General features: G+C 38.2%; 5 protein-coding genes and 1 pseudogene across 5 annotated transcripts; all 6 read left to right on the forward strand.

Moving 5' to 3' along the window:
• Positions 1-15,302: 15,302 nt before the first annotated feature.
• LOC143581625 (putative F-box protein At2g36090) lies at positions 15,303-15,848 on the forward strand. Its single transcript, XM_077064376.1, has one exon. It carries the CDS (start codon positions 15,303-15,305, stop codon positions 15,846-15,848), a length of 546 nt encoding a protein of 181 aa, XP_076920491.1.
• A 7,173-nt stretch (positions 15,849-23,021) lies between these two features.
• Positions 23,022-36,170, forward strand: LOC143582771 (histone H2B.5-like). Its single transcript, XM_077065265.1, has 2 exons — positions 23,022-23,454; positions 36,099-36,170. Exon 1 carries the CDS (start codon positions 23,026-23,028, stop codon positions 23,437-23,439), a length of 414 nt encoding a protein of 137 aa, XP_076921380.1. The 5' UTR covers positions 23,022-23,025; the 3' UTR covers positions 23,440-23,454; positions 36,099-36,170.
• LOC143581636 (F-box/kelch-repeat protein At3g23880-like) lies at positions 25,392-26,000 on the forward strand. The gene has a single exon (XM_077064383.1). It carries the CDS (start codon positions 25,392-25,394, stop codon positions 25,998-26,000), a length of 609 nt encoding a protein of 202 aa, XP_076920498.1.
• Positions 36,171-37,874: 1,704 nt separating the features above from the next.
• LOC143582781 (histone H2B.5-like) lies at positions 37,875-38,473 on the forward strand. Its single transcript, XM_077065274.1, has one exon. It carries the CDS (start codon positions 37,951-37,953, stop codon positions 38,362-38,364), a length of 414 nt encoding a protein of 137 aa, XP_076921389.1. The 5' UTR covers positions 37,875-37,950; the 3' UTR covers positions 38,365-38,473.
• An 11,868-nt stretch (positions 38,474-50,341) lies between these two features.
• On the forward strand, positions 50,342-50,481 carry LOC143583611 (U4 spliceosomal RNA; annotated as a pseudogene).
• A 17,236-nt stretch (positions 50,482-67,717) lies between these two features.
• LOC143580806 (phosphoglucan phosphatase DSP4, amyloplastic-like) lies at positions 67,718-70,762 on the forward strand. The gene is made up of 11 exons (XM_077063738.1): positions 67,718-67,870; positions 67,953-68,029; positions 68,105-68,181; positions 68,296-68,376; positions 68,478-68,610; positions 69,153-69,212; positions 69,309-69,365; positions 69,447-69,542; positions 69,682-69,741; positions 70,278-70,385; positions 70,460-70,762. The coding sequence occupies exons 1-11, from the start codon at positions 67,849-67,851 to the stop codon at positions 70,589-70,591; spliced, it is 903 nt and encodes a 300-aa protein (XP_076919853.1). The 5' UTR covers positions 67,718-67,848; the 3' UTR covers positions 70,592-70,762.
• Positions 70,763-72,089: the final 1,327 nt, after the last annotated feature.

The raw sequence follows: 72,089 nt of genomic DNA on the forward strand, positions 1-72,089 counted from the left end.
CTAAGTGAAAGTGACGGTCTTATCCGCACAATCACGAAAGAGTAAGCAAAACTTTAACTTATTATCTGCCACGTTGAAAAGTTAACTTATCTAAGTACTAAAGAAATTGCTAAGTTAAAACAAAATATGAGCGAAATAAACAAGGCAAGGCATTAACAAATAATTTTTATTCCATCAACATTCAAACATTACAAGAATTGCTGGGTACATACCCGCATACAAGATTAGAAGTCTACAAACATAAAAATCTACTCTAATGGTGGAAAGGGATCTAAAGTATCAAGCTTCAGGACCACTCCCACTTGGACCCGCACCATCAGTAGAGTGTGGCGGTTCAAGGAAAGCTTTGAGGATAGCTAGCCCATCATCAGCAGCAGCAATCTCGTTTACCTTCTCCACCACCGGATGCGGGAAGGCGGCATACTGATTCACTGGTTGGTCATACGCAGCTTCAGTATCCACATTGTAAAGAGGGAAGTTGGAAGGCGGAATGCCTTGTTCAACAAACCCTATACCAAGCAGGAAGCCAGCCTTTTCTCCATCCTCATGAGAAGCGTTGAGGGCTGCGCTCATCGCATCGTCATATGATGTGTTCGTAAACACCCGATGCACAACCTAAAAAACAGAAGTATATCAAAAACTCTTCAAAGTGTAAGGAAAAGCGTAAAGAAATTGTGAAACTGCGCATACCTGCGACAACGCTTCTCGAAGAAGCCATTCATTGGTAACCAGAGCCTTCTGGAGGGCAGCTTGAGCTTCATTACGGGCGCGTTCGGCTTCGTTCTTTGTAAGGTTGGCAAGCAACACATCTTTGGCTGCAGCCTCTTCGACGCCCTTTAGCTTACGCTCAGTGTGGTCAAGCACCCCCCTCTGGTCTAAGATCTCTTGGAGCTTCTTGGCATCTTCCATGGCCAAGGCATCATGAGCCTGCTGGAGCCTCTCTAATTTGGCTTTAAGTTCCTCATTCTCGATGCGTAGAGGCTCAGCAGCAGCTTCAGCCTTGGTGGCCCTCTCGGTTGCGTTCCGTGCAGTTTCCTTAGCCAACCGAAGCTGTTCATTAACAGCTTGGGCGGCCTTGGAACGGGCCTCAAGACGAGCCTGAACGTCAACCTCAAGGGCCTTGAAGGCCTTCTCCTTTTCCGCAGCAACGGCGGCAAGCTTCGCATTCTCCTCCCGGATAGCCCGCGCCTGAGCCACTTCAAGGCTACGCGCCGTCTTTAACTTGTCGTTTTCACGACAAAGTAGCTCGACGCGCGGCTGCATCTGGGCGAGGAGGATTCGGAGCTCGTTGGACAGCCTACCTTCCTGGTAGCTGGCCATGGCTTCCCCCAGCGCACCGCTTGGGGCGGCGTGACGCGCCCATTCGACGCAGTCCTCAGCAGTCCGGAGGGTCGTTCCCCGGCGGATCTTCCACCGAGGAGCGTACACCTCGTTGGAATCACGAACTGCAATAAAACAAAAAACAGTTAAGAGAGAAATGATGAAAGAGATATAGGCCAAAATAACCCTACGCACCTGTAGGGTCGACAACAGGCCGATAGCCACCAAACCCATCACCTGAACCTAAGGGATATCCATCCAAAAGGTCAAGGAGACGGGAAGGAGGCAGAGATTGGCTAGACGCCCCAACCCCAAACGTACCTGAAGGACTGGCCGTAGTCGCAGGCGCCGGAGGGGGCATGGTGGAGGCTGCCGCGGTGGAAACCAAAGGAGGTGAACTCACAACCGTGGCCGCGGCTGCGGAAGAACCCGCAAGATAAATCACCGCCGGCTCAGTGATGGATTCTGTGAAAATGGCACTGACAGCCGGCGGGGATAATGTTACAGCTGCAACAGTTGGCTCAACGGGATGAGCAACTGAACCAGTACTGCAAGCAGGCGTAGCCGCCTGGGTCATCGCCTCGGGTAGGTTGACCAAACCTACCTTCATGGGTCCAGAGCTGCTCCCTCCCGCTCCACTCTGGAATGCCGTAGCATCCACGCCTGCACGAAGACAATATATATAAGTATAATAGCGGAAAGATATGAAGTTAAAGTTATGTACACTTACGGGTCTTTTTGAGCTTGAAGGTGCGAACAGGCTGGGACGAACCCGATGGAGCCGGCCTCTTCGTACCGGTCACCGTCGTCGTCCTGGGCTGCTCGGAGGTGACAGCCGTTTCAACCTCCGGAGCAGTGGTCTCAACACCACCTGGGTTCCCTACCGCCTCTTCACTCTCGGTCTCCGACTCAGACCGGTTCACCTGGTCGGCGGTGGAGGCTACCTTCGCCTTGCCCTTCCCGCCAGCAGCCTTCTTCTTCCGCGCAAGAAAATGACCATCTGTGGATTCCTCATCAGAAGTAGAGGTGCACAAACCGGTTTTTTTAAAAAACAATAACCGAACCGGTTTTTTTTTGCCCGGAAAAAAACCGGTTCGGTTAATAACCGGTTTTTTTCTATCAAAACCCTAACCGGTCTAACCGGTTAGGACCGGTTTAGAAACCGGTTAGAACCGGCTAATAAACCGGTTTTTTTATTAACCGGTTTTTTTTATTAACCGGTTTTTTTTTTTTTTTTAAATTTCGCAGTTTCAAATACGAATATTTGTTTTTTATATTTTGTACTTAATGAAGACCATTATTTTTTCACAGTATAAACAAATCGGTAACTACAAGGCAAAACGGTAACTACACGGCAAAACGGACTGACCGAAGCCATTCTTTGCTTTCGTTGTTATGGTTCTTTGCTTGGAAGATGAGTATGAGTGTGTGTTGGTGAATGTGTTTTCAACAAACCAAAGATTAAAAACACATAACTTTCATTTATAGTTTTTACATTAAAAATACAAACATTAAATCGTTATCGCATATTCGTAACTCAAAAATACAAACATTAAATCATTAACACTGAAGAAATCTCTGCCAAGAACTGTTGTTCATGATTTAACTCAAAAATACAAACATTAAATCGTGAACTAGCAGATGCTCCTGTTGTTCCCAATCGCAGTTTGTTCATGATTTGCCTCCATGTTTGCTGTTTCTTTAACTAAATTAGAAAAATCCAAATCAACAAGTAAATAAGAGCACATATTAGGAAAAAGAATGCTTAGACACGATTACATGAACAACTTGCTGTTTCTTACTCATGATTTGCCTCCATGTTTGCTGTTTCTTTAACTAATTTTCTTCGCTACCCGATCCCGAGCTATTTCTTAGGTAATCGTCGTACGCGGCTTCTTCATCGGTCATTGGTTGAGTGTGTCCTTCATTGACCTCGTCTTCATACAAGCCCGCTTCATACTCCATTTCCCCCTCGAGTGAGCGTTGATGTTGTGCCCTATCTAAAGAGTCCAAGTAATCCTTGTAGCAAATCGACATCTCTATAGCTGGTGCAGTGAGTCGAGTCCTCCTAATCGATATAACCCTGCCAGAAACAGAAAAAGCAGACTCCGAAGCTACCGTGGAAGCTTGGACCGTTAGTAAATCTTTGGCCATGGCGGCGAGGATCAGAAACTCATCCTCCTTACCTCTCCACCAAGCCAGCAAATCAAGACTTCTAAATTCATCCGGAGTCATGTGTTTCACAAAGTTGGTACCACCATACCTTCCAAGTTCATTGCTTGGGGTGTTTACCCTTTGACGTTTACCGGCGTCTTCCCAAATCATGTAGTACATCCCCATTTCAAGGTCGGTTTGGGATTGGGATTGGGCAACAGCTCTTAACGAGTCCTGAATTTGGGAAGACGACCCGTATTTTGTAAGGTAGACATCATACATGTTTGACAAGGTGGTGTTGAAAGCATTCTTTAAAGTTTGGCTATAATAGGGGTTTTGATCGTCGTTTAACCCAAGCTCATCACAAATTTTTTCTATTAAAGCTTCAACACCACCAACATTGATGCAAGGGTTTAACGCAGCAGCACATGTCAAAACAGCGGGTAGTTGTTGAAAATATTTTCTAAATTTTTCTTTCATTTTTACACCCATATCAAAATAAGGTGCACCCCTACAATCAAGTTCACTCAACATTGTGCACATGACAGCAATTTTTGGTAAAGCAATGGGGCTTGTTGGATAGTAAACCCCGGATAAACTAGTTGTGCAAGATTTAAAAATTTGAAGGACCTCCGTAACGATCTCAATCAATAACCAGTTTATAGGATCATATGGTGCACATTTACCCCTACTTGACAAAATTTGATGAAACGCAATTAATGATTCTTTTTGTTGGATGGCTTTCTCAAATATATTACAAGTCGAGTTCCATCTTGTTGGACAATCCCAATTTGGCCCCAACCATTGACAATTAGCTTCTACACAAAATTTTTTGTATCTTGAAAATGTTTTATTGTTGCTAAAAACATCTCGTAACATTCTTTTAAAACTGTTTCTTTGCGTTTCGATCACGTTTAACCCATCTTGCACGGCCAAGTTGATAATATGTGCAATGCATCGGCTATGAAAAAACGCTCCATCACAAATAGGTTTATACTTTAATGTTAAATGGCCAACCGCGGCCGTATTCTTGGACGCGTTATCAAACGAAATTGAAAAGATTTTATCTTCAATTTTGTATTGTAGAATGACTTTATCCAAGATTTGAAAAATATTTCTACCCGTGTGCGGGTAATCAAACAATTGAAACGCAACGGTTCGTTTCATCATTTGCCACGACTCGGGGTCAACCCAATGAGCCGTCACACAAATGTATGAGTCGGGCGAACCATGAGGTACCGACCAAACATCCGTTGTTAAGTTTACACCAGTTTGTAAGTTTGAAAAGTATGAAATTAGTTCGTATTTAGCGTTTTTCCATGCTTTAAGACAATCTCTTCTAAGGGCGTGTTGGTAGCGTGGTTGAACATAGTTTTGCATCATCTCCGTGAATTGAGGGTTGTCGAAGTGGTTGAAAGGAAGTGTTTGTTGAATCACAAAGTTTGAATACTGTTGACGTACCGCTTCAACGTCGTACGTAAACACCCCTCCTTGATTCGTCATCTCCGGCTGCGAACTACTTCCCGCTTCGTCCTTCAAGGCCTTGCAAAAGCGCTGTTGTATATGCGCTTTTAAAGTGGAGTTTGCATCTTTGGCATAGAACTTCAAACAGTGCTTGCATCGAGCTTTTTGGCGACCGTTAGACAGTTCGCATAGGTCGAAATGTTGCCACACATCTTGGTTTCGTTTCGTGGGGATGATCCGAACGACCGTTATGTCTGTGTTCGAGGCACCCATGTTGACGGATGAAGCAGCACTTTGGGAGGCCATGATAATAAGAGCGTATAATCGAGTATGAAATAAACGTGTACGAGTATGAAATAAACGACTATGAAATAAGAGCGTATGGAGTGGTAATGTGGTATAATTGAGTGTGAGATAACAAAATAATCGCGTATGAAATAAACGTTTAGAGCTAGTAGAGTTGTATAATCGAGTGTGAGCTAACCTACCCAACCTAAACTATATATAGTTGTTTGTGGGGGTAAAATGTTAAAAAAAACGGCTAGAAATCAAGAAAAAACGGGCAAAAAGGACCCAAACGGTCATATGGCCGTTTTATAACGGTCAAAAACCGGTTAACCTAAAAACCGGTTAACCGGTTTTTGACCGTTAACCAGTTAACCGGTTTTTAGGTTTACCGGTTTTTTAATAACCGGTTTTTAAATTTAACCGGTTTTTTTACTAACCGGTTCAATAACCGGTTTTTGTCCACGAATGAGTAACCGAAGTACTAACCGGCGGTTCAATAACCGGTCTAACCGGTTTTTTTAATAACCGGTTTTTCTATTAACCGGTTTTCGGTCAAACCGACCAAACCGGTTCTATAACCGGTTTTTTTGAACACCTCTAATCAGAAGATGACAAGATTAGAGGAATTCCGGCAGAGGTTTCAGCATTCAGAAGGCGAGGGTTAAATAGTCTTTTACCTGGCCGCGTGGCGCTCAGTATTTCGTGGCCTGTCGGGTAGGCCTCCACAAACCGATCCGCAGTCTGCGCAAGGATGGGCAACTCGTTCTCGTCAAGAGCGCGAGTACCCAACCGAGCGGGACCGTCAGCTTCCCGCGGATGCAGGAGGGACTGCAAGTCATTTCCCTCTAAAATAAAAAGAAAAACAGTTAGAAAAAACCTTATATCAACAAAGAAAACGGAGCATACCGTAAGGGATAAAGTTCAAACCGTATTCAAGTACGATGAGAATCTGTGGCGCATCCGCCCCAACATCCTTCCACACCCCGCTCATACCGAGCATCACCATCCCGGATTCCGGAAAGCGGTAAACCGGAGTCTGGATCCGGGAAATCTTGGAGAACCATTCCGCCTCCTGGTAGTTGGAGGCGTGAAGGCTGGGGAGAGCTCTCCCGTTCTTAAATGTCATCGCTATAAGGACGACACGGGCAGAGATGTAAAAGAACTCCCGCTTCCAAGACCGAAGACTGCGCTCGGTAGCGCAGATCTTCAAACCCTTGATCCGGGTGACCAGGGTATACCAGCCTTGGATGCACCTCCAGGAGTAGAAGGTCATCAGGCGATCGACGTGGGGATCCACGCCAAGAATGAGGCACACCCACTCAAAATGGCGGATCTTGGGGATCGCCATTGGGTGTACCTCCGTCAGGTGCACACCGTGTCTATCCAGAACACGGTATACAAACTTCGTCAATGGGAACCTAAGATTCCCATAGACGAAGAAGGCGGCATATACCCCTATTTTGCCGTTGGGGGCATCGTACACCGTCTGGTGTGGCTCCGGAAACTCAGGCTCGAACGGCTCGAGCATGAACTTCCGGACGATGTATCGGTAAAGCTCGATGGTGGGAGCACACTGGCATTCGCCAGCAGTGCTCTTATCGTCCTTATCGGACGTAGACGTCGGGTTCTCGACATACAAGTCAGACTCCTCGACGATAGCTTCTGGATCATGAGTAGACGACATGTTTTGGAGGTAAAGAACGATTTCAGGAGAATGCTCGACAGAAAGAGTATTCGCCGGAAATCGCTTAGAAGGAGAAGAGAGAAGTGAAAGTGTGGATTACCAAGGACCCTCTCCCCCTTTATATACTCATCGCAATGAATGCGATGAATTTAATGCGGAGGAGAGAGAAAAGAGCTGGTGCAATGAAACTATGACACGTGGAAAAAACAAGCTGGCAACAGCTGTTGACGGGACGCGCGCCGTAAAATCCTTACCCACGCGCCCAAAAAATTGCTCCCACGCGCCTGAAAAAGCGTCTGGAATGACCATGTACTGTCACGTCGCCATAACTTCCTGCACGTCCTGAAACTGTCAGAAGAAACCGTCGGACGACGTTTCAACAGTTTGGACTGTTCTTATCCTTTCACCAACTCTTCGAATTTCAAAAAGATTCAAAAAGATTCAAAAGTAAGCGGGACTATACCCCTTACCTTGGCAACCAAGTAACTATAAGACATGTGCGAGTACAGTGTTAAGGCAAAACCCTTCGCATACTTAGCACCTGCAGGAAATGAAGCCAAGAATACCTCGGCAACCAAGTAACTATAAGACGGGTGCGGGTACAGTGTCAAGGCAAAACCCTTCACATACTTAGCACCCGCAGGGAATTGAAGCCAGGAATACCTTGGAAGTAAAGTAACTATAAGATGAGTGCGGGCACAGTGTAAAGGCGAAACCCTTCACATACCTAGCACTCCGCAGGGAATTGAAACCAAGAAGGATCTTCTGGGCCATGCTTGCGGAAACGGGAATAACATCCCCGCATAGCGGGAACGTCGAGAACTAGATTGTTTGAAGCTCCAAGATGGAATTGGTTGTTTTAACATAATGATAACTATGTTCAAAACTACCAAAACCTCATGGAGAATCTACACAAGTGGAACTCAACGCTCCTGACTTGCGAGGAGGTTACACACCTACCCGCATCATACCCAAAGATCAAGCAGAAAAGTCGGGAATTTCTGCGTGACATTAGGGAAACCGCGGGAAGAATCCCCACGGACAACCTTAAAACTAAATCCTTTTCAAAACCCCTTGATTAAGTCCAAGTTCACCTCACTTATTAACAATTCATGAGAAGAACATTGGACTGGGGGGACTTGAAGAGGTAGGTCCCAGCAGAGCCCAGTTGGACCCGCAAGACTCACCTTGAATAGGGACGTTTGCGCAAGGACCAACTGGTTCCGCAGGACCCACCATGCTCAGAGATGAAGACCATACGCGCAGTACGCCAGCTGTTCACGCAGGGAAAGCCTCCCAATGGTGAAGTACCCCGCCTGTCCCCGCAGCTGCGGATACAAGCCATCAGGGAAGGCTACCCGCACTAATAGCAAGGCTACACGCACAAGGCACTAAATAATTCAGTGTCACCTGAAGGAATGAGCAAGGCGGGAATACTCCCGCCCAAATGAGCCAGTCCGTATGCTTCTGGAAGATCTTTTGTACTATACCTGCCAAGGTATGGACAAAATAGACAAGATCTGACCAAAGCAGCCCATGAACCAATCATAAGGTGACAGCTCACCGACAAACAGTACGAGAAGCATGCTCTAGTACTGTTTGTCACTATTAGCCGCTGCCTACTCACCAACCATTGTCGTGGCACGCACATAGCCTGCAGTTGGTGGAAAAGGAATAGTACACAGCCGGCCTGGTCACTATCAGCCGCTGCCTACCCACCAACCAGCATGGCACGTGCGTAGCCCGTAGTTGGTAGAACAGGAATATTATACAGCTGGCTGTACCTGCTTGGAAACCTACCTTCGGCTATAAATACTCCAACTCCTTGGAACGGTAGGATCATCTGGTATTTTACCTTCACTAGCTATTTCTCTCAATATACACTTATATTCAGAGCAATTTTAGTCTGATTCTCACGCCGGAGGGTGGTCACAAGGAGGAACCCCCCCCCCCCTTTCTCAGTGACGAGCTCACGGTGTCTGTTTTGCAGGTCATCTGAAGAACATCCTTCTTTGCCGGACCTAACCCTCGTGGGAAACATTACTTAACCCCCAGATTATCCATAATCTACTCGGGGTCGATTAGTGTTTCTTCAACCGGGTTCGGGTTTGGTGTAGACCGGGTATTCTAAAATCGGGTATTTTAATGCCATATTTTTTGTATTGAAAAACCCAATTTTCGGTATTTTTTCCAGGTATAAATTGAGTTTTTTAAGGGGTTGCACTTTTCTGTGGTACTTTTCAGGTATAAATTGGGTATTTGAAAACTCGATTTCGGGTATAGTAGAACCTTGTTCCGGATATGAAATCGTTTACGGTTTTCGAGTATTACCGGGTACAAATCGGATCCGGTTCGGGGCATGAGTTTTGACACTGAAATGGGTTTAAGGTATTAAAAACTTGTGTATAAAAAAACCTGATTTCTAGGTTTTTTTGGGCCTGACTCTGAGTTTTTTGTACACCTTTGAACCTAAGGACCCATGATGTTTTTGAGAAATGCCCAAACACTATGAGCATTCACGTTATTTTTCACATTTTCAAACCAAAATTACATTAAAAATCATTATATTTTGGGATATTGGTTTTTAATACTTCCAATTTTCCCTCATTGGTAGATAACACTCTCAACTTTTGATTTGTCACCCGCCACTCCCAACTTTCACCCTATGTTCCTGTACCACTCCGCGACTAAATGTAACCTCGTTAATGTTTTGGACTAAAAATGTCATTCAAATTAGTTGAGGGGGGGTAAAACAGAAATTTTATTTTTAAGACACAACCTCCATTTCTGATGACCTCGTTTTTCCGGCGACCTCATTTTTTTCGGAGAATTTGAGTTATCCGGCTATCTCGTCTTTCAGAACACCATATCCATCATTTCACCGAGCTTCACACATAAATTTAAGTTTTCCGGCGAGTTGCAAGTTTCCGGCGAACACCATATCTATCATTTCACCGCCCACCGCCCCAAAACCGCGACCCACCCCCCCCACCACCACGAGTGTCCCACCCAGCCACCTTTTGGGATCGCCTGCGTGCCGGAAAATCGAGTTGCAGGTTTCCGGCGAGCACCATCTTCATCATATCTCCACCGGTGCACAATCTTCATGATCTCCATCACCTTTTTACACCTCTTAACCATCTCCATTTTCTGAAAGACGAGATAGTCGGAAAGCTCAAATTCGCCGGAAAAAAAGAGTTCGCCGGAAAAAACGAGGTCACCTGAAATGGAGGTTGTGTGTTAAAAATAAATTTTCTGTTTTACCCCCCCCCCCCCTCAACTAATTCGAATGACATTTTTAGTCCAAAACATTAACGATGTTAGTGTTCATTTAGATGGGGAGTGGTACAGGAAAATAGGGTGAAAGTTAGAAGTGGTGGGTGACAAATCAAAAGTTGGAAGTGTTATCTACCAATGAGGGAAAATTGAAAGTATTAAAAACCAATATCTCTCATATTTTCTCTATTTTTTCAATTAGTTAATATTTTTATATCTTTATCATTACCTTTTATTTTTCCTCTATTCACAACCATTTTTAAAAACATATTAAAAGGCTTACTTTTATGTGGTGCCCTTTACATGATATATTTTCTCGTTTTTAGTTCTTTTAACTAACGACAATCCAAAAAGTCAGTTAAATTCTAACACATGTCAGGCACATGAGGGTATAAATGTAATATCCATCCTTTATTCCTAAATTTAGGTGTCAAAATCGTCCTTAAAGTTTGAACAATAATGTGACTTTCGTCCAAAAAATGTTTCTTTTTTGCTTCTGGACCATCGAGGTTTTCCAGTTTTTGTCAATTGCATCCAAATTGTTAACTCCATTTTTATTAATGTTGGCTCAGGGGCATTTATGTCCTTTTATATAAAAAATATTAAAAATTTAGAAAAATAATTACTAAATGAAAAAAGAAAGAAAAAATAAAAAAATAATAACAAACTGAAATTGCCGGCTATCTTCCTACGTTTCTTCCCCACCATCGCGGGCCACCACGACCAACCCCATAATACACTTCCCTTTATCCTTTCCCTTCTTTTCCAGGCCATGCACCCCCAAATGCCTTGTTCCGCTTTTAAAAGGCATCGTTTCCCATCTGGAGCGGTGGGCAAGAATAGCCAAAGGCTTTCTCCTTCCGTGTTGAACCTCCAACACCATTTTGCCGACAATGCGTTGTTAGTTTCTTTAAGACTCGAGATTCCGAGCCCCCATCTTCTTTCGGAGTAGCCACTCTCTCTCAAGCTACCCAATTAATCTTCCTAGAATTGTTAGAGCCTCAGCCACCCCATAAAAATTTCTTATTGCTAGTTTATATAACTTTTTAGATTCATTTCTGAAAAATAATACAGTTGTTTAGCATATTTTTTTTTTATCTTTAATAAACTTCAGAAAAAAAAAATAAACAATTCGACCCAATCATTTATACAATTATACGGTTTCTAATTGAGATATATGTTGGTAACTCTGTTTATAATTATTAGTTCTGAATGTATTTAGTTAATCATAAGACCATGAGTAGTCATAAAGCCCGTGACTCGGGCATTATGTGTCACGTGGCGCCCAGTCAGAGTTATGGTGTTTTACAAAAAAACAGGGTGTAGTCATAAAGCCCACCCCCAGGCGTTATGCGTCACGTGGCGCCCAGTCACTTGTACATTTTTTTTGTTTTTTTTTTTAATTTTTTATTAAGAAAAATCAAATAACAATAATATTTTATTAAACAAATATTACATTAAAATAAATAGTCGTGACTCGTTTAAGGTACTACATGAGCTCTAACTGAGGTTAGACTTGTTTAAGATGTTTCTAAAAACAATTAAACGAGTCGGGGCTTAAAAGAACAACCCATGAGCAGAGCTTGAGAAAAAATAATATTTCCAGGGCTTTTGTTTTTAATATATCTCAAATGGGCTAATTCTATTTGAATGGGTTCAACTCCAACAGTTTACATAGGGAGCTAGGATTTTTTGTGTATTTGTTCTTCCTCTGGAGTCTGGACAATTATCAACGCCGCACATCGGAGCAATTCTTCAGGTTCATTCTGATTTTCATCTTTTTAAACAATTGATATATATATATATATATATATATATACCCGACCCTCACGCCCGTCAAATGACACGACAGCAAGGAGCCGGTAAAACCAGGTGAGATCAGGACTCGAACCCTGGCAAGCCAGGGTCATCTCTCATATCTCCCATATAAATTGGTGATAGTGAGGTTTGAACCTCCTCCATTGAGCCACATCCAATTTATATATTCTTTCCAAAAATATAATTAATAAAATCATAAAACATTTAATTAAGACATATATAAAATTCATAAACTTACGGTCCATGAGATGAAGAGCATGTGTCGGTGTCTCCGTTCAACTCTAGATGACCCTTATTATTTCAAAGTTACTGGAAGACTTACTAAGTTCAAATTGTTACCGATTCCCGCTCATCATAAATTCTATAATTACTATTTGATTTTTAAAATTAATATTTGGTTGCATAGTCAAAGTTGTTGTACTTGCTTCCTAACTTCATTCTTCCTCATGTGTAGAATTGTGTATATATTTGTGTTTAGTTAATGAAAGTATTCAACATTTTCTATCAAATATTCTTAACCGTATTACACAGGGAAAATTCTTTAAATTGTCCATTTGAAGAGAGAGAAAATTTAAATGATCCATTAATAATCAATATTTACAAAATGGACCAACAAATTTGGACTGAAGCGACGTGATTTAAAAAGCTTTGAATCTCGTCTGCTTCGTTCAAATTTAAAGTGAATTCGTCTTTCCTGTCCAAATGTTAAATAATTTCGTCTTTTCAGTCCAAGTTTTTAGAATTTTTTTTTCTTTTTCTCTAACATTTTTTTTCTCTTTGTTTTTATACTTCTTCATCATCATATTTTTATTCATCATCTCCAACGATTTCTAGCTTCCGACTTGTCCGAGGAGAAAGATTTTGATAAACACGGAGTGGCTTCATCGTCAATTTCGCCATACTCATCATTGTTACGGAAATCATTGTAATAATTATCGATCAATGACGAGAAATCTTTGAACTTGACCATTTTCCGTTAATGAGTTCTCTTTTTATTGCCAGTGATGAAGAATAAAATATGATAATGATGAAGATGAGGAAGGGAAAAAAAAGAGAGAGATTGAACGAAAGAGAAGAAAATGTTAGAGGAAAATACAAAAAAAAATCTAAAAATTTGGACTGAAATGACGAAATTATTTAAAATTTGGACGGGAAAGACGGGATTATTTAAAATCTGGACAGGAAAGACGGGATTCACTTTAAATCTGGGCTGAACAGACGAGATTCAAATCTTTATAAATCCCTTCACTCCAGTCCATATTTGTTGGTCCATTTTGGGAATATTAAGGTATCTTTGGTAAAACTAGCTGATAGTTGTTAGCTTAAAGTTGGAAGCTGAAAGCTAGAAGCTGGAAGCTGATGGCTGTAGTTTTTTAAATATTTTTAGGTGTTTGGAAGAGTAGCAAAAACATTTAATAAAACTAGCTAGGTGCCCGCGTGGTGCGGCGGAATAGGCACACGACCTAACATCAATTGCATAATCAGTGTCGGTACATGATTCACGTGATGACAGTGCATACATAACCGAATGTAGACGTGTAATTCATGGAAAGGCAGTAAGCGTGTAACTGATGTCGAAAATCAAGAAACAAAGCCGAAATATACAGTAATTTCAAATAGATAATTTTTTAAACCAACCTATTTTGATCTGAATCCCTTTCTGAACAGACATTGTTCTAATCTGAAACATATTCTGACATGACCCCTTTCGACTCGGAAGCGTACCGACACGAACCAAACTAATTTAACCATCTTTGTTTCGACTCGTTCTAACCCTAATTTGGTCTTACACATGACTCGAGCTCAGCTGACTCGACTTATTACCGATCCTAGCCGATAATCACGTAGTATGTTAATTTTTTTAAGTTCAAGAAGTATAACAATATCGTACTCAAATTAAAGAAAATAAAATGCTCGTTTTTATGATGTAATTTGTTTAAAAAATTATTAACGTTTGAAAAAGTTACGGCTCCTAAAAAAGTCGTGGTTGTAGTTAGTTTTGAATAAGGGTTAAATATGTAATTATTATATAAATTAACATAAATTTATAAAAGTTAAAGTACAAAACTCGTAAATTCAAATGTAAAAACTTGTAGCCATCTTTTTCTCAAACGCTAGCAATAGTAGCGTTTAAATATGAAGCTTTTTATACCAACCAAAAGCTTGAAGCTACCTTAACCAAACAAAATTTTTTATTGAATATGAGCTTTTTTTTTTAATAACTTGAAGCTCTTAAAAGCTCCTTGTCAAACATACCCTAATTATTAATAGATCTTTTAAATTTTATCTCTCTTTAAATGATTCATTTAACTATTTTTTTTTCCTATTACAAATACTCTTGTTTACATCAATTAATGCTTTTATTTCGTGGGCTTTGGTCTTATTTTATTTGTGATTTTCTTTACCTACTCCATTTTGGCCTGACCCAAAAATTTGGGTCATCCCAAATTATGCTCATTTTATAAAAAATTTCCGCATCCGTCTTTTCATTCATTAATAGATAGTGTTTGCAATATAAAAGTTCGCAACAACTTACTTCACTAATCTTTTTTACAAGGAAACTTCGTGTATTTTTCGTTTGGCTTGACAGTAAAATAAATTAAAATAAAGTAAACGTCACGATCTTCTGGAAGAAACTATCATTTACAATTTTACATATTAAAACAGTCATACCAAAAGACTGAGTATTAGTATAATAATTTCTTATCTATAAATATTGCATCTCCCAACTCTTAAACCCAGGTTCATCATCTCCTAATCCTTCATTCCTTCTGTTTGATAATCAATCACCATGCCAACCACTTTCTCCGACAGCCACTCAGACATCATTCAAACCCACATCTTACCTCGTCTAGACGCCAGATCTCTTTCCACACTCTCCACCGTATCATCGTACCTTAACACCCTATGTTCCGACCATACTCTCTGGTCTCATATCTCCAAGTCCACGTGGCCCTCTATAACCCACCCTCTAGTTGATGACGTCATCTCCACCTTCCCTCAAGCCCACAAATCTTTCTTCCAAGACTCTTTTCCTTCGTTAAATATTGAAGTCAACCACCGTGGCTGCCATCACTCCAGGTATCATAATATTAATATAACTCATCCTTTACCATCACAACTCATATCAGCAGTTGATATACGATACCAAAACAATATCATATACTCCACAGTCCAATTCACTGACGTCACGAATGATTTTTTATCCTCTTAGTTATTAATAAAGTTAAACGAAGATGTGACTAGTAATAATAATAATAATAATAATAATAATAATAATAATAAGCGATATATTGAGATGGAAGTGGACGAGTTTGCGGGTTTGGAAGAAGAAAAAATAGCTCATTTGAAAGATTCGTTGACGTTAAACTGGATTATTATCGACCCAACACTAAAACGAACAGGAAACGTATCCACCATCAAACCGGTTGCGGTAAAGAAGGACTGGACGAGTAACGAGACACTAGTCCAATACGTGACCGTTTTGCCTGGATGTGGTCCAGATGAGATGGTGAAGTGTAGGATACAAGTGGTTTTGGGTGTGGGTCATGAGATTGGGTTGAAGGTCAAAGAGGTGACGTTGAAGGTGTTGAATTTGGACTCGTGTTGTTTGAAAGGTAGGGAGTTTTTGGTCATTTTACGTCGGTCAATAATGGATGAGGATAATATTGTGAGAAGGGTGGTGGTGGGGGAGAAAGAGAGACGCAAAAGGCGGCTTGAGTTTAGGGAGATTAAAAGACAAAGAAGGGAGTTGGTGAGAATGGTAGAAGATAAAAGGGAGAGTGATATTGTGAAGAATAATATTGGCATATTGGTGTATTTTGTTTTTCTGTTTACTTTTTGAGTTTGATGTACAATAAGTCATTGGTTGTATGTGGGAAGAGTAAACATATTCATTTTAGACATGGTCATATGAAGAATAAGTCATTTGTTATACACTTGTATGTGGGAAGAGACTGTAATGTGGTTGACGTTTGTTAATGTTAAAAATATAAGTTAACATTGTTCAATTTTATTATTCATATTATGTTTTGTGTTAATTATTTTTTTTCTCTCTCTATCTGTTGATTTTTTTCCGTTTGTTATCTATTAATTTGTGTGTATATAAGTTTGTCTGCACTTAGGTTTCTCTATTCTGTCTTGGACTTGCAAGCCTCCATTTAGGTTTCTCTATTCCAGAAAGAAGTTGTTGCCTTCTATTATCAGTATTCTTATATCTCGAAAGGAGCAATTGGGAACGTAATCTATCTTTGACTTTGTTAAATTGTTATTGGCTTTGCATCATCGCTCCCGGCCTATTAAGTGGTGGCAAGAATGACTCCAAAAAAAATCATCTTTCAAAATGTAGTTGCCTAAGTTATAATAGGTCCCAACCCAATTGGTGTAGATTTTATGTATTTTGTTTAGTTCAAATGGTTGTATTCATTTCAATTTAGACTACGTTACTGTCTGATCTTATTCAAGCATTTGTTTTGTATTTTCTTTGATTTTGAATAAAACCGGTACCACAGTTTTGACAATTTATAGGGATGATCTAAACAAGTTGTAATGTGTTTGAGGTTTCGTTAACAAATTTAGAAGGATGATCCAAACATGGAAGTTAGTTAGAGCATCTCCAGCACTAGTTACTACAATTTTATTGCTTTTGTTAGTCAGTAGCATTAGTCGTATACATTTAAGCGTGATTATAAGGAGAGAGAGTTCACAATGTAATGGGAATCTTTAGGAGAGTAGGGGCCTTAAAGTGTCTTTGTGCGGGCAATAGATCTTTGAGTATATCTATGTAGTTTGTTGTCTTGAGTAGCTGACTTACTAGGTGACAAGTTTGTTTATTGAAGTAATGCACTCCAAAAAAATTTTTCCTTTTTCATGTACTTCTTCGCTTCCCAAGTCACCTCAGACTGATCCTTATTTTTTTGTCTTCTTTCTTCGAGTCCGCCACTTAAATAAGTGGAATTGTCACCTCAACAAAAGTTACTTATAGTTTCCTGCGTAGGTAGCGGATTACTCATATGTACTCACAAAATTGTACACCTAAATATATTCTAGCTATCTCTAATATGCTACGTTATCAAATTACGGAGGTTAATTTGTTAGCACCAGACTTGAATGATCGTACATCAAGAGCTAAATTGGTTAAACGTATAGGTCATAATTATTACAGGCCTCGTAAGTGACATCCAAGCACATATGGAAGCCATTGAATCTATTTTGTAACTCTTTTGAATCATATGATCACTTGCTCATGATTGGTATTAAATGTCTAAATTAACTTTTTTAGACGGCATAATATTATAAGCAAAGCTCAAAGGAAAGGCCCAAATTAGAACCGTCCTACGGATGGCGCCAATGAATAAACACTAATCGACCCCGGGCAGATTATGGACAATCTGGGGGTTAAATAGATGTTTCCCACGAGGGTTAAGTCCGGCGAAGATGGTTCTTCTGATAACCTGCAAAACAGACACCGTGAGCTCGTCACTGAGAGGGGGGGGTACCTCCTTGTGACCACCCTCCGGCGTGAGAATCAGACTAGATTGCTCTTGAATATAAGTGTATATTAAGAGAATGACTAGAGCAGATATCAGGTAATATATCAAGATATGAGATATGAGATAAGATGATACCATTCCAAGGTGTTGGAGTATTTATAGCCGAATGTAGGTTTCCAAGCAGGTACAGCCGGCTGAATAGTGTTCCTGTTCTGCCAACTGTGGGCTACGCACATGCCATGCTGGTGGTTGGTGGATAGGCAGCGGCTGATAGTGACCAGGCCGGCTGTGTACTATTCCTGTTCCACCAACTGCAGGCTATGCACGTCCTCTGACAGGTTGGTGAGTAGGCAGCGGCTAATAGTGACATACAGTACAGGAGCGTGCTGCTCGTCATACTGTTGTCAGTGAGCTGTCGTATCCTTGGTCAGATCTTTTGTCCATACCTCGTCAGGTACAGTACAAAAGATCCTCCAGTATCGTACGGACTGGCTCGTTTGTGCGGGAGTGTTCCCGGCTTTGCTCACTCCTTCAGGTGACATTACTGAATTATTTAAGAGTTAAGTGCCTTGTGCGTGTAGCTTTGCTGCGCAGATAGCCTTCCCTGATGGCTTGTATCCGCAGTTGCGGGAACAGGCGGAGTACTTCACCATTGGGAGGCTTTTCCTGCGGGAACAGCTTGCGTACTGCACGTAAGGACGTCACGTCTCTGAGCATGGTGGGTCCTGCTGGCCCAGTTGGTTTCTACGCAGACGTCCCTCTTCAAGGGGTTGCGAGTTTAGCCTTAGCGCAGACGTCCCTGTTGAAGGTGAGTCTTGCGGGTTCAACTGCGCAGACATCCCTCTTTGAGGTGAGTCTTGCGGGTCCAACTGGGCTCTGCTGGGACCTACCTCTTCAGGACCCAACCAACAATAAAAAACAAGTAAGGAAATTAGAACAGGAATGAGATCGATGATCTAGTTTTTAAACATAACTGAATCTCTTCCTTAACCAACCCTAAGACTTCAACGTACATCACAGAGACGTTTGTTGTTAAAAATGACATCATTACTACATTTCCACAAGCACCAAATCGTGATCAAAAATATCGCTTGGGACCACTTCCTTTTCTCCTTATCCTTTATCAAACACCAAGATCAAACACATTTCTAATTGAGTCCCATTGATCGGGAAAGACAACTTTAGCTAAACTCGAATATGTGACCAAATTAGTCTTGCCCAAGGGCACAGAAACAATAAATGACTAATCGATTTAGTTCTAAGCCATACATGCGGTATTGTGGGGATCTACACGGAAGCCAGCTCCTCCTTTTTTTTGAACGACCAACAAACATAAAAATGCATATGTACTCCGTACGGGGTGACCCAATGGTAAAGGCCACCGCCAGCAGGCTCAACCAGCCGTACGAAACCCATAAACGCCTCTAAGTTATCTTTAGTTCCGGGGAAAATCCACCCATCCGAAGTCCCACTGGTTGTAAAACCCATCTGCCCTCAGGATCGAACTGCATATAACAAAGATCCTAGTCTTCCTTTTATTGAGCCACTCATGTCACCTCAAAGTGTTGTAATTAGGGTTTGAACTTGTGTCTTCATTAAAAAACACATGCTCTTTCACACTATTTTACATTGTAAAGGACGAGACAACTCCTCCTTAGTAGGTATAAATCACATGCATGAAGAATCTCAATGTTTACGGATCACTAAAATACAAACACAAAAGAACAATAATAATATTACAATGGCATTTGAAAGTAAGAAAAGCAAAAAAGAGATCAAATCGTGGTCTTGAACCTTGGCTAGTTGGCTTGACTATCAAAACCACCAAAATTACATAGCGGTATTAAGTAGGGTATAAGTTTTTGCTGCAATCCAGCGTTGCAAACCACGGTTTGCATTTTCTATGCCAAACCAGGGTTGGAGACCACAATTTGTCATGATATACCATCAATATGGTATTCCGAACCACTGTTTGATTAGGGATGTGATCCTCATATGCCACCCCATATGTCTATACGGCTTGTATAGGCCTATACGGCCGTATAGGGTACGAATGACTGACAAGGGGACACATAAATGTATTTATTAGAGGTGCGCATGGTTCGGTTAATTTTGGTTAATAACCTTAAATAACTTGGGCTAAAATTTTGCTTAAAAATACATTAAATGAATGTTTAAATACATGAAATGAAAGTATAAATATATGAAACTGAGATATTAGTACATGAAATGTTCACCCCTAGTATTTAGCATCAATTTCTCATTGCCTTTCATGCATTTGAAATTGCCTTTCAATTTCTCATTGCCTTTCTAACCGGACAGTACGAGCAATATATGAAGATCGTTCGCGTACCGACAAGCAATCGTTCATGCCTATCACATATATAGCATATATGGCATACACTTACCACTTAAGGTAAGTGTATTAACTAATCACATCGAGTATGCACACAACCCCGAAAACATAACAAGGAATGGGGCTAGAAACTCACCTGAACTCGGTTACGTTTATCGTTAACAGTTACTCCTTCATTAGCTGTGCACGACTAACTGTATAACAATTACACATATCAATTAACTATTACTATCCATATCGCGTTTATAGTCTATTTACACCCCTCAACGAACGGGGGTTCGGGGGCAACGCCCCTGGCAGCGGGGTTCTAGGGGCGGCAACCCCTAGCAGGGTCCAAGGGGCAGAGCCCCTGGTTGGGGTCGAGCTGTCAGGTCAGCTTGGAAAATTTTTATTTCCATTAATTGCTTTAAAAAAAATTTCATTACGATTTTAAATTATCATCTAATTCGCTATCACAATTTTCTATAATGAATTAAGCCTAATTCGTTACCAGATCACAGTCTAATTCGTTATCTAGCACATGATCTGATTCGTTATCCAACTTCGTTGTCCTGATTCGTTATCTTTCCTCAGCTGATTCGTTATTATAGTTCGTCATCCTTCATGACGAATTGGACCTTTATAACGAACTGGTCCTTTAACGAACTGAACTCTTAACGAACTGAACACTTAACGAACTGGGGGTTCATTCGTCAGTTCTTTCTTAACGAATTGGAGTTAGTTCGTCATTTATTCCTTAACAAAAGGCTTAACGAATTGTGTCTGCTTTGTTATCTCCCCTTGACGAATGGCATAACGAATTACCTTCTAATTCGTCAAATCTCTGTTAACGAACTATATTTAGGTCAGAGAATGTCATAATATTCCCTGACATTCTCTTAACCTCGTACATCATTTCCGGCGCCGTCATATCCGGAAAACCGGGATCGGGATCTCCCCGGAAAAACGAGATCTCAGTTATTTTCCACCGTTCTTCACCGTTTTTCGTCCCGTTCGATCCAGATCTGAGCTAGGGTGACCCCTAAACTCATCCTATGATCGGTTTACACCCGATTCCACCCGGATATCGTGACTTTAACGGTTTAAGGGTGTCGGCTCGTCGTTTCGCGACTAAATCTAACGGGTTTGGATCTCTACAATATCGTACTATCATTACCTCGGGTCGGAAATCGATTCTTCTTCTATGTTTCGGCTAGAGAGAGAGAGAGTAGGATGAGAGAGAGCTAAGTGTGTGTTTTGGGTGGTGTATGGAATGTAATGGAAATGTAAGGTTTAATGTGTGATTATAGTTTATATATCATGGGTCATGGGCTTGAGCCCATGGTCCATCTTCCTTCCTTTATAATCAAAGTCCATTACCCAATATTAAATAATATAATTAATATTATTTTAGAAATTTCTGGATTTTACACAAAGTACCCATACCCATAGGTATCGAAAAGGAATTCCTAAAATCTTTGTATTGAATATGCAGGTACATGTACAGATATTCAATGAAAAAAATCTCATCCCTAGATTGAAGTTGAATTTAAATTTTAAAATGAGATCAGCGGCTAGAACAAGTGAAATTGACAGTTACAACAGTTTGATGAATTTAGATTTCATCAAGCTAGCCCGATTGTGGTTCATGACTTCATGGCTTCTTAGCAAATTCCATACAACAATGGCAGTGCGCTAAGGTTTCGATGTCTTTGCGTCTCATCAAGTAAAAGGACGATGAAGATCCTAGATAATTCATAAAGATGTATAAGAGGAAAAGTCTTTGTGTAAGATATAAGTTATGTGATATGTCCCGAGCAATACGTTTTTTTTTTCTCATGTTTAATTGGATTTATTCTCTTATAGGATTACGTATATTTTTATATAAAAAATTTATTTTGATATATACTCGATATTTAGTTGGAGTTATTTTACCAAAGTATCTTGTAAGAATATATCTAAATGATTAAAAACATTTCCCAATTATATGCATTTGTAGCCAAAAGCTCTTGCAAAAAGACATGAAATAAGTGATAAAACACATGAAATAATAAGTGATAAAACACAAGAAATAATAAAATAGAGAAACAAGAGCGAAAACTAGTCATCGTCCACCAATGAATATTTGATCGCAGGCTTTTGAATCTCATAATCATAAAATACGACAATAGTTTTGTCATTTCCATGTTTAAGATCACCATCGATGGTGTTCCATTCTGATTGTTATATTTATGATATTTGAATCAAACTAAGCCTGATTATGAATTATATGATATGTCAATTATGTTACTGAATAAGTCGATTAACATCTTATTGATTCCTGACTTTAGAATTGGTTTTGTTGCTTTAGATCTGAATCAAATCGGTTTAAGATAATGCCATGTATTATAAGCAATGCATATTGCAAAAAGAAAAACATGCCTGCATGAATCTTAAAATGCTATGTAAATAAAACACAAAGTAAAAAAAACAATTGAAAGTCGTATAAGCTAAGTGAGAAAAAAAAGATGGCACAAGTGACTTAACTAAAACAAATGAAATTTGGTAGTTATTTTACAAATTTATAAATAGGATTTTTTTTATAATTTCCATTTTCAATACGAATTTCATTTGTCGCATAAGCTTATTTGTACAATTAAATACATGGGCGAAGGTTATGAAGAACCCATGGTGTCCCCGCAAAGGTCACCCCCATTTTCGTCGGTTAATAGTGTAAAATTTCACGAGTTCATCCAAAAAATTGTATAGATATTGAGTCTGGACACCCCAAAATATAATTCTACGACTTCGGCGATGGTTTAATAATTAGGTGAAATAATAATCTATATGAGACTTATTAATTTTTTAATGAGACTGATTAATTTTTTAAATTCTTTATTCTAATAAACTTAACAAAATTCGTGAATACATTAAACCGAATTCCGGAATTCGTGAACCCGCCAAAAGCTCGCATTTTCAACAAACAAACGAAAATTTCAAACATTTCACGAAGCCCACTACAAACCCAATCTCCACCGTCCAAACTCATCTAATGAATCAACGGCTAAAAACCCCGATCCGCGTCAACCCCAATCAACCAATCACAACAACCCCCAACACCCTACATAAACAAACACCCCTTGTAACCCCCAACTCACACCTCACTCTTTCAAACCTTTAATCTTAATCTTAATCTCTCTCATTACACATCACTCATGGCACCAAAGGCAGCGGAGAAGAAACCTGCAGCGGAGAAGAAGCCAGCCGCCGAGAAGAAGCCCAGAGCCGAGAAGAAGCTCCCGAAGGACGCATCGGCTTCAGCTGACAAGAAGAAGAAGAGGCACAAGAAGTCTGTGGAGACGTACAAGATCTACATCTTCAAGGTGTTGAAGCAGGTGCATCCGGACATCGGTATCTCCAGCAAGGCCATGGGTATCATGAACTCCTTCATTAATGACATCTTTGAGAAGCTGGCTCAGGAAGCTTCCAAACTGGCCAGGTATAACAAGAAGAATACTTTGTCTTCACGGGAGATTCAGACGGCTGTGAGATTGGTGTTGCCGGGTGAGTTGGCAAAGCATGCGGTTTCTGAAGGCACAAAGGCTGTCACCAAGTTTACCAGCGGTTGATTGGGGTGGGGTTAGGTTGTGTTTTGGTTAGTTTTGTAATCGATGGTTTCTATGAAATGAAAATGAAAATGAAAATGAAATTTATGGTTTTGATGAGTTTTGGGTTTAGATGTTTTATTTTTGTTTATTGAATATGGCCGTTTAAGAGCAAATTGAAGATGGATCAACCAAAATATTAAATGTTCCTGCTCCGAATAAGCATGTGTCTGGCTCTAAATACACAAAAGTCATACAAGTTTATTCTCAGTGTTTATTTTTTGGGTTAAATGTATGTTTTACTTTCGGATATTGGAATAATAATGTAATGCAACAAAACACTTTATTTGCTGAGGTATCGTTATGCAATGCTAGTCCCAAGCAACTACACCTCCAACTATAACAATATGTGATTGTACACTATTTGTTAGCAGCCTGCCAATAAGAATATGATTAAAAGTCTCTCATTCAGTACCATCTAACTAGAATATGATCCGTGTTCCATTCCCTATCACACCTATAAAAATGTACCTATCAATGTTGAACTCTCGTTCTGAGAGATCAAGTTTATAGATGGTACTCCATACGCCTGACAAGTTGTTTTTCCATGGAATCGGGCTCCCATTGCCTTCTAGTATGACGGATTGCCGTATAACGTTACGATATAGGCCTTGTTTGATGTGAAATATCCGCCACCATTTAGATGGTAAGGCTAGATTAGTGCCTTTAATGATCCAATTCCCAGCTCCCCACCCAATTAATTGGCGCTATCACTTTATCCTAATCCATCCAATAATTGTTCTCTTTTACGAGTTTTCTCCCCTTAAAAAATTGCTGAGAACCGACTTTGATAGAGTAAGCGTCCACCAATCGATAATGTATTAACCTTCTGTGGATAACAAATCTTCAAACGCCTTATCCACCGGATTCCAATCTGAGATCAGATTTATGTTGATGGTAAACGAGCTCCAAGCTTATTATTAGTATATATATTAAAAAGAGGATTTTCTCCCCCCTCATGGAAACACTATTCAATTTACTATTTAATATAATAATATTAAATACATAAAGAATATTTAATTTTTTCTTATTAATTAACTTTTACTATATATTTGTTATCCATATTTATATATATTCTAACTTAAAAAAAAATACATAAAGATGTATACACTATTACTTGGTTTTTGATACCTTCACTTTTTTTCAGCTAATTAAGAAAAATTAACTAACAAAAATTTTAAACTTTAAATTTGGGTAAGTTTCGGTTTTACATGTTTTATTTGTCGGTTAAACTATTTTTTTAACTTTGCTTTCGTATTTTTTATAGTTGGTCTTACAATGATCGACAATTTTATAATGATTTAAAAATATCTCGTCATCACATGTTTTTATATCCACGCTTCGACGTTTGCGCCATTAAAATATGTTTTTTATTTACAATTTCATATTTATGAATTTATGTTTGTGCCGCCGATACTAACAAAATTTGCATCGGTTTACAACTATAACGTTCCGGTTTTTTGGTTTCACATATTATAATTTGTTGTATTTTGACATTGAAGGGTTTATTTCTTTTGTTTAGTTTCAATGTCGTAACCTAATACATGATGAATTCGTCAACTTGCAACACATTCGTGTTTTAACGTTTTTACATATGATTTTTCGGTCCGATGGTCCTGTCGCGAAGCGCTGGCCTAAATCCTAGTTATTAATCTTATTTTCAGGCTAAATGTCACTCTTCAAAAGAAAAAACACACACAATAAAAAAACAAAAACATAAGACACTCCAAGTCCAAACTTTACCAAATTAGCAACGATAAGCCCAGTGGCCCAAAATAATAGTCCTGCACTCCTGCTGCCTGTTGCACTCCTGTTGACATATCGTTCATCCAAACTTGATATCCCTAAATTTGAAAGTTGAAACCCTAAAATCAAAATCAAAATCAAAATCAAAATCAAAATCAAATTCGGTTAAAATGTCAGACAACATTCCGTTTGAAATCCAACCGGAAGTCATCAAACGCGTTCATCCGGTCAAATCTCTGATTCGCTTCGGATCCGTTTGCAAACAGTGGAAGTCGTTAATCGATAGCCCCGAATTCATCACTCATCATCTACTTGTTAACACTCAACCGCATCGTCTGCTGATAAGGCACTCACTCGCCTTTAAGGTCGAATGCGTTTCAATTGTTGATGATGATGTAACTACTTTCCCGGAACACACGTTTTATCCCACCGTTCCTCCCATTGCCACCACTAAGTTAATGCAGGATTCCTCTCACGGATTGGTCTGTTTTGATCGAGAGCCGAGTAATTTCATTGTTGTTTGGAACCCGTCCATTAGGAAATCGGTTGGTATCATGTCGCCAGTTGATACATACATTGCTGGTTTTGGAGTCTGCCCTAGCACCAGTGACGTTAAGATTGTCGCCATCAAGACTGACTCGACGGCCGAGGTTTTTACGTTAACCACTAGGATTTGGAGGAGGATTCCCATGAATCTGTTTAGCACGTGTAAGTCAATTATATTTACGTATAATCAGGTGGTTGTAGATGGGGTTGTTCATTGGGCTGCTTGTGCCTAGAACCAGGAGCCGTATCGTAAAAGGATGTTTACATTTGATTTGGCATGTGAAGAGTTTGGAGAAGTAACTCTTCCGGAGAGTTTAGGAGGCTTGGCACGTGTTGACATATCGAGATTCAAGGACTCTCTTGCTGTGATTGACTATCATTTAGATGATGTGAGTGAACTAGTTTGTGACGTATGGGTGATGTTCAAAAATGGTGTCACGAAATCATCTTCGTTTACAAAACTATTCACTATCCAGCATAACTCTTTTGATTTCAGTGTGATTGGATTTAGGAAGAATGGTCAACCGATACTGAAACTAAACGATGGTTCTAAGGAAACAGAACTTCAAGTCTATGAACCCGACTCAAAACACGTGAACGGTCTTGGGATTTATGGTTCGGATTTTGACATGATCAACTACACAGAATCTCTACTTTTGCTTAATCAATACTCGGATTTCATCATTCATTGACTTTGATAACGATGATGATGATAGCCTGTCTCCATTCGATCTTTATTACCTGTTTTCAAAAGAAATAACTTTGTTATGCAATGCATACACACAATCCTGAGTCCTTGTATGTCCCTGCAAGTGTAGTACGTGCTAAGATGTTAGCAGCTTTTGTGTTGAAAATATATCCTCTAAACATGGTAGCCGACTTTCTGTTTATCTTTGATTGCTGAGTATTTGTTTGAATTAATGCATGTTCTGTTGATGACTAGAAAGCAATGAATACTTTACAAGAAACATGTAGCAGCCTCTATTAAACTAATGTATCTGGCCTTTTTAGGTACAACTCAAGTATTAACAACAGTAACAAAACAATTGTGTTTTTGTTGTATCCATACGCGGAATTTCTTGTTTTTACTGGCTTCCAAATATGAGTATATCGTTGCTTGTTACTTTGCAGCTTCAACAGCTACACCTTTTAGATGCTCAGTTGCAATTCGTTGTAGAAAAATTTCAATTCGCCGTTATAAGGTAATGTTAGTAGCAATCAAATCAATCCAACGGTTGTGTTTTGGGGTGTTCATTACTGGAAACTGATGACTAGAATAACCCCAAATTTGAATCAAACCCCTTCTCAATTCGAATGCGAACTGAATTCAAGTCTACGTATCTCGAGCCGTGTTCATGCCCTTTTGGTTTGCTTAGAGATATAAGAAAAGCCTTGTAGCTGCATTTGACTGGGCAGGGATAACATTAAGACAGGTACATCTGTTGGGTTTCTATGGAAATTTTAAACTTAGTTAACCATTTAACTAGTCATTAATTAAGGCGGAAGCGTGATAATCACAAACTTAAACATATGTATCCATATATATATATATATATATATATATTACAAGTTTATATGATATGTTAATCTATGAATAACCCTTTATTCTTGTTTCAAGATTACCATTAATCTTAAGATTAGAAACCCGAGACAAAAGATCAAATAATACGGGAAAAAAACTAAACTATCAAAGATTGTAAAACTTACATTCTTAAACCTTTAAGAGATGTAGTTGATGATTGAAGAAGATGATGATGTTGATGCTAGACTTTCAAAGGGAAGATCCTCAAACGGAAGATACCCCGAGCCTCCAACACACACCGAGCTATGTTAGGAAACTTGAACACGAGAAACCGAGACCCGAACCTCTTCTTTCTTGACTTGGCCGAACCAAAAACAACAAGAGAGAAAGAGAGTGGTACATGTTACTTAAAAGTATATGCATATCTTTTAAAATGAGATCATATCTCAAACAAGTCCATGGTTAGGTTTTTAGTTAAGTAAAGCACACTCAACCTCCATCCATTCTTTACCAACTTTGACCAAAACTTTTGGGGTGTGGGGCCCACCCAAAACCGGCCCCAAATAAAATTATTTTATTTTATTTTATTTATTTTATACTTTATAAAATATATAAACACCCCATCTTTTATAAACCATTTTACAAAAGAACATAAAGTTAAATAATCATTCCAATAATAATTATTTGAATAAATAAATTAACCAATTAATTTATTTAACACTTTCAAGTAAGTATTCAGAAACCCGATTTTCTGAATGTGTCGTGTTCTGTATTTGTCTTATAGATCTTATCTTAACAAATACATAATTGGTGTGTGTCTAACTCGTTATTGGGTATGACCCGACTTGGATCAAACACAGCTAGCCACATTAACCTAATTATGTGTCTCGGGCATACGGTATTCCAACAATCTCCCACTTGCACGAGACTCATAGGAAGTTAATGCTAATGGTGAATACCGCCTAACAACAGGTCACCACCCCTAGTGTGTTTGACTAACTGCCATTCAATAACATCATCCCCTTCAAGTCCATACTTGATATGATATAGGTAAGTCTTATCATTACATCCCTTTATTACTAGATGTCCTGTCAAATCGAAGAGACATAGAGTGATCATTCTCTCAATGATTTAACTTAACAGGCCTTAGACATCTAAACTCTCAACACATAAGAGGAACAAATCCCATCTTGACTGCATACATCCTCGTTGACATCTCATATGATATCTGAGCTCTTTCTTACACGTCATCGTGTTACCGAAATAACAAAGAAGAGAGTCAAGTTATCAGACTTGATGAAAAACCAGATCCGATATGCATCTCAGGTCAAAGGACATAATGATACTCGCCTTTACTCAAGGATTACTTATGATCAGTTGCACTAACTCCATGCAGTGATCCTTGAGAGCGGATCATGTCCAATATTTGTATCCCACAAATATCTATGAACCTTGGTGGCAAACCTATGCCCTATATTCATCACATGAATATCAACCAATCCGGGTTCATAATAGTCTTACCTTCATACTTGTTCCCACAAGTATGATCGACTACGGACGTTTAGAACAACATAAGTCATTCATGGATTAAACATGCAAATATAGAACATAACTCATTGAATAATTAAAACATAATTAATTTTCATGAGATACCCATTACATTCGTTCTTATACAAACACTAAATACAGATTAAATCCACTCACTAGAATACCGAAGTCCTAATGCACAAACATGACCCTCATGCTTTGGCCTATCGAGGAGCTTCGTAAGTGGGTCCACAATATTTTGATCGGTATGAACTTTATGAATACATATCTTTCCTTTTTCAACTTCATCCCTTATGTAGTTGAATCTGCGCTCAATGTGCCTCGTTTTCTGATGAGCACGAGGCTCCTTGATCTGTGCAATAGCACCCTCATTGTCACAGAATATCTCTAGGGGCTCCTGAATGGTAGAGATAATCCCTAGATCTATGATGAACTTTTTCATCCATGCAGCCTCTTGGGCTGCCATTGAAGCGGCGATGTACTCAGATTCTGTAGTGGATAACGCGACAACATCCTGCTTCGAACTCTTCCAAGAGACAGCGCCTCCATTCAAAATGAAGACATATCCCGACTGTGACCGAGAATCATCTCGGTCAGTTTGGAAACTCGCATCCACGTAACCCTTTACGACGAGTTCCTCCTCACCAGACCCATATATTAAAAACATATCCTTAGTCCTTATAAGGTATTTTAATATATTCTTGACAGCCATCCAATGACTGTCACCTGGGTTGTGCTAGTATCTACTCGTTATGCTTAAAGCATACGAGACGTCCGGTCTGGTGCACATCATTGCATACATAATAGATCCTGTTGCCGAAGCATAAGGAATATGCTTCATCCTATCCTGCTCTTCCTTAGAGCTAGGACTTTGGGATGAGCTTAACACAGTTCCTCTAGGAATAGGTACCAAACCTTTCTTAGAGTTTTCCATCCCGAACCTTTTCAGGATTTTATCAATGTACGCACTTTGATTGAGTCCGATCAATTTCCTTTGTCTATCCCTATAGACCTTTATTCCCAAGATATATGTCGCTTCTCCAAGATCCTTGATTGAGAAACGACTACTTAACCACGCTTTAACGCTTTCCATACTTGGTATATCATTTACAAATAAAAGTATATCATCGACATACAAAATAAGGAACATGATTATACTCCCACTAGCCCATTTATACACACACGCCTCATCACCGTTTTGGACGAAACCAAACGCTTTGATTTCTTCATTAAAACGATGATTCCACATCCGTGATGCTTGTTTCAACCCGTAGATTGATTTCCTTAACTTACATACTTTGTCAGGATTAGATGGATTGACAAAACCTTCAGGCTGAACCATATGGACATCTTCCTCAAGATATCCATTAAGAAAAGCAGTCTTGACATCCATCTGCCATATCTCATAATCAAAATGAGCTGCAATGGCAAATAATATCCTGATCGACTTAAGCATCGCGACCGGCGAGAAGGTTTCATCATAATCAATCCCTTGAGTTTGTGTGAAACCTTTTGCTACAAGTCGTGCTTTGTAAGTATCTAGATTTCCATGCATATCGGTCTTCTTCTTGAAGACCCACTTACATCCAACCAGTTTGGAGTTAAGTGGACGATCAACCAATTCCCAAACTTGGTTATCGTGCATGGATTGCATCTCGGCGCTCATGGCTTCAAGCCATTTTTCACAATCAGGTTGTGACATAGCATCTTTGTAGGCGATCGGTTCATCCGAATCGACCAAGTAGCAACCATCCACGAGAAATCCATATCTCTCGGGAGGTTGACTAATCCTACTAGATCTGCGAGCAACGTGTGTATGATCAACCATTTGATCACCTTCAACATCCTCGTGTTGAAAACTAGTATCGACCAACTGTGTATCATCCAGTGATTCTTGAACCTCTTCAAGTTCCACTCTTTTTTCACTAGGTCCTTCCATAAGGAACCTAGTTTCTAAGAAGTATCCTTTGCGTGAAATAAACACTTTTTGTTCACTAGGATCATAGAATATATATCCTATATCATCCTTTGGGTATCCTATGAAGATACACCTGATGGATCGAGCCTCAAGCTTATTTGGGGTGTCACGTTTAACATAAACTATGCATCCCCATACCCTTAAATATGAAAAGGATGGAACCTTTCCATGCCACACTTCATAGAGTATTCGATCCACCTTTTTGGTCGGGGCCATATTCAAAAAACGAGCCGCTGTAAGTAGCGCATATCCCCAAAATGATGGCGGTAGTGAGCTTCGTGCCATCATTGATCGAACCATGTCCAACAGTGTTCTATTCCTCCTATCGGATACTCCGTTATGTTGAGGAGTTCCAGGAGGAGTGAGCTGTGAAATAATTCCACAATCTCTAAGATGACTTTGAAAAGCATCACTTAGGTATTCGCCTCCTCTATCGGAGCGGAGTACCTTGATTGTTCGGTCGAGCTATTTTGTACTTCATTTTGAAATTCCTTGAACATTTCAAAGGCTTCATGTTTGTGTTTCATTAGATACACATACCCATATCGACTAAAATCGTCGGTAAAGGTAATGAAGTACCTTTCACTATTCCTACTAGTGGGCTTGAGAGGTCCGCATACATCCGTATGTATGATACCTAACAAGTCCTTAGCCCTTTCATTTGTACCTTTAAAAGGTTCTTTGGTCATCTTGCCTTGAATACAAGAATCACACTCATCAAACGAACCTAACTCATTTGTTTTCAAAAGACCATTCTTTTGGAGAGTATTTACACGATTCTTGTTTATGTGTCCAAGACGACAATGCCAAATGTAGGAATCACTCAAATCCTTTTTGAGTCTTTTAGTGGAAGTTTGATATAATGAGCTATTTGAGGTATTGTCATGAACCAATTCATAAATACCGTTGTTTGGTACAGCTTTAAAATAAAAGATACCATTAGATGATACATGCATTTCTGATTTTACAAATTTAAAGTCAAAGTTACATTGTCTAAGAAGGTGCACGGAAATAATGTTCCTAGTCAAACTAGGAGCATACAAAACATTTCTCAAAACAACTTCCAAACCACTTGGAAGCGATAAAGTGAAGTCTCCTCTAGCGACCACGTGCACCCTTGCACCGTTGCCCATGAAAAGACTCACTTCGCCCTTCTTTAAGTCTTCATTCCTTTTGAACCCCTGCAACCAATTGCAAATATGAGTTCCACATCCGGTATCCAATACCCATGTGTTAGAAGAAATAAGATTTAGCTCAATATTAATCATAAAGACATTACCCGAGGCATGCCCCGCATTCCTCTTGTCTCTTAGCTCTTTTAGGTAGACCGGGCAATTGCGTTTCCAATGTCCGGTCTCCCCACAACCAAAACAAGGATCATCCTTATGACCCCTCGGTTCCACAACCTTTTGTTTCTTTGCCATAACCGGTGATTTGCCCTTACCCTTAAGATGCACAGGAGGACCCTTTCTTTTTGCTACCTTAGCCTTAGGATTGGGTTGAGATCGATTCTTGGATCTACCTTCATTGATCGCAAACACGGGTAAAACCCTTTTACCCATGCTAGCCTCGGCTGTTTTAAGCATTGAGTGAAGTTCTCCAATGTTTTTGTCCCACCCGTTCATGTTATAATTTAACACGAAAGTGTCGAACCTTTTCGACAGAGAGTTAAGGATCAAATCCGTTGCTAACTCTTTTGAGATGGGACAGTTGAGCTTGGCGAGGCGATCAATGTAACTTTTCATCTTAAGTACATAAGTTGAAACTGGTTGATTATCATCCATTCTACATGCATGCAAGGCTCGAACCGTTTCGAACCTTTCAACTCTTGATTGCTTAAGGAACATTTCCTTAAGTTGAGTAATCATGTCGTACGCATTATGGTTTTCGAAATCCTTTTGGATTTCGGGAACCATAGTCGCCAACATGAGGCATGACACTTGAATGGAATCTTCCGTGTGTTGGACCCAATTCATATATTCGACCTCACTTCCCTCTTCCGGTTCATTGGGGATAGGTGTTTCCAAAACATGATATAATTTTTCTTGTTTTAGAACAATCCTTAAATTTCGGAACCAATCCAAAAAGTTATTGTGGTTAAGACGGTCTTTAGCGAGAATAGATCGGAGAGATACATTTTGGACGTTAGGGATTATGTTGTCGTCGATGTGTGCGGCCATCTGCAGAATTTTAATTAAGTTCATTTTAGTGTTTTACCCTTTTTTAATTATTAATACCCTTTTATATATACCAAATATAATTAATAACTAAAATCTAGAATCCAACGATAAACCCGACTCCGGTTAGGTGACCTTTTTCCCATTGTCGGTTTATCAAAGTAGTTATTTATAACAATTGCAAACCCTTTTGCAACTTCTAGAGTTTATGGGACCGGTTCGAAATCATATTTCGTGTCGGCATGTTTATCCCATCAACACCTATTAGACCCCATGCTTGGGTGACCCTCTTCACATGGTTCTAATTTAAGTCGTCCTACTTGTATCAACTTGTAATATTAACATACAAACGGTTAGGTGACCTTTTTTCCCATTTATATGCCAATATTACCTCAACATATTAATTTACTCTACGTGGTTAGGTGACCTTTTTCCCATTAAGAGCTTACTAATATGTTAAGCGTTATACAAAAGGATGGTGTTTAACTTGTTATCCTTAATTTTAAAAGGGATTTTTAGTTTTAATAATTCTAGTTGTAAAGCTTTAAATCATGTTCTAACATGCATTTAGTAACATGATATTTTGAAACCATTTTCAAAATTCTAATTTATAATAAAACCATTTTATTATGGGCGTGAGACGGCTAGTTAATAAATCCATTTTATTAAACTACGTGTCACGTAATTACCGATAATTATTAGAACCCGTTTTATGCTTTGTTAATTAATTCTATGTGACGAAGTTGATATCCTAATATCTAACAACCACATAATCAAACAATCAATTAACAAGCATACACAATTATACTAGACACGAGCCACTAAGTTAGACCACACTTGTTAGCCGAAACAAGTGTGTGTCTTAGGTCCGATCCTAAGGGACACATGACACATGGATGTTGTAGCTCCCACTCGATCCCGCATCCAAATGCTTCGAGCATCTTCTTCAACCCCGTTGTGATCCATTGGGCTTGAACTTGGGCCTTAGCTTCCATAAGCTTCCATTTGGGCTCAATAGGTGGGCTTAGGTTCTTTTGGGCTTGAATCCCCTTAATGGGCTTGTGAGACCCATTATCACCATACCCGGCCCAATAAGGCCCAAACTTCCAATTTTGCAATCTTCTTTAAATTTACAAAACAAATGTCCTAATACATTTTTTTTCTATAAAATAAAGATATTACAAATAATCTATTTATTACATACCCATATGAATAAATAATTACAAAATTGCCCCTAATTAATTATTACAAACCGAAACTTTGAATAATTAATAACAATCACAACAAACATCCATTTGGTCTACGGCTCGGTCTAGTTTTAACAAACATAACCCGTTATGTCTTAGGAACCCGTTCCAAAACCCCTTGACCTTATCGGGCCTAGCCCAACCCATTTGGGCTTGACCCAATAACTTGATTATGGGCTTCGGCCCACATGTCCAAAACACATGGGCTTCGGCCCAATGAAAGGTCTTATGGGCTTCGGCCCATTCATCCAAAATGGGCTTCGGCCCATTTCACTCGGTTTTATTTTTTTTAATTTTTTTTTTGAACAAAGCCAAAAAATATAACTAGATTAAATACAAAAAAAATTATGCATGTTAATTTTTTGTATAAAATCTTTCAAGGGGAAAATATAAAACCGAAAACCCGAAGCTTAGTTTCCCGTATCCCGGCTCTTGATGCCATTGTTGGGTTTCTATGGAAATTTTAAACTTAGTTAACCATTTAACTAGTCATTAATTAAGGCGGAAGCGTGATAATCACAAACTTAAACATATGTATCCATATATATATATATATTACAAGTTTATATGATATGTTAATCTATGAATAACCCTTTATTCTTGTTTCAAGATTACCATTAATCTTAAGATTAGAAACCCGAGACAAAAGATCAAATAATACGGGAAAAAAACTAAACTATCAAAGATTGTAAAACTTACATTCTTAAACCTTTAAGAGATGTAGTTGATGATTGAAGAAGATGATGATGTTGATGCTAGACTTTCAAAGGGAAGATCCTCAAACGGAAGATACCCCGAGCCTCCAACACACACCGAGCTATGTTAGGAAACTTGAACACGAGAAACCGAGACCCGAACCTCTTCTTTCAAATGAGATCATATCTCAAACAAGTCCATGGTTAGGTTTTTAGTTAAGTAAAGCACACTCAACCTCCATCCATTCTTTACCAACTTTGACCAAAACTTTTGGGGTGTGGGGCCCACCCAAAACCGGCCCCAAATAAAATTATTTTTTTATTTTATTTTATTTATTTTATACTTTATAAAATATATAAACACCCCATCTTTTATAAACCATTTTACAAAAGAACATATAGTTAAATAATCATTTCAATAATAATTATTTGAATAAATAAATTAACCAATTAATTTATTTAACACTTTCAAGTAAGTATTCAGAAACCCGATTTTCTGAATGTGTCGTGTTCTGTATTTGTCTTATAGATCTTATCTTAACAAATACATAATTGGTGTGTGTCTAACTCGTTATTGGGTATGACCCGACTTGGATCAAACACAGCTAGCCACATTAACCTAATTATGTGTCTCGGGCATACGGTATTCCAACAATATCAACACCATTTAATATTCAAAGTGGTTTTATAAACTTTGCCAATATTTGGAATTTTACTTTTAATAATATGCAACTAACGCTTTCTTTTCGGAGTTTCCTCCCCCACAAAACTTTCTAATTTTTCGAGATCAATGATTTTAACCGGGGCCTTATAAATAAAGAAGTAATATAAAGAAAGGTTGTTGAATTTTAAGAACCGACTTAAATGGTGTCAAACGCCCAACAATCGCTAATGTTTTGGCATTTAATAATTCATATATGTAACCGATCCTCAAACGCTTTTAACCACCATATTCCAATTTTAGATCAAATTTATGTTTGAAGGTAAAGGAGCCAAGCTTGTTTTTAATGTTATCATGTCACTCCCAAAGGTAAATATTTTTCCTAATATTTTCTAAAAAAACATTAGCGACGACCATGAGGTTTGTGTTGCCGGGTGAGCTTGCGAAGCATGCCGTTTCTAAAGGCACAAAGGCGGTGACCAAGTTTACTAGTGGTTGATTAGGGTTTGGTTAGTTTTTGTAATTGATGGTTTTTATGAAATGAAATTGAAAATGAAATTTATGGTTGTGATGAATTTTGGGTTTAGTTGCTTAATTTTTGTTTATTGAATTTGGTTGTGTTTTAAGAGCAAATTGAGGATGAGTTTATTCGTATTTGGGTTAATTAATACTTTGATTTTATTGTTGAGTCCGAATTTGGATATCCTGACTCACAATTCTCTCAGTCTTCTATAGTTTGTTATCAAATTGGAATTAAGTGATCAATGGTATGATGGTTAAGGGTAGATGGAGTGGACTCTAGAATGGGATTGGTACCGGTGGGAACATCACCCAGTTGTGTTTATGTTTGAAAAAATCTATTCCGTCCAGGTTGTTGAAGATGAGCATCTCGAGACGTATGAATGGTTAGATTTGAACAAATTTGATACCTTAGTTTAGAGGATGAGCAAATTGTGTGGATTAATAAAAAATAATATTGGGACCTCGATTTAGAGGATGGAGAAGCAGAGCGTAGTATCAAATTTTATTTTTTTATCAATCACACAATTTGTTCATCCTCTAAACTAAGGTATCATATTTGTTCAAATCTATCCATTCATACGTCTCGAGACGCTCCTCTTCAACAACCCGCACGAGATGGATTTTTTCAGCAATGAGATGGTGACTAACGATTAATCGGATTAGAATTTATATATAATTTTTCCATGAAATCGGGGCCCCACTACCTTGTAGTATACGGCGTATTGCCCATATAACCTTACACCATAGGCTTTGTTCGATGTGAAATTTCCGCCACCATTTAGATGATAAGGCTAGATTAGTGCATTTTAACGTTCCAATTCCTAGCTCCTCACCCAATTAATTGGTGCTATCACTTTATCCTAATCCATCCAATAATTGTTCTCATTAATGATCATTAATGAGTTTTCACCCGTGACGTGTTGGGTTTTGGTTTCTTTTGTTTCTTTCTGGTCGATTCCGGACTCGTTTTTGTTTGTTTTTTTTGTTTTGTTTTTGTTCGATTTTAATTCTTTTAGTTTCGTTTTGATTGATTTTTTCGATTTCGATTGATGTGGTCTGGTTTTGGCCTTTTGTTTCTTTGTTTCATTTTCGTCGATCCTTTCGGTTTCGGTTCGATTCTATATGGTGTTTCTTTTTTTCGTTTTGTTTTTTTTATGGAACGAGGACAACGTATGAAACATTTCAGTGTTTTTACTTTTTTTGTTTATGATTTATATTTTGAGTTATAATTTTTTTATTATGATTTTTGAATATTTTTTTGAGGGTTTTTGATCTTAATAGAAAACCCCTCAAAATAAATTCAAAAAAAATAATAAAAAAAATCATAACTTAAAATATAAGTAAAAAACGAAAAATCTAAAAAAACTAAAATGTTTCCGTCGTTATTCTTGTTCACAAAAAAAAAAAAAAAGAACTCAAAACCCGGTTTGACCCAAACCAAAACAACCCTTTTTTTAAGAGACTCGTTTTGACTCAAACTCATTTTGACTCATACTCGTTTTGACCCATTACTCATTTCAACACATGACTCGTTCAACCCAACCCAACCTAACCCAATTGCCGCCTCTAATTTTAATAATGGAATAAGATTGAATAAATTCTCTCTTTTAATAAATAATCAAAACTTTCAAATCCCCCCGTACCCAATCTCAACCGTCCAATCTCATCTATTAAAATCAACGGCTGTAAACCCCGATCCGCATCAACCTCAAACAACCAATCAAAACAACCCTCAACAGCCTACTTAAACAAACTGCCACAATAACATCCAACACACACATCTCAATCTCACTCATTCAAACACTCACACAGTCAAAAACACACACATCACTCATGGCACCAAAGGCAGCGGAGAAGAAACCTGCAGCGGAGAAGAAGCCAGCCGCCGAGAAGAAGCCCAGAGCCGAGAAGAAGCTCCCGAAGGACGCATCGGCTTCAGCTGACAAGAAGAAGAAGAGGCACAAGAAGTCTGTGGAGACGTACAAGATCTACATCTTCAAGGTGTTGAAGCAGGTGCATCCGGACATCGGTATCTCCAGCAAGGCCATGGGTATCATGAACTCCTTCATTAATGACATCTTTGAGAAGCTGGCTCAGGAAGCTTCCAAACTGGCCAGGTATAACAAGAAGAATACTTTGTCTTCACGGGAGATTCAGACGGCTGTGAGATTGGTGTTGCCGGGTGAGTTGGCAAAGCATGCGGTTTCTGAAGGCACAAAGGCTGTCACCAAGTTTACCAGCGGTTGATTAGGTGTTTGTTTTGTGTAATGGTGTTTGGTTAATTAGGGTTAATTTTGTAGTTTGTGGTTTTTATGGAATGAAATTGTAATTCATCGCTGTGATGAATTTTGGGTTTTGATTATTACTGTTATTTGAATTTGGTTGTTGAAAGATTGGTATGTTTTAAGAGCAAATTGGGGATTTTTCTTTAAAAAAATATTAATTTACTCTACATAAATAAATTTAGTTTTCTTATTGTATCATTATACATAAGACTAAAGATTTTGTTGAAAAGAATACAAAGAATATACATTTATTTGTGTTTTAATTTTCAACAAGGATTAGATGGACCACTGTGTGTTTATAAAATCGTTACAAAATCATTTAGGCTCATAGGTTTCTAGAAATAAAAAGATCCCATAGGCATTAGGCCATTACGAAGTATTGGGCCGTAATGGACCAGCCTACATACTTGATCAAGTTAGCCCATTGGGTAATCTGAATCACATTGATCATGATTCATGGGTTCTATTCTATTTTGGATCAAAACACATAGAGGTGGGACAAAAACAAATTCTGATTCGAACCCGACTCGGTCGGACCCAGTTCGAACCAGATTATACCTGATATTCCTACGCGGTTCCACCTTTGCTTAAAAAAAAGACAGAATTACAGATATTTTCTTTTATGTTTGTATTCAATTTCACTCGTTATCCTTTATCTTTAAAATTAATATTTTTTGTCCTTTACGTTTTCAAATGCTACAACGTTTGTCATTTGACGCTAACCCAGTTAGTTTTCTTCGTTAAGTCATGTCATTTGATGCAAATTCGTCATTTTACCGATTTATTAAAAAATAATACATCCTCTTCTTCATCCACCACCACAATCTATAACATTCAGATATTGTTCACTCTCACATTTTTCAATCACACCAATTTGGCTTATCTTACGAACTATAATTCACTAACTTTTCTAATTTTGTCATATAAACAACCCTCACCTGCAAACCTAGAACAATGTTGTATCCATTTTCAAACATAGCATCCAAATTCCGTGTTTTTGTAGAATCTTCATGGATCTGGATGGATGAATATCAAACCGTTCGTTGGGGAGGTTTGTTCACAACGATTTGTTCATCAGACGTGAGTCTATAATCAACATCACAACGGCCACCGAATCTCCAGATCTGTTCATTTTAGGGGAGATCTGCTCAGAATTGATATGTGGTGATTTGGGCTTTTATTTGGTACCAGGGATGGAGGCAACAGGTCGGGTAGTGGCGGTGCTTCCGGTGGTGGCTGTGGTAGTTGTCGTTAGCAGTGGTTGGTAGGTTGTAGTAGTTAATTCATGGTGATGACGGTGATGGTCGTGGTGGATGGAAGAGAGAGAGAGGTTCGGTGGCGGCGGCGGTGGGGTTTGGTGGCGGAGGAGATGGATTTTTTTTTCGAAATGGTGTATATTTACAAAACAAAAAAGAAAACGGAGAAAGTAAAAAAAAAAAAAAGGTAAATTGTGTATCCTTTCCTGCCACCAGAGGATTAGGAACAATGCGGTTAGGATCCTCCATTGGCAGGCGAGGTTCAATCATTAGGGCCTATTCCTTCCACGCCAATGGAGGATTAAGAGCAGCAACTTACAAACCCCGTTTGTGTTCCGTTATAAAACTTAGCCGACACCTAAACTTAGCCAACTTGTCCTCAACCCGGGGCCAAGCGATGATACTCTCTTGTACCTAGGAGCCGAACACCGAGCCCGGAAGTTGTTCCTCAATCCACGAGAGGGGGAGATTTCTACATTGGATTTTAAACGGGGGGATGGTACATTTTGGGTGCGAGCCATGGAAGGTGGCATACGATTAGAGGGTAGAGTTTTGGAGAATATTGATTCACTTGGATTTGGCGGTATTGTTCGTTGTGGTTATAGGAAAGTTGACCGAGCGTTGGTAGAAGCTCTGGTTGAAAGGTGGCGCCCCGAAACGAACACGTTTCACCTGCCATTTGGCGAGGCGACTGTCACCTTGGAGGATGTTAACGTTCTTTTAGGACAAGTTGGCTAAGTTTAGGCGTCGGCTAAGTTTTATAACGGAAAACAAACGGGGTTTGTAAGTTGTTGCTCTTAATCCTCCATTGGCGTGGAAGGAATAGGCCCCAATAATTGAACCTCGCCTGCCAATGGAGGATCCTAATCCGCATTGTTCCTAATCCTTTGGTGGCAGGAAAGGATACACCGTTTACTTATTTTTTTTAATTTTCCCCGTTTTCCTTTTTTTTGGTAAATATACACCATTTCGAAAAAAAATTCGAAGAAGATGGTATTTGCAAAAGGGTTTTCAAGGTTTCAAATTGTGACCTAAATTGAAGTTTGTAACTGGGTATTCATGGATTATCGATTTAGTGTTCAAAGATGGAAAGATGGGTGTTGGTGGTATGATAATAAAAGTTGAGTTTTATGAAGATGCTGGTGGGGTGGTATGGTTGGTGGTGGTTTCCGGTGGGAGTGCAGATGGCTTTCTTTGTCGAAGAAGACGGCAGCGGCGGTGCTCGTCGGCTGCTAGAGAGCTTGGTGGCATTGGAGAAGAAGAAGGGGGAGACGGGTAGTGGGGGCTATTTAATTAAATTGTTTCTAATTATTATAAAATGTTATTTTTAAATAAATTTGGGTAAAATGACCAATTTGTCCTCACGTGCAAGGCATACGCCGTGACTTAATGAAGAAAACTAACCGGGTTAGCGTCAAAGGGTAAACGCTGTAGCATTTGAAAACTTAAAGGACGAAACATGTTAATTTTAAAGATAAAGGACAACGAGTGAAATTGAGTACAAACAAAAACAACAATTTTTGTAATTCTGTCTAAAAAAACGAACAGCCCGGAAGGCCGAAACCCACCCACACCGGAGTTATCATTAGCTACTCGCCTGCTCAAAAGAACATCGAGCTCGTAGCTATCTGAATACATATATTTCTATTTAAAAATATTACAATATTTGTTTTTTTTTTTATTTTTCTGACAACTCATATTTTAATGTAATAATAAAGACTTGATGGCAACATCAACCTCACATCATATGTATTAGGCCGAGGGGTGTGGAGCGCGAGAAAGGGCGCGTGAGCCCATCCGCTCGCGCCCCGGGGCGCGAGCACCACACCACCGAGGCGCGAGAGGGGCGCGAGTGGGGCGCGAGCGCGGAAATCCAGGCAGGCGCAAGAGGGCTAACGGCTGGGATAACGCGTAAATGGCCTGGGAATGCGTAAATAGAGCCGTTGGGCTCTTTGTTTATTAAAAAAAAAACTTTTTTTCTCTATAAAACCAATATCACATACAAACCAAAACCAATATCACATACCAATATCACATACCACACCCAAAACCCAAAATCACCCCATCTTCCAAACCTTTTTTTAAAAACATGGCTGGAAATTGGTACCCAAACCTAGATTCAGATTACAGTTACGACGATTTATGGTCGGCACCGGACCAACCGATGTTTTATTCGGGGTCGCAACAATCATCCGGCTTTCAACCATCCAACATACAACCGTCTCCTAACTTTGTAGTTCCGGAGACACAAGAACCAGAAGGTGAAGCTGCGGGACAAAGAAGACGCGTCCACCGGAAAAAACAAGTTGCAACGGACGGGTCGGGTTCGGCTTCGACTGGAAGGACGAAACGGAAAACCACTCCGTGGTCATCGGATGAGAAGGAAGCCCTGTGTCGGGCTTGGATAGTCATTTCTGAGGATCGGCGTTGCGGTAATTGTTTTAACGTTTTTAAAAATGATTTTTAATAAAAAAGTTAAATAAAAAAGTTAAATGACTTACAAATTTATTTATGCATTTTGCAGCGGACTACCAAAAGAGCAAGGTCTTTTGGACAAAGGTTAGAGAGACGTTCTATTCGCTCGTTGGGAGTACAGAGCGGAACGCCGATATGATTTCGGGTCGGTGGACCGAAATCAGAAAATTTGTCGGCTTGTTTACTAATCTGTTCAACAGGAACGCCGGTCGTATGAGACCAAGTGGCAGTGACGATTTGGCGGTTTATAATTTCACTGTCGAAGAGTGGAAGCAGGAGTGCCTGCGGAGGTATGGGACGGTGAAGACGTGGGACGATGTAAAGGTGCGGGAGAGGTTGAGAAGGTGTTCTAAGTGGGTTGAGCTGGTGGCGCCGGACCTTGATGCGGAAGTAGTAAAAAAAAAAAGAAAACGGAGAAAGTAAAAAAAAAGGTGCGGGAGATGGATTTTTTTTTCGAAATGGTGTATATTTACAAAACAAAAAAGAAAACGGAGAAAGTAAAAAAAAAAAAAGGTAAATTGTGTATCCTTTCCTGCCACCAGAGGATTAGGAACAATGCGGTTAGGATCCTCCATTGGCAGGCGAGGTTCAATCATTAGGGCCTATTCCTTCCACGCCAATGGAGGATTAAGAGCAGCAACTTACAAACCCCGTTTGTGTTCCGTTATAAAACTTAGCCGACACCTAAACTTAGCCAACTTGTCCTCAACCCGGGGCCAAGCGATGATACTCTCTTGTACCTAGGAGCCGAACACCGAGCCCGGAAGTTGTTCCTCAATCCACGAGAGGGGGAGATTTCTACATTGGATTTTAAACGGGGGGATGGTACATTTTGGGTGCGAGCCATGGAAGGTGGCATACGATTAGAGGGTAGAGTTTTGGAGAATATTGATTCACTTGGATTTGGCGGTATTGTTCGTTGTGGTTATAGGAAAGTTGACCGAGCGTTGGTAGAAGCTCTGGTTGAAAGGTGGCGCCCCGAAACGAACACGTTTCACCTGCCATTTGGCGAGGCGACTGTCACCTTGGAGGATGTTAACGTTCTTTTAGGACAAGTTGGCTAAGTTTAGGCGTCGGCTAAGTTTTATAACGGAAAACAAACGGGGTTTGTAAGTTGCTGCTCTTAATCCTCCATTGGCGTGGAAGGAATAGGCCCCAATAATTGAACCTCGCCTGCCAATGGAGGATCCTAATCCGCATTGTTCCTAATCCTTTGGTGGCAGGAAAGGATACACCGTTTACTTATTTTTTTTAATTTTCCCCGTTTTCCTTTTTTTTGGTAAATATACACCATTTCGAAAAAAAATTCGGAGAAGATGGTATTTGCAAAAGGGTTTTCAAGGTTTCAAATTGTGACCTAAATTGAAGTTTGTAACTGGGTATTCATGGATTATCGATTTAGTGTTCAAAGATGGAAAGATGGGTGTTGGTGGTATGATAATAAAAGTTGAGTTTTATGAAGATGCTGGTGGGGTGGTATAGTTGGTGGTGGTTTCCGGTGGGAGTGCAGATGGTTTTCTTTGTCGAAGAAGACGGCAGCGGCGGTGCTCGTCGGCTGCTAGAGAGCTTGGTGGCATTGGAGAAGAAGAAGGGGGAGACGGGTAGTGGGGGTTATTTAATTAAATTGTTTCTAATTATTATAAAATGTTATTTTTAAATAAATTTGGGTAAAATGACCAATTTGTCCTCACGTGCAAAGCATACGCCGTGACTTAATGAAGAAAACTAACCGGGTTAGCGTCAAAGGGTAAACGCTGTAGCATTTGAAAACTTAAAGGACGAAACATGTTAATTTTAAAGATAAAGGACAACGAGTGAAATTGAGTACAAACAAAAACAACAATTTTTGTAATTCTGTCTAAAAAAACGAACAGCCCGGAAGGCCGAAACCCACCCACACCGGAGTTATCATTAGCTACTCGCCTGCTCAAAAGAACATCGAGCTCGTAGCTATCTGAATACATATATTTCTATTTAAAAATATTACAATATTTGTTTTTTTTTTTATTTTTCTGACAACTCATATTTTAATGTAATAATAAAGACTTGATGGCAACATCAACCTCACATCATATGTATTAGGCTGAGGGGTGTGGAGCGCGAGAAAGGGCGCGTGAGCCCATCCGCTCGCGCCCCGGGGCGCGAGCACCACACCACCGAGGCGCGAGAGGGGCGCGAGTGGGGCGCGAGCGCGGAAATCCAGGCAGGCGCAAGAGGGCTAACGGCTGGGATAACGCGTAAATGGCCTGGGAATGCGTAAATAGAGCCGTTGGGCTCTTTGTTTATTAAAAAAAAAACTTTTTTTCTCTATAAAACCAATATCACATACAAACCAAAACCAATATCACATACCAATATCACATACCACACCCAAAACCCAAAATCACCCCATCTTCCAAACCTTTTTTTAAAAACATGGCTGGAAATTGGTACCCAAACCTAGATTCAGATTACAGTTACGACGATTTATGGTCGGCACCGGACCAACCGATGTTTTATTCGGGGTCGCAACAATCATCCGGCTTTCAACCATCCAACATACAACCGTCTCCTAACTTTGTAGTTCCAGAGACACAAGAACCAGAAGGTGAAGCTGCGGGACAAAGAAGACGCGTCCACCGGAAAAAACAAGTTGCAACGGACGGGTCGGGTTCGGCTTCGACTGGAAGGACGAAACGGAAAACCACTCCGTGGTCATCGGATGAGAAGGAAGCCCTGTGTCGGGCTTGGATAGTCATTTCTGAGGATCGGCGTTGCGGTAATTGTTTTAACGTTTTTAAAAATGATTTTTAATAAAAAAGTTAAATAAAAAAGTTAAATGACTTACAAATTTATTTATGCATTTTGCAGCGGACTACCAAAAGAGCAAGGTCTTTTGGACAAAGGTTAGAGAGACGTTCTATTCGCTCGTTGGGAGTACAGAGCGGAACGCCGATATGATTTCGGGTCGGTGGACCGAAATCAGAAAATTTGTCGGCTTGTTTACTAATCTGTTCAACAGGAACGCCGGTCGTATGAGACCAAGTGGCAGTGACGATTTGGCGGTTTATAATTTCACTGTCGAAGAGTGGAAGCAGGAGTGCCTGCGGAGGTATGGGACGGTGAAGACGTGGGACGATGTAAAGGTGCGGGAGAGGTTGAGAAGGTGTTCTAAGTGGGTTGAGCTGGTGGCGCCGGACCTTGATGCGGAAGTAGTAAAAAAAAAAAGAAAACGGAGAAAGTAAAAAAAAAGGTGCGGGAGATGGATTTTTTTTTCGAAATGGTGTATATTTACAAAACAAAAAAGAAAACGGAGAAAGTAAAAAAAAAAAAAGGTAAATTGTGTATCCTTTCCTGCCACCAGAGGATTAGGAACAATGCGGTTAGGATCCTCCATTGGCAGGCGAGGTTCAATCATTAGGGCCTATTCCTTCCACGCCAATGGAGGATTAAGAGCAGCAACTTACAAACCCCGTTTGTGTTCCGTTATAAAACTTAGCCGACACCTAAACTTAGCCAACTTGTCCTCAACCCGGGGCCAAGCGATGATACTCTCTTGTACCTAGGAGCCGAACACCGAGCCCGGAAGTTGTTCCTCAATCCACGAGAGGGGGAGATTTCTACATTGGATTTTAAACGGGGGGATGGTACATTTTGGGTGCGAGCCATGGAAGGTGGCATACGATTAGAGGGTAGAGTTTTGGAGAATATTGATTCACTTGGATTTGGCGGTATTGTTCGTTGTGGTTATAGGAAAGTTGACCGAGCGTTGGTAGAAGCTCTGGTTGAAAGGTGGCGCCCCGAAACGAACACGTTTCACCTGCCATTTGGCGAGGCGACTGTCACCTTGGAGGATGTTAACGTTCTTTTAGGACAAGTTGGCTAAGTTTAGGCGTCGGCTAAGTTTTATAACGGAAAACAAACGGGGTTTGTAAGTTGCTGCTCTTAATCCTCCATTGGCGTGGAAGGAATAGGCCCCAATAATTGAACCTCGCCTGCCAATGGAGGATCCTAATCCGCATTGTTCCTAATCCTTTGGTGGCAGGAAAGGATACACCGTTTACTTATTTTTTTTAATTTTCCCCGTTTTCCTTTTTTTTGGTAAATATACACCATTTCGAAAAAAAATTCGGAGAAGATGGTATTTGCAAAAGGGTTTTCAAGGTTTCAAATTGTGACCTAAATTGAAGTTTGTAACTGGGTATTCATGGATTATCGATTTAGTGTTCAAAGATGGAAAGATGGGTGTTGGTGGTATGATAATAAAAGTTGAGTTTTATGAAGATGCTGGTGGGGTGGTATAGTTGGTGGTGGTTTCCGGTGGGAGTGCAGATGGCTTTCTTTGTCGAAGAAGACGGCAGCGGCGGTGCTCGTCGGCTGCTAGAGAGCTTGGTGGCATTGGAGAAGAAGAAGGGGGAGACGGGTAGTGGGGGCTATTTAATTAAATTGTTTCTAATTATTATAAAATGTTATTTTTAAATAAATTTGGGTAAAATGACCAATTTGTCCTCACGTGCAAGGCATACGCCGTGACTTAATGAAGAAAACTAACCGGGTTAGCGTCAAAGGGTAAACGCTGTAGCATTTGAAAACTTAAAGGACGAAACATGTTAATTTTAAAGATAAAGGACAACGAGTGAAATTGAGTACAAACAAAAACAACAATTTTTGTAATTCTGTCTAAAAAAACGAACAGCTCGGAAGGCCGAAACCCACCCACACCGGAGTTATCATTAGCTACTCGCCTGCTCAAAAGAACATCGAGCTCGTAGCTATCTGAATACATATATTTCTATTTAAAAATATTACAATATTTGTTTTTTTTTTTATTTTTCTGACAACTCATATTTTAATGTAATAATAAAGACTTGATGGCAACATCAACCTCACATCATATGTATTAGGCCGAGGGGTGTGGAGCGCGAGAAAGGGCGCGTGAGCCCATCCGCTCGCGCCCCACCACACCACCGAGGCGCGAGAGGGGCGCGAGTGGGGCGCGAGCGCGGAAATCCAGGCAGGCGCAAGAGGGCTAGCGGCTGGGATAACGCGTAAATGGCCTGGGAATGCGTAAATAGAGCCGTTGGGCTCTTTGTTTATTAAAAAAAAAACTTTTTTTCTCTATAAAACCAATATCACATACAAACCAAAACCAATATCACATACCAATATCACATACCACACCCAAAACCCAAAATCACCCCATCTTCCAAACCTTTTTTTAAAAACATGGCTGGAAATTGGTACCCAAACCTAGATTCAGATTACAGTTACGACGATTTATGGTCGGCACCGGACCAACCGATGTTTTATTCGGGGTCGCAACAATCATCCGGCTTTCAACCATCCAACATACAACCGTCTCCTAACTTTGTAGTTCCGGAGACACAAGAACCAGAAGGTGAAGCTGCGGGACAAAGAAGACGCGTCCACCGGAAAAAACAAGTTGCAACGGACGGGTCGGGTTCGGCTTCGACTGGAAGGACGAAACGGAAAACCACTCCGTGGTCATCGGATGAGAAGGAAGCCCTGTGTCGGGCTTGGATAGTCATTTCTGAGGATCGGCGTTGCGGTAATTGTTTTAACGTTTTTAAAAATGATTTTTAATAAAAAAGTTAAATAAAAAAGTTAAATGACTTACAAATTTATTTATGCATTTTGCAGCGGACTACCAAAAGAGCAAGGTCTTTTGGACAAAGGTTAGAGAGACGTTCTATTCGCTCGTTGGGAGTACAGAGCGGAACGCCGATATGATTTCGGGTCGGTGGACCGAAATCAGAAAATTTGTCGGCTTGTTTACTAATCTGTTCAACAGGAACGCCGGTCGTATGAGACCAAGTGGCAGTGACGATTTGGCGGTTTATAATTTCACTGTCGAAGAGTGGAAGCAGGAGTGCCTGCGGAGGTATGGGACGGTGAAGACGTGGGACGATGTAAAGGTGCGGGAGAGGTTGAGAAGGTGTTCTAAGTGGGTTGAGCCGGTGGCGCCGGACCTTGATGCGGAAGTAGGGCCGAAACGGACTAAAACTAGTTCGTCTGGAGCGTATAGCACTTCCGCCGGGTCGGATTGCCGGGTTGGATTCGACCTAAACGTTGCGGGGGAGGAAACGTCTTCACCGCCGAGGAGGCGGCCATTGGGAAGGGACGCCAGGGGGAAAAAACCGGCTGAGGGGGAAGCCGTAAACATCACCGATCTTGTTGAATCCCTCAATAAATTCAACAAAACCATGGAGGTGGTCTCTAATGACAAAAAGGAAAAAAGAAGAATGAGAGATTTGGACTTCCTTACAAGAGACTTCAGTAACCTAAATCCGGTCGACCAAATGCTGATGGAAAAACAAAAGGAACGTATCCGGAAGAGGTTGATCGAAGAAGACCAAGCCGAAGAATAAGAATAATGTTTTTTTAGTACTTTAATTTTTTTTTTAGATATTAATGTGTTTTTTTAATTAATGTGTGTTTTTTTAAATAATTTATGAGTTTTTTTAATAATACGTTTTTTTAATACATTTATACAAAAATAAAAAAAAAACCGCTCGCGCCCCCTCTCGCGCCCCTCCACACCATGTCCCGGGGCGCGAGCACCACAACCAACACCCATCTTATCAAGTTTCTCTCTCTGCCACACATCACAATATTATTGGCTGGAGCCCCCACTCGCGCCCCCTCTCGCGCCCCCCACACCCCTCAGCCTTAGAACTTTCTTAACACATACTCCTAAACTATGTGAGTGTGTTTTGTAAATTATAATTGGGATTATAAGTGGTCGTGAGTGCAAATAATATGAAGAGAGAAAATGTAGTAATTTTTTTGTAAAATTTTGGGAAACCTTGTTTGCTCTGATTTATTTTAAAATCTTTGTTGAATTGGTTGTGAGTAAAGGAGAGAGAACACTGTGATGATAAAATATAAAAAAATGTTATTTAATTAAATAATAGAGATTTATGGACCGGCTGTGAATGTTTTTTTATATTAATGTTTATAAATGAACACAAAGTTAAAATCTTTGGGTTTACACTTTACAAGGGCCAAAACAAGTCATACAGTTGAAAACATATCTTTACGGAGTAGAAAGGAAGTGAAAGGAAGAAGCTAACTTATGACGCAAGCTAAATTCTTAATTACAATATTTGAATCTTCTTTTACTAATTTAACATCACTAAACATTTTTAACTTTCTTATAGGCTTTCATCTACTATTTGTTTGCATTGTCATTTAACGAAGTCAATCTTTCAAAATTAAATAAATAAATAATTTGCAGGTCGTTCTAAAAGTTAGGTTAAGCATGTCATAAACAGGTTAGTGGATCGATCTGTTTAACGACATGTTGATGGGGTTGATATGGTTAATTAAATGGGTTAAACAAGTCAATCCAAACATGATTCATTTTTTAAATAGTTTAGATATGCAATCAAACACTTGATTATTTAAAAAAATCAAAAATTGATTTATGATTTTTGTTGTTCAAAAATATGGCCACAATATTAGAAAGGAAACAAATTGTCCATCTTTTTTATCGATAAGAAAATAAATAAATCATTATTCCATTATGTCGAAGCAAAAATCTTGTATGGGCCTTTTAATTTATTTTAATACTTGTGTTAAAAAAATGAGGTGTATACTTGGAACAACCATGTTTGCAAATTATCTAGAACTATATATGCCTATATGGTTTAAAACAAGGCCTTGTGCTTGGTTTCATCGTTGAAACACATTTCTACTTGCAAATTGATTTGTTCGCGTCTCAATAGTGAATTTGCTATTAAGACCCTGATGACATTTACTATTTTTAGAGTTAGGGGTTGCCTAAATTGATGGTGGGCTCTTTCTCACTCAATCAAAGTATGCAGCTGATATTCTAACTCGAGCATACTTGTTATACTCTAAACCGGTGAGTACTCCACATGAATTGTTCACATAAGATGACCCACTATTTTCATATCCAGCTCTATTTCGTTCTATAGTTGGGGATCTACAATATTTAACCATAGCTAGACGTCTAGACCATATTTGTCCTATGCAGTAAATCAGGCTCGCAAGCTTCTTCATGCATTTTAAATCATGCATTATCAATCGATTAAATGGATGTAACAACATGTTAACGGGACTCTTTACTCTTTAGTTTGGGCTCAACTTCACTCATCCACATCGTAAATCTATATATATGTATAATGTATTATAGAGTAGTTATTTAAACTTCTTAGCAAAACAAAGCATAAATCTCGTCAATCAATCTTTGCGTTTGGGGAAATGACGTAGCTAATGAGGTAACAATCGAGACGCGTCAATTGCTGGTTGAAAACTATTTCCAAACCCTCTCCTTGGCTTTGGGTCTCCCTTACCATTGAGAATTTCTGGAAAGTTATATTTGCATCCTTTAAAAAAGAACTAACAATTAATGCATAATTTATTAACGTATATTTTAGACAAGTTAGTCACCAAATAAACGTTGGATTCTTAGTTCTCACCCAAACATCAACTACTGCCTTCAAATTAACCACCACGTTACCAACCATACAATAATTCTTTCATAATTCATATAAAAAAATACTATTCTACTATCATATAGAAAAATAGGATCCCCTATCGTAGATATTAATAATGCAGAAAGTAACGGTTATTGTTATCATCTAGGCTTTAGTAAAATATAGAAAAACAATAAAGCTAAAAAGTACCTTAAATTTGATATGGAAAGATATAACCTTTTTCATTTTGATTTATATATTTTCATATTTATTATATCTTAAACCAAGTTTTATTATTAGTTTAATTAGATAATCCCAAACCAAATTGTTTTCATTTATGTTTGTTTATGTTTATTTGTGTTCATTTACATTTGCCTATATATGTTTATTTATGTTCGTTTATTTTTGTTAGTTATGTTCGTTTAGATTTTAAACAAACGAACATAAACGAATGCAAATGTTCATTTTTAAAATAAACGAATATGAACATAAATATTTGTTCGATTAAGTGTTCGTGTTCGTTTAAAGTTGAATGAACGAACACGAACATGCCCTTGTTCGTGTTTGTTTGATTCGTTTACATGCTTTCATTATTCACATTAATGAATACATCGGTCTCAATCTCTAGGCTATACCGATTTTATTTATGTTTGTTTGTGTTTGTAAACCGTTCGTGAACACATTCATTTCCTTAAAGAACGATCACGAACATAAAATCTTGTTCGGTTTGTGTTCGTGAACACATTATTTCCTTAACAAATGAACATAAACAAGGTCTTGTTTGTGTTCGTATGGTTCGTTTACAACTCTAATTAACGGGTTATATATAAAATGTTCAGGCTACATAATATAAGAGACATATTTCATTCGTTTGACTTGTTACATCTGCTCAACACACTTTTCAACTTATATCATGTTAAAACATTAATTGGATGACCTTGAAAAGATACGTAGACGTTTTGCCGCACCCTTGGAAGTTGAGAGGAAACCGCTTTTAAACCAGGTTTCTTATGATCTCGTTGTGGAGCCGATGTATCCACTCTTAATTGTGTCAACTATTACATCACGTAGATTAATTACGTAATAAGTAGTTGTGGAGCCGATGTATCCACTCTTAATTGTGTCAACTATTACATCACGTAGATTAGTTACGTAATAAGTAGTGTCACGTTCATATTAATTATGTAGTGCACGTACACATGTTTATCATAACGTCATAGCGATAGTAACTCTACACCCAAAGGGTATTTCTAGGGCTCGATCCCATATCACTAACATACACTTTACATTTACACGTCACAACTCAAATTAGTAATCTAACATACTCTTTACACGTTTTTGCTCTCAGTTTCCGACTCATAAAAGACTAGACTCGGTCCATGACCATAACCATAACCGATCACCCAAGAAGATGCAACAAGAGTAGGAATCTTTAAGATCATACCAATATTGTTTGGACATGACTACATGTTACAGATGTAACTTATATCTATTGATCTATTCAATTCACAATATTCACCTTTGTGAATATAAAAGAAAATAAAAAATATATAAATAAATCCAAAATAGAAGCACTGAGGTTCAATTTCCTGTCAGTGATTTCAGAAGAATAACTGTACCTTACAACAAATCAAGCACAACATTCACATCTGTATATGAACACATTCATTTCACATACAAATATGGCAAAACAACAAAATACGAATTATCAAACAGATTATTATTCCCAAAACCAATTTCATTAACAATTTCTTTTAAAACTAATTCAATCATAAACTTAAACAAATTTACATAGGATTATTAATTAAACCTTCTCCGATTAACAAACTCAAAACCAGATTTAAAAAACGCCTCAATTTCATCTTTACCAACGAACTCAAACAACTCAAATTCCGACAGCCTTCTCTTACACGACCGCTTTTGTTTCTTAGGCGCCGACGGACATGCTCCGGTCGCCGGAATCTTTGTCTCCGATGACTTTGGGGTTTGACATTCGATTTCAGCTTCTGGGTGTTCGCAAACGGATGACGTCAGCTTGATTGATAATGGGTTTGGTAACACAAGTGCGGGTAATTGTAGATCGGTGGACATGATTGACGGTGGTGAATGATAACGCGGTGAGAGAGATGTGGTTTAGAATTGGAGGGAAATGAGTGATGACTCTGTCTGTATATATGCAAGGTTTTAGAGAGAGAAAGTTGTGGTTCCCACTATTTTTACGGTGGTACAGCGACTGTCAAGTGATAGTTGGAGGTAGAGGTAAACGTTTTTGATATTGATTCGATTGGTATCAATACTGATTTGGTACAGACGGTATCGAATCGGTATCAACTTATTAGTTTTCGGTATTTGTACGGTACTGGTATTTCTCGAATTTTGCACGAAATATCGGTACCAAACCGAACATTTCAGTACTGTACCAAATATTTCAAATTTACGGGATCGGTATCGGTTGATACAGGTACCATCCCGAGCTCATCCTTAGCTGGTGGTGTGGTTTTTCGGGGAAACGTCAAGCCATACTCTAAAGCCAGCATGACCCTGACCCGGTTAAAACAACATAGTTTGATTAAAGTGAGGCAACGAGAGTACGAGACTCTCAAATTTAAGAGGTACAGTTGCTTAAAAATATTACTTTTTTTTCTTAATAAATGACAATAATGTCCTTGAAAAGTTGGTCAATCAGTATTGTTTATTAATGTTAGTTATGTCTATTTAAAAGTAAACTTAAAAATTAACTAATAAATTTTAAAAGTTAACATTTGTAATAAGACAAATATAAAAGAAAATGTGTACACTTATAATGGAACGGAGGTAACATATTTTTGGTTTTTAAAAAAGAATGTTGTGGTTTCCAAATGTGTAATTGTTAGTTCCAGATTTAGGAGTTATGTTTTGTGGAGCAAGAGTTGTACTTTTGGTCTTTTGGATTTGGTGGTTTGGAAAAGGGGAAATGGAAGAGAGGTTAAATTAATGAGGAATATAGGTAGTTTCTTGGTTTGGACAAGAATATAATAAAGAGGTAAACTTCTTGTGACATTAGGCTGAGGGGTGTGGGGGCTCCAACCGGGGCGCGAGTAGGGGCTCTAGCCAATAATATTGTGACGTGTGGCAGAGAGAGAAACTGGATAAGATGGGTGTTGGAGCCCCCGCTGGAGCCCCTGGCCCTGGTGTGGAGGGGCGCGAGCAGGGGCTCCAGCTGAATTTTTTTTTATTTTTTTATAAATATATTCAAAAAACGTATTATTAAAAAAAACTCATAAATTATTAAAAAAAACACACATTAAAAACGTATTATTAACTTTTGTATTTAACTTTTTTATTAAAAATCATTTTTAAAAACGTTAAAACAATTACCGCAACGCCGATCCTCAGAAATGACTATCCAAGCCCGACACAGGGCTTCCTTCTCATCCGATGACCACGGAGTGGTTTTCCGTTTCGTCCTCGGAGTCGAAGCCGGTCCCGGCCCGTCCGTTGCAAGTTGTTTTTTTCGGTGGACGCGTCTTCTTGCTCCCGTAGCATCACCGTGTGATTCTTGTGTCTCCGGAACAACAAAGTTAGGAGACGGTTGTATGTTGGATTGTTGAAAGCCGGATGTTTCTTGCGACCCCGAAAAAAACATCGATTGGTCTGGTGACGACCATAAATCGTCGTAACTATAACCTGAATCTAGGTTTGGGTACCAATTTCCAGACATGTTTTTAAAAAAAAGTTTGGAAGATGGGTTGATTTTGGGTTTTTTTTGAAGTTGTGGTAATTGTTTTATGTGATTTTGGGTTTGGTAATTGTTTTAGGTGATATTGGGTTTATATATAGGAAGAATAATTTTTTTTTTATTAAATTAAAGAGCCAACGGCTCATTTTTATTAAATTAAACACTCCAACGGCTCTTTCACGCACCCCAACCCACCTTTACGCCTCAGCCTTCCCGCGACCTGCCTTGCGCCCGCCTTGGTTCCCGTGCTCGCGCCCCTCTCGCGCCCCTCTCGCGCCTCGGTGGTGTGGTGCTCGCGCCTGGGGGCGCGAGCGGAGGGGCTCTCGCGCCCGCGCTGAAGCCCCACACCCCTCAGCCTTAGCATTAAGCACCTCTTCATTATTATTATTTCTTTACTTTTTGAGGAAAAAAAGGATTTATTCTTGAAATCAAAGAAATCGTTTTTCTGTTTCTATTAATATTGGAAAAATCTATGTAAATATGTACATTTTGTAATAAAAAAAATTACATGATTTGTTTGGAATATGATTATTTCTCACATTATAATCTGAGACTGTTTATGTTATTTTGTAATACTGGTTAACTTGACTTTTGTCGTACAATAGAATTTATTTTTTTAGTGTACGTTAATGTTATTGGTGTTATAACGATTTGTTGTGTACTAAATAACTTTATTATGTATAACTTCGATAAAAGAAACTATGTATACTATGTTAAAGAGACTTTAATTGTAAGTATTTATTTAATATGCAGGATATAAAACTGACATTGAACTTAAATTTTAGAATTACTTTGCAATTAAGTTAAATTAATATACGGCTTAAATGGACATTCTAATTTATGGTGGACATTATATGTTAAATCAAATATTTTCTACTAATTTGGTCTCCATAAAGAGGATACCATATACTGATCAATTTTTATATTTGTAAAACCGAAAACTCATAAAAAGAACTTAAATAGATCGACCCTAAAAGGAATGGCCATGACTTGCTAATCGCAATCCGACCCTAGTAACTAGGACTGTTCAAAGGGTAAGACCCTACCCTTTTACCTAATACTCTATTCGAACCCTTTACCCCTTTAAGAAGAACCGTGGACCCGAGACCCTACCCTCTAATCAATAAAAGGGTCGGGTATAAACAAGGGTTTTAAGGATCCTACCCTTTACCCTTTAAGGCAGTAATCACATCTCTTTTTTCTACATTTACTAATTACGTATCTAATAAATGACTTTAATATATGAATCCTTGAACAATTATACTTTAATTTAATTACATAGTAAAGTCTAACTTCGAAAGTTTATCAATCATTTGAACTTATGCAACACATTCACAAATTACTTGTAGAAAACAATTCAGTGATTTCCATATATATGATTTCCATATATATGTTTCCATTCAGTAGTATGACCATTTATTTTTATTTTCTTAGTAGTTGGAAATTTCTGATGAATCATATATGAAATACAAACATCTCATAAATTTCATATTAATCGTGAATCTGATGTATATCTATTTAGTAAATGGGTCAAGGGTTTGAAAAAGGGTCGGACCCTTGAAACCCTTTTACCCTTTAAGGTGAAATTAAATACCCTTTACCCGACCCATATTATTTATTCGGGTCTAATTAAGGGTTTTAAGAGTCGGGTAACTGGGTTTCAAGGGTCCGACCCTTATCTTGCTCACCCCTACCAAGCTTTAACCAACCTTCAATTTAATTTAGGGCAATTCGTCTACTCAAGGTGAAGATTGAATTAGGTATCACATATGAATCATACTCGGAAGTAATGTTTATAGCCGTTAAACTTATAAGCTCTTTCAAAATGACGCAAACAAGACAATTTGGAGTTTATGTGGTTTGGAAAACCATACTTAATGGTTCGGCCGATGGTTTGTTTCTTTCTTCCGATCTTATAAACTGAACTGATCAAGTTAACTTTCTTCTATACCTCATTTCAATATTTGCGTATATAGTTGTGTATATTAGAATATTAAACAACCTATCCATCACATTTAAAAAGATAATAGTTAACGCCATTAATGATTTCAATAGTCTAATATTTCGAACCGTCTTAAACTGCCAAATGTCTGATTTGAAGTGTCCGGCCGGCCTAGCGTAACAAACACAATTAAGCTTGTTATTATTGATCTTGAAGACTTTAGCCTTGAGTTTTGAAGTATTCTATATGCACCTTTAAGCCATAAATATAGGTAGGTAACATGTGAAGGATGAAACTAGATAAGGTAGGGATAGATGAGAGTACATTGCTTTTGGTGTGACGTTGTAGTTGCCGGTAGACTGGTTAAAATAATGTGTAATAATGGTGGACAAAAAGTATAAAGGGTCTTTGATGTTACACCATAGGACCTAGCCTAGGGTCACACATTCTCTCAACTAAATTTTACTTGGGTTGAAAAGTCCTCTTATTACTATCTTTTTAACTGAAAATATATTAAATTAAACGACATCTAGCAAGAAACTAGAGACGAAAACAAGAATGAGATACAAACACCAATTACTCATAACATGGAATCACGAAATGAAAAACCACACACCAAGATGACCAATCTAATCTGTTAATTTTCATCTATTTTTGGCCCCCAAAGACGAATTTGTCTTAATATCCTCCAAAATCTTTATAAAAATCTTTCACAGACACAAAACGGGTGTCCAACCCACCATACCGATGCCGCCTAAATTTTCAGTGTAACTAGCTGGTCCTGTCCGGTCTTATGTGTACACATATAGTTTGAGGTTGTAAGGATGATCACACCCTTATTTTTAAAAATAGTAGAGCTATTAAAAAGTTGTCGGGTTTGTTTTGTTGGTGAGGTAAACAATGGTGCATTGGTAGTACATCAATAACAAACATACTAAAATGGTGTACTTATGTGAACACAGTTATTAACTAGATATAGTACATTTCCTGTCCACATTTTATTTGACTATAGTGTATTCATTAGTGAACGACGTAAGCGTATGTTGTATGAATACATATAGTGTCGGTGAATTAAATTACGAGCCGAGATATTTTCGGGTTAACTGCAAAAATGTCATTATTTAGGTTTGTCGCTGTTAATAAGTGGGTTTTATACTTTTTTTAAAATTCTTTTATATATATGAAATTTACATGGATATACAAAGTAAAGATTTAACTACCAGATAAGAAATATACCTATACACATATGCACGTCTTCATCACATGGGGATATAAACTTTATTCACATACAATGTATGGTTGATTTATTCACATACAATGAACGGTTGATACGGTTATAATAGGGTGTTTAGTAGGCTCTTGCCTCTGAATTGTTTACAGGTAAAATGTGTTTTGTTCATTATAAAAACATCTCTTAATGATTAATGAAATCTCTTAGAGCATTCCGAGCCCATTCTCTAACGATATCTATATATATTATAAAATTACACAAAAAAATCACTCAAATTTTTTTCTTTTGTTTAATTAAATAATGCACCTTACATCTTTATCATTATATGTTCTCTCTATTTTACTCACAACCACTTTCAAAAAAATTAAAAAAATTATACGGTATGCACATTTTTTCTTTCCTCTACTGTAAGGCCCCGTTATCGGTGCCCTACTTTGGACGTTGGATTTACTCATAAACACAGTTCCAATTATCAGAGTTAATTAAAACATTCGCGGAATATTAAAAATTTCATAAACGTTGCATAATAGATTCATAACATGTCTTAAAACATTCACTTTGTCTTTCCAAATCAAACATAACATATAAAACATAATGGGTTTTCAGATGCCAGACGCTTATCCTTCTACCATGTGTCCCTGCTCAAGCCAGCTGCCGCATTCTACTCACCTGCGTGCATACTAAAAGTCAGCTACGCTGAGTGAGTTCTAGTTAATCATACAATACACAATATGTCACATACTTGCACACATGCCCGAAGGGGTGTACATTAATCATACTTACTCTTCATATGTAACTATCCATCCTATTTAAAGAGCCTTCCGCCCTATAACCTCACATATATTATAAGGGTCTGTTCCTAACATCATAGATATTATAAAGGGTCTGGTCCCCAACATCACATATATTATTAGGGTCTGGTCCCTACCATCACAGATATTATAAAGGTCTGGTCCCCAACATCACAGATATTATTAGGGTCTGGTCCCTACCATCAAAAATATTATAAATGGTCTGGTCCCTTTGTTTCGTACTACTATAGCATACCTGTCCTTTACATACTTTCCTCGGCAATACGTGCAATCTTTGAAGAGCGTTCACGTACCAGCAACATATCATACTTACATCATACTTAATCATTCATACATCATTTATGCATCATATATATATTCATACATCATATATATATATATATATATCAATCATATCATTAACTACCACATGACGGTCCATGCAATATCTGAAGATCGTTCATGCACCGTCAAGCAATCATCATACATAATTTATACAGGGCATACACTTACCATTTAAGGTAAGTGTATTAACTATCACATCGAGTATGCACACAGCCCCGAAAACATAACATTGAAGTGGGGCTAGAAACTCACCTGGATCCTGTTGCGTTAGCAGCTAATTGTTATCCCCTTCTTTAGTTGTGCACGACTAACTGTTAAATAGATATATGTACACATATTAATTAACCGTATAGTTATTTAAGTTGGTATTCTAATTAACCAAGACTTCTCTATGTTGGGCTTGCTGTCTAATTCTTAAACAGATGGGCTATCTTATTAGATCAGGCCTTTGATCACTTTGACTTTTGGGCCTAGTTGGGTCAGGCCCAAAGACCACAACATTTACCAAGTGGCCGAGAACTCTCAGCAGAGAACCCACATGCTGACTGAGAACCCTTGGGTTGACCGAGAACACTTGGTGACCGAGAACCCTGGGTCACCAGGAACTTGTGTTGACCGAAATCCCATACTTGACCAAAAACAGGAGTTGAACGAGAACTCGACCGAAAACTCAGGTTGACCGAGTTCTCACGTTGACCGAGAACCCATATGTAGGCTCAGGTCCGAAAACCCTTGTCTGATGCTTTCAGCTCAGATTTTCCTATCTTTAATTCCATTTTAGGCTCAATAACGGTTAACGGTCCATGATTACACTTTTAACCACCTATATCCCATCCTCCTTAACTGTTTTACATTCGTTATCAACCCATCGTTAAGACTTAACCATTTTCTAGCATAAAGCTTGCACCTTTATAGCTAAAACGTTCAAAACTAGATCTAGGGTCTATTTTAAACGAGCCGTTCATAACCATGAGTTCGTTAAATCCATTTTAATCCTCAAGTTTGTAACTTTATGGTATAGCTATACTCGATTTACTATCCTACTAAGTTTCATGCAAAACCGACTTCGTTTACCCGTCCTTTTCACAAACCGAACACTACTCGTTTTACCCGAAACGAACCAACTAACCCGTTTATTATCAAGTTCATTACTTTATCAATAATCATGACCCGATCTATCATTCTACCAATTTTCATGTAAATCCGTTCATGAAAAATAAGCCTTTTTAAGAAAAACGTACATTTGAGGTTTTTATATGAAATCACTCGAGATGCTCAAAATCATATCAAACGAACTCCGATTTGAGTGATTCAAGCGTCCACGGAACCATCTCGTCCCGATCTACAAACACATCAGCTCAACTTTGTCGGAAACAGCCTCTACAGTCGCCGGAATAGTGGAACAGTGGCCGGAAATCTTCATTTTGAGCTGCTACGGTTTTGTTAATAGAAACCATACTTCCCGACCTCTGATCGAAGATCTAATCGGTGGGAATCTTCATTTATATACCGTGAACACTCAGTTAAAATTTGAGACCGATCCAACGGCTAGATCTCCGGGAATCTTTGTGTCTTTGTGGGTGGTTTTCTCAAAAACGGGAATTGGGTTAAGTGTGTGTTTTGATGGTGTAGGCTATGGTGTAGAGATGTATGAAAATGAAAAAGATTAGGGTTTTAAAGGGTATTTATACTCCCTTAAGACCATGGACCTTGGGCCCATCTTTCCTTTTTGGTCCATAATTAATTACATCTAATTAGCCTACTTATCCTTCCATCTTTATTATTTTATTTCTCTACTAACTTAAGTAACTTTTCCATCTTAAATAAATAATGTATTGATTATTTATTCTTAGAAATTTCGGGATGTTACAAGTCTACCCTCCTTATAAGAGGTTTCGTCCTCGAAACCTGCTTATTCCTTGTAAAAGGAATACTTCCTGTATTCACATTCTTTCTTGAACCGGCTTAGCTTCCTAACTTACCGGTTTATCCTTGTCCCACATTCATCGAGTGATATTAATTAGTTTTAGCTTTCTAAGTAGCTTGTTCATGAAGTCCTTGATGATACGTTTCCTTATTCAGACTTTGCTAGTGCATATCACTTCCACAAGTATGGTCTCCTTCCTTGTCCTTTAATTTAGTACTGAATGACCATTCCGTCCAATTACAATCTGTAGCAAATATACTTCTTTGCAATACGTTCAAAACATATTAATTCCAAAAAAAGGAAACCTTTCTAGTTTCCTCTTAAGGGTTACTTCTTAAAATCCCTTTGTCTATTCCTTGAGAGAGAACACTTCGCGCAATTCTTGAGCGCATCCATTGCATAACTTGTCCGAGGACTCCTTAAGTCACCACTTATACCTTCTTTCATTTTCAGCTCTGCAACAACATGTAAGGTTCATGAGTTATAGCTATCCAAGGTAGCTTGATCATGAAGTTCATGATGATACATCTCTCTCTTTCTTGACTAATCAAGCCGTAAGTTGTCCTATGAATCCATTGTTGTTTGTCGTTGCATATCAGGTTGCATGATATATCGTAACCAATTACCTTAACCGACTTCCTTTCCGGTATGTCTTGACCTTCTTTTATAATACCATTCTATCCTTTCCGTTCCAGAGGACTTTCCTTCCATGATCACATGATTATCAATTACTCACTAATCATTTGTGTCACGACTCAATAAGTCTAAACCATATCTACGCTTTCCCTGCATGTCTTTCCTCCTTTTTTCGTTGATTTGTTGGTACATGATGTCAGTAGTTCAGTGTCTAGTGTCTGTAATCGAGTTAGTTGGATTTGTGTTTTGTATTAAGCGAAGTTGGTACTCAAGTTCGCCTGATATGGGCGAACTTGTAGAACAAGCGAAGTTAGGGACAACTTCGCCTAAACATGTTAGGCGAAGTTGTCGTCTGATATAAACATTAGGTTACGGCTAGGTTTATTATAATTGTACAAGTTTTCAGTTTACGAGTTATTCAGTTTGTGGAATCGGTGATCAGAGAATCACGTGTTTCCAGTTGCAATACAACGTGTCTTTGTTTATTGTAACGTGTGTTTGATCGTGTTAACGTGTATCGTCTTCTACGCTCGTATCGTCTTACGTAGGGATTCCGCACCTACGTAGAACGAGATATTCCGTGTAGATCCGGCTGGGAACCTACAATTGGTATCAGAGCTTTTGCTCGTGATTGTGTGGTTTGGGATTATCACGCGGGTGTAGAAATCGTTCCGTTCGACTATTTGCGGGACGAGTTTACCGAGTTTTTGTGTCCTACTTACCTCCCACCATCAAAAACAACCCATTACACCTTCGCATACCTTGCAAAATGTCAAAATCAAACCTGCAAAATCATCGTGTTCATCAGGCGAAGTTGCCGCTACTGTTTGTAGGGTTTAGGCGAAGATATAAGGTTAAGCGAAGTTATCCATAACTTCGCCTACCTCACAAGTTCGCTTAACTTAAGCGAAGTTATCTACAACTTCGCCGATTCAGGCGAATCTAAAAAGAGAGCGAAGTTACGAATTCAAGCGAAGATAAGACTTAAGCGAAGTTAACTTTAACTTCGCCTACAGTACTGTTAAGAATAAAATTTTTATTTTTCGGGGTTCTATTGTGTTTTCGTTTCGTGAAAGATGACTTCTATAAATATTACGGAACTGGTAAAGATGGAAATGGAAGCGGGTTCAGCTACTAAGGCACCGAAGATGCTTAAGGGAACCGATTTTGTGGCGTGGAAAGATCGGTTTTAGCAGTATGTTAAATATCAAGAAGCTAAGATGTGGGTGTGCATTCAAGATGGATACATTCCACCAACTGCTTTGTATGAGGGTCGTGAACAGATTAAGAAATACAATAAGATGGAAGAGGAAGAAAAGAAGATGTATGAGGCTGAAAGCAAAGCTCATGCTGCGATAACAATGGCTCTTCCACAAGAGATTCTTCACACCTTTAGAAAATATAAAACTGCTAGATAGCTATGGGAAGCACTTGAAAACCGATTTGAATGCAATGTGGGGATTCGTGCATCCAAGATTAAACTACTCAAAACCAATTCTCGGTGTTCAAGTATTTGAAGAATGAATCACTTGATGATATCATCACGAGATATTATCACCTGATGACCGAACTCAGCAATTATTCCATTGCTTACAAAGAAGAGGAGATCGTGGAAAAACTCCTTGATGCTCTCCCACCGAAATGGGAGATGTACACTGTCTTGATGAGAGAAGATAAAGAGTTTGCCGACTATGACTTGGAAACAGCAGTCAACAAACTACGAACTTTTGAACTTAACATGGTTCGAAAAGAGACACAAACTGATCAGGTTCAGGATCCGGGAATGTATGGTGCGAAAGTTAAATCAAGTTCAAGTTTGAAGTCTGAATCATCTGCTTACTACTCTAAGGGAGACTCGGGCGCTAACTCAACACATGAAGGTCATGTAACTCTCAACATGGATGGTGATGTGTGTTTTGTAGCTGGTGGAACAAATGCTTCTAAACCTCAAGCAACCAAGGGTAGTTTCTCTTCAAGTGTTCCGAACAACAACTACTCTCAGATGCCCATGAGTGTTAAATCTGCTGAACAGCAGTTTGCTCTCTATGTATCTTTCATTGCTTCGTATGAAAATTACATTAAAGGCAAGATTATTGATCCTGCAACTTTAGACGAAGACTATGATCAGATCGATGCTGATGATCTGGAAGAGATGGATCTGCAGTGGCAGATGGCGATGATTGTAAAAAGGGTTAAAAGGTTTATGAAGAAGACTGGTAGAAAGTTTGTTGGTGAAAGACCAGGATTTGATAAGTCAAAGGTGCGGTGTTATAACTGTCAACAGAATGGACACTTTGCTAAAGAGTGCACAAATGAACGTGTAGAACGCAGTCATAACAGGTCTACACAACAGAGTGGTGGAAGTAGTGAGAATAGGGCGATGATATCCAGACATAACGGGGAATACAATTGGAATCTGCATGTTGAGGAAGTGTTCGAACAGGCCAATTTGGCGAACATCGAAACTGCAGGAAGTGAGAAAGTGACTGGAGAAAATCAAGCTTACATGGCAGAAGTGACAGATCAGCTCTCCGAGGTAAGTACTAGACTCCCTTGCACGAAATGTGAAAATCTGTATGAACAATTGACAACAATAACTGATCAGTAATGGTTAAAACTTTAAATTTTATATCAGTAATGTGAAATTTTTTTTTTAAATATAATAAACTTTAAATAATTCAATAATGGTTAAAACTAAAATTTTATATAAAAAATACGATTTTTTAAACAAACTCCATTTTTAACGAAATTTATACCGGAATGCTCACAAAAAAAAATAAGTAAGACAAAAACCAAAAAGTATATATAATTAATTGGTGAGAATTAAGAAGACAAAATAAAATAAAAGCACATCCAATTACATGCTGACACATGGCCATTATTGAGAAAAAGAAGGGATTGCAATCCCAATTGGTGGACCGATTGGTTTGCCCCTTTAATGCCATTTTTTTTTCTTAATTGTTAGGATTGCAATTCTAGATCATGAATGGGAGTAGTCTTAGGACTTTTTGTAATGTTTTTTATTCGAATTAAGCGTTGTAAAATAGATAATAAAATCGTTAAAAAAATTGGTCGTTAAAAAAATTACCGTTAAACTAGCCGTCACGTAAAAAATAGACAAACAAAAAATACATAATTTTTGAAATAAATATAAGAAAATATGTACATTTGTATACTTAAAATATATTTTATAAATATAAATATGGTATATATGTGGGGTGAAAGATGTAATGCTTGGGGCCCACAATGGTTGGTTTTTGATGGTTTGGAAAATCAAACTTGAAACCTTGGTTTTTGGTTTGAACCAGGCACTCCAATGGTTTACTTGGTTTTTGAGTTGGTTTGAACCAGGGGTGTTCATCGGATCGGATAACGGATTATTCGGGTTATTCGGTTCGGGTTATTCGGATTTGAGAATTTTTAGACCCTATCCGAAATCCGATCCGATCCGAATTAGGAATATTCCTATCCGATCCGAATCTATCCGAATTCAATTCGGATCGGATTCGGATAATATCCGAATAATCCGAAATTATCTGAATAATCCGAAATAAAGTTAAAATTTGTTTCTATTTTTTTGTTCATAACATTTAATAGTTTAGAACCACAATAAACATACAAACCGGAAAATAACATAAATTTAAAGTTTAAACTTCAAATAATAGTCTAAAATATATACCAAACCGGAAAATACCAATAAAAACATGTTTTTTATTCGGATTAATCGGATATCCGAACAATCCGAATTTCTTAAAATTTCATATCCGAATCCGATCCGAATCCGAATTACTTATTCGGATATTCGGATTGATCCGATCCGAATATCTGAATAAGAATTCGAATTGGTTTATTTGGGATTCGGTTTCGGTTCGGATTTCGGTTTTTTTCTGATTTCGGATTTCTTGAACACCCCTAGTTTGAACCAAACGAAAACCATCGTTGGAGATGGTCTAACAGGCTAACGATTCTTGAACAATACGGACAAGAATCAAAACCTAGACTGCATCTCTATATTTACCTCTGAGATGATGAACAAGTGTTAAAAACAAAAAAATGTCTAGACGTCTTCTTTTATCCGGAACCAGAGATGCACAACCGAACCGGTTAAACGACCGGTGCCCGGTTTGTACCCGAATGCCTATGGGTTATTAATTGATTCCCAAGAAACCGATTACTACCCGATTCAACCCGGCGGTTACAAAGCGATTTGTGCTATTGAGCACTGAAACCGATTACAAACCATTTAACCGAAACTGGTTTTCAGGTTTTTTATTATTAAAAAACCCCGTTTTTTCCGACTATCCGGTTAACCGTTTCGGTTATTTCCTGAAACCAGTTTTACCGGGTAGAGTTTTCCTGATTGAAAACCGGTTAGTACCTGACTCGGTTATTGGTCTAACCGGTTTTTTTGACAGATACAGTTTTGAAATAGCTGGTTAACCTGTTTGTGCACCACTACCCGGAAGTCCGGAACCCACTGGAACAAAGCCGAACAAACTTTTTTAACTTCTCACAACTTGACTCGTACATCTTTAAGCCCACTTTATTCTTTAAGCCCATAGCAATATTTAGTCCACTTTAAAAATGTCTCTAAGCCCGGTCATGCATTATCCTTTTAATTGGTACACACATTAGCAACTTGAATTTCGTTTGTATATGTTGTTTCTAAAAGTTTTATATTTTTATTAATTATATCTAAACATTTATATTCTTATATCTATTATCTTTAACATAAAATAAAAAACCAGATTCTCACGTTACTTTTGCATTATACCTGTTTTCTTCCTCATTATCCACATTGATGAATACATCGACCTTAATCTCTAGGCTCCGCTAATTTTATTTGTGTTCGTTTTTTTCGTGAACACATTCATTTCCTTCATAAACAAACACATACATAAAATCTCATTCGGTAACGTAAACCATTCGTGAACACATAAATCCTTAACGACCGAACATAAACAAGGCCTTATTCTATTTTGTTAGGTTCATTTACAGCCAGTGTTGTAGAAATCGCTAGTCGCTATTCGGGTGGTGAGGTAGGAACTAGCGATTTGTCGAGATTAATCGGATCGGATTTTAATGTACAATTTTCAGTTTTATACATACATACACAAATTTATAATATAATTTTAAGTTTTATGAATACACATATACATTTTGGCCAGAATTTCTTGGGAAATTGTTGAATACGGCGAAATCTCGTCGGATGCATGCGTGTCAAGATAGATCGTTTAAGTCGAACCAGCAGACTCACGTTTCGAAAAATCGGTTGAGTAGTAACTAGTAAGTTAAGATTAGCGGTAAACGGTTATCACGTGGTTGCGTTGTGGAAAAGTATACTGCCACGTGACCATGTGTGGAAAAAAGGAATGGCATTTTAGAGAATATCGGGAAAGACGATCCCTTTATTACTCCAAACAAATATATATATATATAAACAAACCCCACAAATATCTATAACCGCTCTCTCCACCCACAACTAGCTTGATATTTTTCACTTTCTTCCACTTTACACTTAAAACACATCATGAATTGCCTTCACAATCTCCCCAGGTAGGTTTCCTTCAATTATTAGTAATAATAATATTAATAGCTATGAATCTATATATATAATTGTGTATGCATTTCGTTGCTTTTGATGTCCAGATCGTGTTCGGTTTTGTCTACGCGAAGCTTCGAAACCGGATCTGCAATTCATCCGTGTTTCGTTAAAATGACGGTAAGTTTTATTTTCGTTATCTAATTTGATGCGAATTATGCTGTTAGTGTATGATTATGAGTTATGGCTTTCGATTTCGGTGTAATTGTAAGCTTTGTGCGTTTAGGCAAATCATAATGAGAAGCGGTTGATGAATACAACTTCTCTCCGTCAAATTTGTTTGACTTATATTATATTATATTATATTATATTATATAATTTGAATTTGAACTTGTTCGTTGCTCACTGTTGTTTGAATCTGAATTTTGTAACAGTTTTACTTGTTTATGACTAATGAGGTGTATTATACGGAGTACTATTATTAATATTATGGTTTCAGTCACATTTATAAATGATTACACGAAAGTATAGCCCGATTAAAATATGACATATGGACTTGAAGATAGTTAAGGACACGGTTAGGACTTCGGAATCCACATTTGCCCTGTTTTGGCCTTAAACATAAAAATTAATGCAGCTTAGTATCCAATCACGTGATGACACGTAAGACCAAAAGCAAAACTCGTGCTGTTTTGTAACAAAACTAATAAAATGACGGCGATCTTGTTTAACCAAATCACGTGATGACGCGTAAGACCTAAGCTCCAGAAATGTATTTTTTTTCCTTCTTTGGGAGATTATAAAAAGTCTGATAAAAAATGGCCAGTTTCATGTTTTTCTCTTATTTTATTAGTTTAAAAGGCTAAATAGCATTAGTCACTTAGAAATGAGCATGATTCAGTAATTAAGCCTTCAAACTATCCACTAGTTGAAGTGATTGGTTTAACTACTTGAAAGAACTGTAATTCGTTAAAAGCATGTAGATTCTTTTGTGCAAAGAGATAAATATTAATGAACATTCTTTAACATAAGCTAATTAAACGGTTTTGATTATTATGTAGGCAACACCTAGTTCGACATCTGGTGTCAACATTGAAGATACTAAAGAGAGTGAAGAGAAATCTGATATTTATAGTTCTAACATGACAGAAGCAATGGGTGCTGGTTAGTTAGTCACTTCATAATTCTAATTCGTACAAAAATATCTTTTGCGAATAATAATTTGTCCCTAATATATTGATTTCAGTCTTGACTTATAGGCATGAACTAGGAATGAACTACAATTTTATTACTCTGGATTTGATTGTCGGATCATGTCTGCAGGTGATTTTCCTTTCTCCAAAATGGGCCGGTCGAAACGGGTCAGACTGAAACTGACTTATTTTATATAAATTACAGACTCCTGCAGATGTTGACAAGCTTAGGAGTATTGGAGTAAAAACCATTTATTGCTTGCAACAGAATTCTGATCTTGAGTATCCAAAAGCACTTTTAAACTGTATAATTAGCTGGCGTTTTATTTCATTTATTGATAATGTTTAAGTTTAAAGAGAGGGGCGGATTGTTTTTTGCCTTCACTTGTTTTCCAGATATTTTAGTGTAGATATTGAAGCTATTCGCGAATATGCAAGCACTTTCGATGACATTCAACACTTACGTGCAGAAATAAGGTTGGATTTTTTATTTTGTAGTCCACGTGTATTTTTTTTTTCTTTTCACATTTATTAACTTGGATAAAGAATATACTTATGTCACTTGGTGTATGGAGTAGGGACTTTGATGCATTTGATATGAGGCTAAGGCTTCCATATGTTATTAGCAAATTGCACAAAGCTGTTAACCGAAATGGTGGAATAACTTATATACATTGCACAGCTGGACTTGGAAGAGCTCCTGCAACAGCGGTATGCTGACAAACCTAACTTCTCTCTGTGGTTGTGTTTATGTGTATAACTTATTGAGGAAATTCCATTTATATCCTTGAGAACTAGCGCAGTATCATATTTTACCCAACCAAAATAATTAATATCAGATAAATTTATTCAAAATACTAAAATATTCATATTTGCCAACTTGGTTTTAGAAACACGTACATCAAAAGCACAGATTGCGTGTATCACATGATGTTGTTAAGAGATCTCTTCGTGCAATGAAATTCCATGATGCACGTGAATCACATGATGCAATTTTATGTGTAATTCAGCTGAACCATCAAGGGGTCTGAATTTTTCAAATGTAATAGGAGCGCCACACGCTTTTAAAACCAAGTTTGCCAGTCTATTAAATATAATTTATAATATGGCCAATATACCTTGTTTTTTGTTTCCAAATTCTCATAATTATCCCTGTACTTTTGTATATTTTAAGAACATCTTCAGTCACAATAATGGTTTTGAAGCATATATCATGGGAAAAATGAATATTATGTGATTTCTACTAATTACAGTTGTCATACATGTTCTGGGTTCAAGGTTATAAGCTAAGTGATGCAGTCACTTTGCTATTGGTAAGTTCATTTATCATTTTCATCAAAGATCTTGTAATTGATTTCATAATACAAGGTGTATGATTGACAACTAGCTCATTTTTGCTTTCTGTGCAGAGTAAACGTTCTTGTTTTCCCAAAATTGATGCTACAAAAAGTGCCACAATCGATATTGTAAGTCATTCAAGCTCTTATTTCATTAGATTTCTCAATTTAACTGATTAGTGACATTGTGTAGTTATTGTTTTTTTACAGCTTACCGGCTTAAAAAGGAAACCCGTCACGCTGACGTGGAAGGGAGATAAATGTTCTTCAGTGGAAATAGCTGGACTTGATATCGGGTGGGGTCAGGTAACTATGAAGATTTAGAATATTAGTGTTCCGGTTCCGCTTGTTTCATCAAAGTGCATTTTAGGCATTTCATTAATAGTCATTAACATGCATGGGTGAGTTAACTGTATTAATTGCTAATATTATTGGTTCGTTGCAGAGAATTCCACTGAAATATGATGAAAGTCAAGGCTCGTGGACTCTTCATAGAGATTTGCTGGTAATTGTCTACTTAAATAAGTTTTCTTTATATAATTTTGTATTTTTATAAAGTAATATCATGTACTAATGAATTTTCAATCTTAATGCAAAATTCTTTTAGACGGTAGTACTTTAAAAACTTATTTTAAAATGATCCATAGTGAAGAAATTAGTTTCATCTACTGTATAAAATTAATAGGTATATTTTGGTCTCGTAAATGATTACCACGGTTTTAAACATTAGTCACAGTTGTTGTTGAACATCAATATTTTATTTTTATAATAAGTAGTTGCTTAAAAATAAATATTATTACTTAATATTGTAGATGGAAGAAAGAAAAAGAAAAAAAAATAAAATATAGAGATAGGAATGAGGAATTAGATAAATTTAGAGAATAGTGTTATTTAGTTAAATTTTAGGGATATGGATGGAGAATGGATTGTGAGCATTAATCTTTATGCTCTTAGCCCTTAGGGGCATAAAGCTGTAGCTTTATTCGAATATATGTTAATTATGTTTTATTTATTATATATTTATATCGACTTACAAAACAGGAAGGGCGTTATGAATACAAGTACATCGTGGATGATGAATGGGTGACCAATAAAAACGAACCATTAACTCCAATCGATAAAGATGGCAACATCAACAACTACATCAAGGTATGATTTATTTTTCCTGTAGATAATTTATTAACAAGAACATGCTAAAAAACAACTTTTAAATGTTGATGAAGGTAAGTGATGATAATCCCGAAAGCTTAACAACTGCATTGTGGGAGAGACTGGGTAGTGATGATTTTGATCTAACAACCGATGAGCGACAAGTCGTAAGGCAGTTTCTTGATGACTGCGTTGTTGAAGAGTGATTATATTCACAACCCGAAAAAGTACAAAACTGTTCCTCTTTTGTAGATGCCAATGCCACGTGCGGTTTACTAGATTCGGGTGCACCAGGTACAAGTTATGGTAGCGCATGATTCAGGTTGGTTAAATGGTTATTTAAAGTATACTTTTTTACTTGTAATAAAATGTCACCAGTATTAGTTGAATAAAATGATATGGTGATGGTTAATTTCGACACCGAAACGAAAGTATTATAATAGTGTTTCTTGTTAACGAAAATGGTAAATGTTTTAACAGTTAAATGTCTTATGTTCATAGCTCCTGTAACAATTTCAACTCAAACTGGCACCATTATTTTTATTGAATCTAACAATAATAAAAACTTTGTAGAATCATAACCCGAATCTGTTAACTAGCCAAAAACTCTGTTTCAATATAATCGCTTATATGTCCCTTGACTTCTAGAAATTATAACTTTAGCTTGTAAACTAAATCTCCTGACTTGCAGGTGTCTCGTAACCATCTATACATGCTTAATCATACTTAAAAATTAAAATCAATTTAATAGAACTTTTAATGTAAAAGGCTTTTACAAACATTCCGACACAATAGTACCATTTGGGTACAGATTTGATTCTTTGATGCAAGTTAATAACTCATCCATCTTGTTATAAGTTTCTTTTAATTCTTGCCAAACATTTGAAGCAACTTCTGACACAGGATTCAAAATTGAAAAAAGAATAAGAGAATTGCATGCGTCACAATGTTTGCAAAAACAACATCACTAGAACTCTAGAAGATTTAACACAACTACCATATATGAAATCTACTATATATTCATTTGTTGTTTTTTGCTTTGGGTGTCCAATTCTTTGCTGGGCCTCGGGCTTTTGCTTTTTGCTTAATCAAATTGGCTGTTTAATAAAAAGTGTAAGGAGATGAGTTAGATTTGCCGATCTAAAAGCAATATATTGGAATATATCATATTTTAAATTAATAAAAGAGACACCGTCATTAAAAATTAAAAAACACATAATATATATACAGTAGTTTTTACGAATTAAAAATAAAATGCTTATGATCCAAGGTTCGATGGTTCACTTTGATAATATATCTTCACATTCAACATACCTACAAATCAACAATTACAAACTAACAAATTTAAAACTAAGAAAGTAACAAATTAAAACCAATAATCTAACAAACTAAAACTAAATTTAACAAATAACTTAAACAATTAAGTAGTTAACAGTTAACAATTAAGAACAATTAACATTTAACAAGAAGTCAAGAACAATTAACATTTAACAATGAATTATAAATGTAAAATTACCTTCAAAGTGGGAGATTAAGAGGATTCGAGTAAGGACTGTAAGGAGACGGCTGACAGAGGACGGGGATGGCCGACGGCGATGGTCGGAGTGACGGTGCCGGAGTGCGGGAGTGACTGAGTGAGGCTGCCGGAGTGCGGGAGTGACCGAGTCAGAGGCTGAAATCAAGTAAGGGGTGGAGAGGCGCTGT

The sequence above is a fragment of the Bidens hawaiensis genome, unplaced genomic scaffold, assembly GCF_021521415.1.
Source record: "Bidens hawaiensis isolate Kalapana, Puna unplaced genomic scaffold, B.hawaiensis_p1.1 tig00001511_1, whole genome shotgun sequence".
Classification (NCBI taxonomy): domain Eukaryota; kingdom Viridiplantae; phylum Streptophyta; class Magnoliopsida; order Asterales; family Asteraceae; genus Bidens; species Bidens hawaiensis.

Coding starts and splice junctions, on each gene's coding strand:
- LOC143581636 (XM_077064383.1), top strand. CDS start 25,392: ATGTCAGACAACATTCCGTTTGAAATCCAACCGGAAGTCATCAAACGC.
- LOC143582771 (XM_077065265.1), top strand. CDS start 23,026: ATGGCACCAAAGGCAGCGGAGAAGAAACCTGCAGCGGAGAAGAAGCCA.
- LOC143582781 (XM_077065274.1), top strand. CDS start 37,951: ATGGCACCAAAGGCAGCGGAGAAGAAACCTGCAGCGGAGAAGAAGCCA.
- LOC143580806 (XM_077063738.1), top strand. CDS start 67,849: ATGACAGAAGCAATGGGTGCTG. Junction 68,030..68,104: donor TTGTCGGATCATGTCTGCAG/GTGATTTTCCTT, acceptor TATAAATTACAG/ACTCCTGCAGATGTTGACAA. Junction 68,182..68,295: donor CAACAGAATTCTGATCTTGA/GTATCCAAAAGC, acceptor CTTGTTTTCCAG/ATATTTTAGTGTAGATATTG.
- LOC143581625 (XM_077064376.1), top strand. CDS start 15,303: ATGGAAGTGGACGAGTTTGCGGGTTTGGAAGAAGAAAAAATAGCTCAT.